Source organism: Centroberyx gerrardi, chromosome 2 (genome assembly GCF_048128805.1).
Source record: "Centroberyx gerrardi isolate f3 chromosome 2, fCenGer3.hap1.cur.20231027, whole genome shotgun sequence".
Classification (NCBI taxonomy): Eukaryota; Metazoa; Chordata; class Actinopteri; order Beryciformes; family Berycidae; genus Centroberyx; species Centroberyx gerrardi.
The window spans coordinates 26,622,977-26,695,065 of NC_135998.1; the positions used below are offsets into that span (position 1 = coordinate 26,622,977).

The 72,089-nt window shown below is 40.7% G+C and overlaps 3 protein-coding genes across 9 annotated transcripts; 2 read left to right on the forward strand and 1 right to left on the reverse strand.

Annotated features, from left to right (window-relative positions):
* The first annotated feature begins 2,491 nt into the window (after positions 1-2,491).
* Positions 2,492-29,695, forward strand: LOC139913415 (ceramide transfer protein). Of its 6 annotated transcripts, none has more exons than XM_071901417.2 (19): positions 2,492-3,153; positions 4,640-4,774; positions 18,383-18,499; positions 18,748-18,825; positions 21,863-21,970; positions 22,174-22,312; positions 23,194-23,277; positions 23,508-23,665; positions 24,060-24,152; positions 24,264-24,350; positions 24,531-24,623; positions 24,834-24,902; positions 25,354-25,449; positions 25,751-25,883; positions 25,998-26,068; positions 26,245-26,373; positions 26,554-26,683; positions 26,885-27,021; positions 27,144-29,695. In XM_071901417.2, exons 1-18 carry the CDS (start codon positions 3,046-3,048, stop codon positions 27,010-27,012), a joined length of 1,956 nt encoding a protein of 651 aa, XP_071757518.1. In that variant the 5' UTR covers positions 2,492-3,045; the 3' UTR covers positions 27,013-27,021; positions 27,144-29,695. The 6 variants fall into 6 exon arrangements, with proteins under 6 accessions (XP_071757518.1, XP_071757521.1, XP_071757522.1 ...); XM_071901420.2 differs by having other exon boundaries at positions 18,748-18,813; XM_071901421.2 differs by lacking the exon at positions 24,834-24,902.
* Positions 29,696-29,987: 292 nt separating this feature from the next.
* Positions 29,988-40,559, reverse strand: LOC139913424 (3-hydroxy-3-methylglutaryl-coenzyme A reductase-like). 2 transcript variants are annotated; one of them, XM_071901437.2, is made up of 20 exons: positions 40,455-40,559; positions 39,670-39,873; positions 39,428-39,539; positions 39,106-39,193; positions 38,619-38,703; positions 38,376-38,481; positions 38,142-38,248; positions 37,900-38,019; positions 37,536-37,669; positions 37,105-37,391; positions 36,824-36,978; positions 36,492-36,686; positions 35,759-35,917; positions 35,523-35,680; positions 35,279-35,384; positions 34,799-34,969; positions 32,863-33,003; positions 32,102-32,260; positions 31,325-31,479; positions 29,988-31,210 (listed from the first exon to the last, which is right to left on the reverse strand). In XM_071901437.2, exons 2-20 carry the CDS (start codon positions 39,829-39,831, stop codon positions 31,156-31,158), a joined length of 2,655 nt encoding a protein of 884 aa, XP_071757538.2. In that variant the 5' UTR covers positions 39,832-39,873; positions 40,455-40,559; the 3' UTR covers positions 29,988-31,155. The 2 variants fall into 2 exon arrangements, with proteins under 2 accessions (XP_071757538.2, XP_078142610.1); XM_078286484.1 differs by lacking the exon at positions 40,455-40,559 and adding an exon at positions 40,284-40,406.
* Positions 40,560-53,682: 13,123 nt separating this feature from the next.
* Positions 53,683-55,592, forward strand: LOC139913422 (beta-1,3-galactosyl-O-glycosyl-glycoprotein beta-1,6-N-acetylglucosaminyltransferase 4). The gene is made up of 3 exons (XM_071901433.2): positions 53,683-53,776; positions 53,942-54,006; positions 54,222-55,592. The coding sequence occupies exon 3, from the start codon at positions 54,223-54,225 to the stop codon at positions 55,519-55,521; it is 1,299 nt and encodes a 432-aa protein (XP_071757534.1). The 5' UTR covers positions 53,683-53,776; positions 53,942-54,006; position 54,222; the 3' UTR covers positions 55,522-55,592.
* The last annotated feature ends 16,497 nt before the right edge of the window (positions 55,593-72,089 follow it).

A 72,089-nucleotide genomic window follows, 5' to 3' on the forward strand; every position in this document is an offset into this window, starting at 1 on the left:
CACACTAACAAAAATGTGAGCCAATTGAATTCTAATTCTAATCTATATGTGTTTCTAATACCACCAGTAGAGGGCACAAGAGGCACGTGAGGCAGGTCAAACCCTGGCAGGCCCATCCACAGATGGGGTGTACAAGCACCTGTTATTGGTGATAATATTTTTGAATAGCTTCATTTTGTCAAGCAAGGACTTAAATTACCTACTGTAAATGACTATAATTACCCTCTGGAGAGTACTGTAAACCGTGCTACCAATCACTATGTAAGAGCAGGGGTCACTTTTTTTCAAGTGGTGCATGTCTCAATTTTGAAACAAAAATCCTTGTTAAAATATACTCCAACCTTATACTGTGCAGCAGCTATAGACACCAGTGTGAAGTAAAATCATCCATCGTGGTGGAGCAGCTGCTTCCTTCCCTTTTGCCCACTCAGAGCCCAACAGTTGACCGAAGATGAATATGCAGTTTGAAAGAGGATGTGATTTAATCAACTTACCGCTTGATCAGCCCAGTTTGACTCATAGCCCTTGACTCCTGGCCTCTAAATGAATCACAGATCCACTAAGTCAGGGACAAATTGCATATCATTGTGATTAAATCAACTCCTTAATCCCATCCAGTCTAATGTCAAACAACAGGTTATTTACAAGGCCTATCCCGGGCCGTACCACCACACCCATGCTGCCAGGATGTCTGTCAGGATTCCCTGGGAATTATTGTGAAATGAGGGGATTGGTTGTGGGATTAAACCAGAGCTAACTTCCCTGGTAAAGACAGAGAGAGAGGGGGGAAACCTATTTTTCTTCCCCTCTCTGACCTGCTAATGGTGTTTGAATCACAAGCATGCTGTACTTTGTCCTCTGCTATCCCCCCCCTCCCCCTTATGTCTTTCTCACAGCCAGTCCACAGATTACTTACTTTGGCAAACCTGGGAGACTGAAAATAAACATATGCTGGAAATGACACATATCAAACTACAAATCAATAAACAGACACATTATTTCCCCTCTGTCCCTAAGGCTATAGTTTGTCCTCTTTACCATGAGGATAAAGTAATCATTGACAAAAATTGTTGGGTACGTTTTCTATCATGTGCAGTTTGGGTACACGTCTATTTACTGTTCAGTTTATTGTCATATTTAGTGCCACTTTTATTTGAAAAAGATAAATTGTTAGCTCTGAAATCTCCACTTCAAACTCATCCAGTGTGCATTTTTATGGGAAGACGAGGAGTTGAATTGTTCAGCTAATAGAGGTCTTGTGGTTTCCATTCCTGGGTCTCATGATTTCTTGCAACTCCAAGTTAGACCCACAAAACCCATGACATGGCTACAAGCTGTGATCACCCTTTCCTCTCATTTCTTTTCCTCTCCTCCTCTCCTCTCCTCATTACTTTCTATCCCTTTAAACCTTTTTTTTTTCTCACAGACAATTCTCACAGACCTCAAACACCATCATTGCATACTAGTATAGCAAGGGCGGTGTGTGTGAATGTGTGTGTGTGAAACTACACGAGGATTATCACATGACTCATAACATAAGTAAAAGCTTGTGCGGGAGAAGGAGGGAGGGGACATACTTGGTGAATGAATGTGGAACATGTTATGTCACTGAGTATTAGTGTTCAACATTTTAAAGCCTTAAACTGGAATCAGAGTATAGCGCCATCTGTGGGAGAACTTTTTCCTCCCCAGTGACTTGGTTTTCTGATGATTTTTTTTTTTTCCATTAGCAATTCCTTCCCTTCAGGAATAATGGGCATAATTGGTTTATGGAGAAAAAAGCCATCATGAAAGCCATGCATATAATTCTTTTTTCAGTGGATGGTGTCTTTGCTCTGCAATGGAGACCTTCCAATAATTCAACCTCACACGAATAGTTCTCCACTATATAGGCCTTATCAATGTCTACACTGGGCGCTGATGCTGGCTTCACCTGCTCTGCCGTGGCTCTCTTAGATCAGTGGTTCTCAAAGTCAGTCTGGGAGACCCCCAGGGGTCGTTGAGGAGGCTCCAGAGGTCCCCAGCAAAATCCACTATAAATTATTCCAGTGAGAAAATATATAAGAATTTCTATTCTAATCATAGGGTTCACTCTCCCCACACACAGTGTAGACGTAGATACTAGTCATACAGTTCAATACTAAATCAATAACAAAAAAAAACTCCTCCCACATGGGGGTCCCTGGGACAAAATCTTTTCAAACTGGGGTCTTTGGACTAATGTGTTTTTGTTTGGGGGTACGCAGTTCACCGACCTATATATATACATATATGTATATATTGTACCATTGCTATTTTGTAGCATCGCACTTGTTCTACTTTTCTACTCCGGGAATCTATTCCGTGCATCTATTTTGAGGACGCTGTAATACAGGAGGTGGAGTCTGTTTCCAATTTAGGAGTGGATTTAGTGACGTCAGACCAGAGCCAGCGCCCCTACGCACCACACAAGTTGAAACACGCGCTCACTCACCGACCAGCTCCAGACGTCAGTTGAACATGGCGTTTGGCTAGAGAGCTGTCACCAGTACAGAAGAAAACAAAACCTACCAAAACGCTTCTCTGAAAGTCAGCGACGGATTACTGTTGACTGTCGAAGCTCGCACGTGTAATTTTATTTTGATTTTATCCACTAACGTTACTGCTTCTGGGACTGTGAATGTACGCTGGCGAGGCTGGAAAGAAAGGGGCGGTTGAGTACGTTAGAGTTGACAGCTAACGTTACACTCTTAACGTTAAACTGGCTAATCTGTACACATAATGTGGGCTAACCGCGTTAGCTAACCAACGTTACTTCGGCTTCGAGAGCTAGCTATCGATACTGTCAAGCGCACAGCTATTTGGATGAACTCATGCTCTCTCAAGGCAATTAGCTAGACGATAATACACAACATGATCCAATGAACTATTGCTCTTTACTTGCTTGACACGCACATCCATGCAGCTCACCTGATACTGGTCGGCTTAATCGTATTCTTCTGAGTGTTGTATGCTAAATTCATATTGTTTTTCTACTCGGCTTGCAAACGTTAGCCAGGGAAGGAAATGTCAGATAACCAAAGCTGGAACTCTTCGGGTTCCGAAGAGGATTTAGAGCCAGTGGAGTCGGGACATCCTGTTGGTATCGCCGAGTTCAGCGGAGTCCTTAGTAAGGTACGTTTTGGTCAAACTGAATTTCCTCTACCAAACTCAGTCACTGTCACTGTCAACCGAGCTTGCTTTAGTACTAGCCTATTATATGAACTCAGTCACTACACTAGGATGCACTCAGTTTTGGGCAGGTGGCTGTCTACATGGTGAAGTGAGACATTTGGTGCAGTTTCATAACATGACTAACCATGGCACGTGTGCTATCGATGTCTCTCTTTACACAAATAATGTATCTTTGTTTAGACCAAAATTAGCCACTGAAGCTGTGAGAAAGCTGATTTTAGCCAAATGAAGAGCTAATTTGGCTGGTTTACTGTAGTCTCTCACCTTCACCTTGACCAGGAAAGGACGTGTAATGCTCAGCTAAAATGTTAACACCAGCCAGGAGCCAAATGTTGATCAATTTTGCCTCAGGCGGGTACGTTATTGTATGCTCCCAGCCACTTTGACCAGCTACTGTGGTCAGTGGATGAAAGGTTAGTTTTCTGCCCTAATGGTCACATTAGCTCCTAAAATCCTCTTAAGTGCTGGTCAAGTGTTTTTTTTTGTTTGATACATGGGTAGGGTGTAAGGTTAAAGTTTAAGATAAAGCTTTCAATTCTAATGTAAATATATATAGCTGAACAGAAATTTTAATTTATACCTGTATATTTTTATATCAAACAGGTCTATGTAGGGCTGCATATATGAGGGAGTTATTATTATTGTCTATACAATGCACAGACATTAGTGTTTCCCTATCAAAAAGAGGTAAGAGTTCTGTGGACTGGTCTTTGGTTGAATTACCTACTTAATGACTGATTTCAAAAGCTGAAAAAGCCCTGCACATTCCTACATACTGTCTACAATGATAAGAATGTGGATACAGCAAATGGTATTACTCAAGGTTATGGGCCAATTGAAAATTACACTGTAAATATTGCTTTCAGAACTATAAAATGCTTCTGCAAGGCGCAGAAAACAGTACCTGTTGATGAAAGGCATACATTATAATTAAGCATTGCAAGCTATTGTGGCTTTGATCTGTCCTCTGATTTCCTTTTGTAAACAAATATTGCAGTCTACAGTTACAAAACGTCTTGATGTCCTATTTTGCCATCTGCTTGTGTCGCTTACTTTACCATGAGTTTACTTACTGGGCCAAATTGACCATAGTTTTAATTAGTTAAGCGGTTGGCAAGCTTATGTTGTAGGCTATTAATCTCACTGAACACTGCTAGGGTTAGCTCTAGACAGATTGCATGCTGACCTGCTAACCAAGCATATTGTGAGATTATGCAGATCCAAAAAACTCACCTGTTCAATCATACTAAGCCCTGTACACGTGCTAAGTTTTGTGAGGATAAATGAGTCTATATTTTACATAACTAAATGCATCACACGTGCTTCCTTGCTTCTCAGGTTTACCCAGAAGAAGCATCTGACATTTAGCACATACTTTTTATGTTTGTAATATGCAAAAATATTGACAAGAGTTCTTTTATTCCAGTGGACAAACTACATCCACGGCTGGCAGGACCGTTGGGTGGTGCTGAAGAACAACACACTGAGCTACTACAAGTCTCAGGATGAGAGAGAGTATGGCTGTCGGGGGTCCCTCTGCCTTAGCAAGGCTGTTATCACTGTGAGTACTGTTTTGATTGTACTCCTCACCACAACCAAGCTGAAGAGTCACATTCACAACCGATACTTGATCACATTGAATTGGCCATTATTCGCTCTATTGCAGTGGGCTTTGCCAGCTTACTTAGTACGAGTGCTCTTCTGTGAAAGACATGAATGGGACAAGCTGATCAAGCGAGGATCACATATGGAGAAATCTAGAGAGCAGATTAAGGACGTTACTGTTTTTCCTAACATGGACACTCTTCTAAATCACCTCGCTCTCTCACTCTCTCATCAGGCTCTTTGCTTTCTTTAAATATAGCCACCTATTTTTGGGAAGTTTGGCATATGATATAGGCTAAAAGATATGATTCAGAACACCATGTGTTCCTCTTTGATTCCAAAAAGAAGGACCCACAACTTTTCTTGATCCATGTGTTAGCCCTGACTCACCGTTGACTGATCTAATCAGATGAAACCTTACTCTAGAGTTTCTCAATCTCATTCTTCAACTGCAGGTGATAGCCTATTTTTACAAAGAAAGAACTCCTGATTGTGTCCCAAGTTTTGCTTGAGGGTGGCTGGCTTGTCAGGTGACTGTTCTAGTTGCAAAACAACATGCTTATGTGCTAACACTTTACGGGAAACTTCCATCATGAGACTCATAATGCTGTGTCACTTAGACCAAGAAATACTGCGTACAGTTGGTAGCTCCAAATTATGACAATTTATCTGCAAAATTGTTGATTTTAGGTATTTACTGACATGAATGAAGCTTATTATTTTGTACAATATCATTCACTTAGAAGAGCTGTTACAAGACCCACTTTTATGCCATTATGGGGGCTAGAGTGGAGTATTAATAATTTATTTCTTCATTGTTCACATCAACATAATTTCATATCAATATAAACAGGCTAGATTAGAAATGTGGCAAAGGTCATGTTGTGATGGTATTAGCATGTTATTGGAGCATATTCTGTGATTCCTTTCCTATCTGACCTTTAATAATTCCCTCTCAACAACATCTCAACATCTCAAAAACTCCAAGAGCTGTCATACTTTGGCAAGCACAGAGAAAACATACGTGTCTAGTGATGTTTCATGCTGGATATTCTCTGTTACACGTTCACACCGTTCCACCATTCGTCATGTCTCAGTGGGAACCCAGGTCAGTCATTGACTGAAGCTCAGTCTCTGTGTCTCTCTCATACAGTAACAAGGGGAATGAATGAGTTACTGTTCCCAGGCGGCATAAAGCAGGCTTCGCTATTTACTCTGTTCAGCTTTATCCATTCCCAGCCTATGTAAATATTAACCTGCATGCTGTGCACTACTTTAGTCATTTCTCATTCCAATGGAAATATGCTTCAGAAGTGTGGTGCGTAGCCTAGATATTGAGGAGTAGCGGCTGGTGATAGCCATCCCCAGTCAATCATTGCCTTCTTTGAACAGAACAATTTTCAATTTTTTTTCTCCACGATTTTCTGTCTTTGAAAAGAAATGCTCGCCGACTATCGGTCTCACACGGACACCCCACGGTAAAAACAAACAGACACAATGCTTATGAAATGTCTGTGTTTTTTTGAGAAACATTCAGAAGGCAAGAAAGAATAACTGGCAGCTTGAAGTCTCATCCATTGTGACCGCATTTAGTAGAGTGGCTGAACCATCACTGAGCTAATAGCATTTGTACGGAAATCTACTTCTCTGCTTTGTAAGACCTTGATATAAGCCTACTTGGTATACAACATATGTTTACATTTTTGAGGGTTCCTATGTGGCATTGCCCCCATGACCAAGGGAATACTTCAGCAACAGTTCACCCGCTGAGGTTATCTGAGGAAACCTAATTCTGTCAGCAAAAAACACAATCGTCAGGCTTTTCTTGTACTTCCCTGAAAGTTATGATTTGGCAGGGATAAACTGATCTTAAAACAACCCTGGTGCAAGCCCCACTTGACATTCAATTATGATGCTAAAAAAGCAGAAGAGGAAACTGAAGGGCCCAAAGGCAGAAAGCCGGAGGGCAGGAGAGTCTGTACAAGTTTAGAACAGAACAATGGAATTTATACTAGTTACTACTGTAGTATGCTATAACTTGTCAAGTTTAATTCTCCTATTGTGTGCTAATATTTAAGGCAAATATCGTTTGCATTGTGTCAGTGCTCTGAGACAGACAGAGAGACATGAATGCATCTAGAAAACAAAAAATGGCAAAAGACCCACAAGAAATCCTCAATCCACAAAGAAATGGAGAAAGTCACACACAAAACTCCTCAGAGAAACTCAAGTTCACTAACAGACGCACTCCAATGTTGGAGGCCCTGCATCAAGTCAACTGAAACTGAGAGAGATGCTTTTGAGTTTGTGTTTGCCAACTGCAGCCTGGACACTTTGCCTCTTTGCCATTCACTCAGATTTGAACTGTCAGCTCAATGCTATAAAATGTTACTGCCAATCTCTGTGTCTGTGTCTATGTCTGTGTGTGTGTGTGTGCGCTTGTGCTTGTGATTGAATGAAGCAGCATGCTTGAGAGACTTTTGTAAGAGTGAGCTTTTTCTCTTTCATAGACTGAAACAGTTGACATGGGCTGCCAGCCAGAATGTGGAAATAATGTTTGGAGAAGACACATGTCCTATTGTCACTAGCACCCATACAAACATTCAGGACGGCTATGTGAATTGTAGGAAGTTATACATATAGGCTTGGATGGTGTTGAAATTCCCTTGTTAATGATATGCCTTTCATAAAAATAAAGTAGATTTGAGGTATTATTGTTTCTATATTGGTTAAAAAGATTCACTGACTATTACAATTACTGCAGTTATTATACTCCTTAAAATGGTAGCATTGACACAGTAGGCCTATATGATATCAAACAAGCACGTAGTAAATGTTGTCCCCCACCAGTGATGTAGTTCCACCCTTGGGTCAGTCAGTGATTGCGGAGTGTACTTGAAATATGAGTGAAATTGTATAAGCATTTTGGTATGGGACAATGAAAGGACAGATTGACCATATATTTCTGTTGCCTACTCTCCTCAGAATTAGGCTTACAAGTTATATCTTGAAATGTAGTAACTGTAATTGTCCTGTTTTTACTCAATACAGTACAAAATATAAGAACTACAATACGCAATAAATACAATCCGTACATTACACAATATACACTACAATGCAATTTATAATACAATATACAATATAACATACAACACCAGGAGCGTGAGTGTTATGAATAATATAAATGCTAAATGATAAGTGATATATGGTATTGCACAGTAGGTAAGTGGTAATATGATATAAGTAGTCAACACTGACGGCACAGTGGTAGTGCAGTGATGAGTGCAATAACAGGACAACAGTCCAACAACTGTGTCTTGTGGTTAGAGGTTTGCCCAAAAATTCTCCATTGACTCTCACTTCAACACATCAACCAGTCTGATGTCTAAAAAAGTAGGCCTTCTTGTGTGTGTCTTGTGGTTAGAGGTTTGCCCAAAAATTCTCCATTGACTCTCACTTCAACACATCAACCCAGTCTGATGTCTCCAAGTGTGCAGCGTGTGTAGACTATTATGTTACCTATGATAACTTTAACTGTATTGCTTTACCACTGAGTCCCCATTCATTGTCCCCCACATTGTATGATAACTTTAACTGTATGACCTGCTTTACCACTGAGTCCCCATTCATTGTCAATGCCCCCCCCTAACGGACGGAGACCGATCCATAGTCGCCCCTTTGGTGGGGGACAAATACAGGGGCTTTGTCTAGGAGTGGAATTGGGTGTCTGCAAGCAATCTTTGTATGGACTTTCTTATTGCAATAGGGAAGGAAAGTCATAATGCTGCCTTCCTGTAGTTGCGTACAAAGTTAAGTCAGAAAATGCTTGACTTGCCAGCCACACATGTTGCTTCCTCGTAATATTTAGACTCTACAACCTTCAAAATTGATACATCATCTTACTTGTTGAATGAGTATCCTGACAATCCTTTTTTGACGATTATGTTACAACCTGAGCTGCCTGCCACCTGTTTGATTTTCATGCACCTCCTGGTTGGATCCATGTGCAAAAGTTTATAGTTGATACATGTAAACTGGAGATGCATTGCATTTACACTTTGTTAATGTGGACGAATGCATCTCTGACCACCTCCAGAGGTTTTTTGGGTGATTGGAACGATTCTTCAACATTAGAGATTTTATGCATTTTTGTTGCCTAGTGAACTAGACCTCCCATGCAGCTGTAGCTGAAGCTGGATATGACAGTCTAGAAACCTTAGACGGCACTGAACAATGTACTCCAATGGGAATCCGCTCAACCTTTTGAGCATAAAGTTTTATTGGTTGCCAGACATGTCACTCACAAGAGGGTAGGCAGCGTCATTAAGTTGCTAAGCGCTCGGAATTTACCTGATGTACAACAACATAGAGAACATCAATATTGATGCCCATCGTTTGGACCAAGCAGTGGATGCAGCAGTAAGCGAGCTTGGCCTTGTTTTGAAAGCCAAGCAGGTCACCTGTGTTACTTTTTAAAAAGATTTTACACATCTTGCAAAGTGCCATTTGTTTTCAAGTTCTGCCCGCACAGTCTACATAAACTTTTACAAATTGAATCAGCTGTAACATTTGCACCTGTTGACATTTTTTCTCTCTCAACAATGCCAAGACGAATTGGAAAGAAAATGCTCCACGCAAGCATTTTTTGCAGTATTCGATTACAATACAATCACTTAGGTTCATGTGTAAAAGGGGTCACAGAGTATGATTACAAATTGATTACAAATACATATATTCTCCATTTAAAAAAAACAATCTTTATTCTATAATTTGTAATTACTTTTTTACTAAAGACAAAAAAAAAAAATTATTTTATGTTTTAAGGCAATAAACTTTGTTGTAAAGTGATTTTCCGTAACCTTATCTATGTTTAAAAAAAAGGCAAAGCTTATGTGGTTATGTTCATGCAATTAATTATCAGAGAGAAATTATTTTGTATTTCACAGAGAGAAAATTTGGGGGGATTGTCACAGGAACAAACACAAGCAACAGCCACTAATATTTTTTTTTTCGCCCCGTGACAGCACTCTCTATGGATCGCATTGTCGTTCGTTCGGTCAGTTGCTCTGTTCACCACTTTTAGTCACGTGGGTGAAAGTGTGCAGCAGGGAGTTCGATTGCAGACTCTCAATCAGGAGACCCGTGTTTGATTCCCGGCAGGGACGCTTCCACAAAACGCAACGTTGCAGGGCTGTTAGACTCTTAGTCTTGTTTTCTCACTGTACCAAAAACAATTCAGTTCACTCCTAGCTTCAACTAAATGTGAACTCCCGCCAGTACAGACTACTTGACTTTCCATCTCTTTCCATCTTGTTTTTCACAAGGTTTGCATATTTTGTCTAGATTTGCTCGTGCACTATCAATTGGTTTGAACCCAAAAAAATCCCAAGCAGCTGCAGCTCATTTTTTCTTTTGAACTATCTTTACATCATATTTACAGGGGCATGTGTACAAAAATGTGTGTCTCTTCATAATATAAGCAGCTTAATTTCTCAAGCTGCACCACATACTTTCCTATATCAAATTGTTCTGCCCTCTCATGTGCCTCCTCCATTATACAAAGACACTACGGACACAACACTGCCTGCATTATTGCCCTTCAGCTAAGTTGTCCATCATTTTTTATCTGTCACACTAAATCCTTTCTCCTCTCACATAATGAAATGCACAGTCTCTCTTTGAATCAGTTGATGTTGATTTGCCTTTGCATTTTTTGAAGTTTCAGAATTTGGCATGGATGGGCCTACAGACCTAGAGGCCCGTGTGATTTTTAGTTAGTCAACTGCACCTGGTAATGTATGGTTTTGCAGAGCCATATGCAGCCTGAGAGCTGCACAGTTTAGGATTAGGGACTTATGTAATAGGTGAGAGGTTTTTGTAAACTTTTTGAGGCATTCAGCACAGATTTCAGTTTCAGAAAATTGGGTAGACCTTCCCTGCTAGACATTATGTCATTTTTCACTGCAAAAGAACCAAAGTGTTCTGAATCATGTCTCAAAGGGTGAATTGTCTCATGATTGGAGTGGACTGTATGTTATTATCGTAGCCCACCAATATCGTGTAGCACGATAATATCCTTATATTGCTCTTGCCTAAGCTTACATGTCCTGGTGGTCCACTCTCTTTGTGGTGTTCCCATGTTTTTTTATGTGGGTCTGAGCACTGAAATCCAATCCAACAGTAGATTTGTGTGTGTGCTACAAACAGAAGGACAATCCAGGCACTCCAAATATAGAAATATAATCACGAGGAAGAAAAAATTCTTAAAAAGCCTTTATTGTAGTGGCTAAATCATTAAAAAAGCCAACATGTTTCGACCTAGCTTTTTAAGAATTTTTTCTTCCTCGTGATTATATTTCTATATTTGGAGTGCCTGGATTGTCCTTCTGTTTGTAGCACCCTTTTTTTCCCCGTTTTCCAAGAGCACCCGATACATTTTTGATCCCAGCTTGACAATGTAGAGCAACCAGTCATTTTCTTTTTTCCAAGATTTGTGTGTGTGTTTGGGACTATACTCACAGGGCACTGCTGTCTGTTATTCATTTTGATGAGTGAGGTTGGCAAAGGCCCATAGGTTAATATGTGTAACAGTATAGTATTTTAGGAATTACTAAGTGCTTCTCTGTAGCATCATTGAATACCCCTCCAGCATGCATTAGCTCCAGATTTACAGCCCTCTCTTGAGGCCTGCTGTAGAGGAGGGTTCAGGGCCACATCTGATAAAGGCAGAGAGGTGTAATATCCATGTTAGTGTTGTCATGACACCATAATTTCGACTTTTGATACCAATATTAATATCACCAATATTAATTTATATAGGCTAAGTGAAATGGTTCCATATTTAGCTCCTGGCACCTGTCTTTTGCAACTGTATTGAAGTAGCATTGAAATTTCAGTTATCGTGACAATGCTTATCCTTGTTGTGCATATTTGCTTGTGAGCTTGTGTGTTGGTGCAAACATACCTCCACACCACCCGTGTGTTTGTGTGTGCTTGTATGTCTGTGTGCAACCACAACTACACAGGTTGCTGACCATGATCGCCGTGTTTAGATCTGTGATTAGCACATTGGCCTACTTGTCATCTCTCTCACCAAATCCACTGCCATTGGTGAGTGGTGCCAATTGGATCAGTAGTAGTTTGGGGCTGGATTGTTCTGAGTTTGTAAGGCAGTGGTACTGGATGTAATGAGTTGGGAGGTGTGCCTTTAAGTGCGAATGTGTTAAACTGGAAGCTTTATTTCGACACAAATGTTTCCTTTTCTTCACCATAATTGTTGCAATGTACCGTTTGTGGTGTTGAAAGAGAGCGAAAAAAGAGAGGCAGGTGGGATAAATAGACAGATTGAGGTCTGTGACGGATGACGTGAGGTTGTGTTGAAATAGCAAAGTGTCTTCAACCAGGAAATGGGTCTCTTCCACATAGCATGTAACATCCTGTACGTAGAGGGTCATTAAGGTTGGCAAAGGTCAAGGGCCACATGTCCCAGTGTGTGTGTGTGTGTGCGTGTGTGTGTGTGTGTTGCAGTGACAGACATTACCATCTCCTCCTTCCTGTCAGCCTTTTTTGATTTATCCTGCTCTTTCCTCTTCTTTCACTGTGATCACTCAATGAGTCAGTGTTTACTAATACTAGGGCCTTAGGGATCCCATTCTGGTGTCCACTATCTGCAGGAAGGTGTTCCTGCCACCAACCCCCAATAGTAAGTTTGAAGGAACAAGACACTGAAATCCTCTGAATGTACTCTGCACAGAGCACATACTATTTTGTTTAGATTTGCAGAAACAAGTGATGAAATGGTCTGTTGCAGCTTTGTAGGCTTTTGCAAATGTTTATGTTGGTTTCTATCCCTCCATATTTGAGTTGATGTAAATGTCAAGCTGTTTTAAGAGGGGCTCCACTCCACTCAGTTCTGGAGTTTGTGACTTCAGACACGTACACCAGCTCAAAAAGGGGTTGGAAGGGTGAGGAGGGGAGGGGTATCTTTTTTTGAAGCAGGATAGGAAGTTTATGTTGGGAGAGAATAGAGTGAAGCTGTTTAGCCTCATCATTTTGAATTTGGCATCCTCATTACGTGCTACAGTGGGGAAAAAGTATAGAAAAAGCTTGAAAACATCAGAGGTGAGTGTGACCAATGTCCTTTGCACAACACATCCCCAAGTACCATCCAGCTGGAAGCTACAAATTCAGTTGACAAAATTTCTAACTTTGAGCAGATAAAATAGAACAAATTTGTCTGGTATGTATGGTCATGATAAATTGTATACTATCCCTAAACTGTTGCAAGGAGCTATTCATGTGTTTTTATGGATAAATAATTTAATAAAATTGTGTGGTACCCCTCCCCATCCAATTCTCTCCCCCTAACATGTACTCTCATCAAGCCATGCAGTGGAAAACTACGCAAATGGAACAAGGCGCACAAATATGCGTCATTAGTTTGCCACTGATGAGATGGATGTGGGATATAACCATATAAAGAGTTATTTACTGCTCTGACCAGTTGAGCTGCTGCTGGACCCCACAAAACAGATAGGAGGTGATGGACAGATATCAGAAATAGGTATTGGCAGGTAATGCTTGTCACAATAAGTAGGGCCTACAACTGCTCATACTTTTTCTAATTGACACCTTTTTATCACATGGTCATTGGAAAGGTCATAACTGCTACAACAGCAGCAATCCACGCAATCCCTTGAATTGACAAGACAACCGTACAAGAGTTTGTCTTGGTGACATTGATGCAGAGATAGTCTTGGTTTCGAAGTGCATACTGACCGTCCTGTCAGCTAAGAACAAGAAGATGAAGCTACAGTCGGCACGGGATCACCAAAACTGGATAATTGAAGAGTGGAAAACTGTTGCCTGGTCCGACGATTCTCAGTTTCTGTTGCAACATGCTGATAGCACGGTCAGAATTTGGCATAAACGGCATGAATCGATCCAGCCTGATGTCAACAGTACTGGCAGTTGGTGGGGTAGTGGTTTGGGGAACGTTTTCTTGACACACATTAGGCCCCTTAGTACCAAGTGAGCATTGCTTTAATGCCATACCGTACCCAAACATTGTTGCTGACCAGGTGCATCCCTTCATGGCCACAGCCTACCCTTGCTCAAATGGATACGTCCAGCAGGATAATGCAGCTTTGTCTCAAGATGGTTCTGGGAACATGACAATGACTTTAGTGTTCTCCAATATCCAGATTGTAACCCAATAGAGCACCTTTGCAAATAGAATGGAATGGGATGTTCGCAGCATGAATGTGCCACCAAAAAATCTGCAGGAACTGCATGATGCTATCGAGTCAGCATGGACCAAGATCACTATGGAATTTTTCCAGCGCCTTGTTGATCCATGCCTCAGAGATTTTAGGCTATTTTGGAGGCAAAAGAGGTCCATCTAGGTATACCTAATTAAGTTGATCCCGAGTGTTTATCAAGGCAGCAAGGTGACGTAGGGAGACCGTCCATGAGCCGGAGGACTGGGGTTCAGGCCCCTGTGTGGGCAAGCTCAAGTGTCAATTTAGCAAGACACTGAATCCCTACCAGCCCCAGTGGTGCTGTTCGGTCGCTGACCCTGGACTCTTATCTCCCTGTGGAGAGGGGTTGAGTGAAAATTTCCCTACAGGGATCGATAAAGCATAACTTTATGACATTACACATTATAATTATTGGTGTTTTCCACTCTAAATACTTTAAAGATATCTATATGCTGGGTATATAAGATATCCAACCTGTGGGGTTACATTTTTATGCTTTATCTATTTCTCTTGTAATTACAACAAATAGTTATTATTATGTACAATCAATAATTTGTCCGCGTTGTGCCTTGTAAAGTCAGTCAGTCAGTCATAGCCTATTTGGTGGGATCATTTCTCAAAGGGACTGGAGTAAGTACAAAAGCCTTGGTACAACATCATTTTAATTGCTTCTGTTTCTCAAAAATAGGCTCCATCTTACAGTAGTTGATTTTCTGTATGTACATTTAGAGTTTGTTACATCAGCTGGCAAGAGTCTATCTTCTGTGAGACTGGTGGCTCAGTGGGCAAAGCTCATATTATGAGCTTGGTGAATAAAGAAAGCTTTGAGGCAGTCTTAGTGACAGGTGTGTAGGACAAGTTTTTGTGATAGTTCACAAAAATAGAGAAAACACCTGCACACTGTCTACATTTGCACATAAAAAATATATATACTTTTTTTGGCATTGAGGCATTGATGCCTGATTATGGTCCTTGACCGCAACGTTGCCTCCTACTGAATTCATTATGTTTTGATGTGCAAGTGCAGACATTGCAGGTGTTTTCTCTATTTTTGTGTCATATCATGATCTAAGTTTTGCTTATATTGGGCTCTTGGATCTGTTTTGCCTATCATCACCTACCTTTCTCACATTTTTTGATTCTCTCCTTGCTGTTCACTGTAAAGCAGCAGAAATTTCATGAAAATGTTTCAAAAAGAAATTCACCAGCCCTCCCCTTCCACTTTGTCCCACATTTACTCATCTCCCCAGCTGTTCATTCATCAACTCACACACACAGACACAGACATACACACATAGACAAACACAAACTCACTGCTCCATACATTCCAGTTCTCTCGTGTGCTTGCCTTTCACATAGGGCCCAGGCAGAGGTCATGGTCAGCATGTCATGCCATCCTGTCAAGTGTGAGGCTTCTGAGCTGTCCTTCTCATGATTGATTCTTGTTTATTTTAGCCCTGTATCCCAATAACCTTCCCAACCCAGTACAGGCTTAGTGAAGAACCCAACTTTCATTCCTAGCCCCTGCTTACCAGTATACCCATGACCCCATTGTCCAGTGATGCTCCACAATAACCCATTTGCTCCCATTCCTAGCAACCAAGTCACACCCAAATAGTTCCCATCCACCCACCAAACACAAGTTGTATGGAGGAACACTCCAATAATATCTCTGTAATTTCACATTGTTTCGGTTTGGTTGTAGGGCCCTATGAAATCACTTTAAATTCTCAAATTTAGTTTGTTTTTTCATTTTCCTTTTTTATGCTATTTTTTAGATATTTATTTTTACCCACTTTTGAAAAATCAACAGGACAAAAGGTGAGACTTTTGTTTTTGACGTGGACTGAATTAGTGTGCTGATTGCAGGTTCAAGTCCAGTCAGTGTTTACAGCTTTCAGCCTAGTCTTGTGTATTATGCCTATTGAGCATCTGGTCTTGGCCTCAGTGCTGTCCAGGTGTCGGGCAACACAGCCAACTCGCACTCCTCCAATGAAACCTGTTTAAAGACACCATAGTGGGCCATTTATTACTCTGCCAACTCACTGAAGTAACACAATCTTCAGTAACGTTGTGGGCTCAGGCTGTCACTCTGGACACTTACACTCATAGGGTGGTACTAGATTGCCAGCTGGCAATGGTTCATGATCATATTTGCCTGTTGTCTTAAAGTCCCACTTCTAAAGTGTGTCTGTCTGAATTCAACAACATTTTCAAATAGTGTTGCATCTTACATAGATAGCATTAAGTTGGCAGACAGGAAAAATCAATACAGTATAATTATAATACTTGCCTCACAATATTGCATTGATTCGCTGACACAAAGTATCAATAACTTTATTTACATTTCAAGGCTATTAATGTCAGACTGTGTGATGATTTATAAAATTATGTTAAAGACAGCGGGGAAAATACCAGAGAGAAAGTGCTTGAAAATCTGCAAGGTCTTGAATTTCATAGTAATTGATTCAGGACTCTTTTTATTCAAAACTAGCAGTTGCTCATAATTACTCAAAACTATGGTTTAGATCACCTTGTAGGATATTATTTCAGCTTGTTTATTGTGGCCAAATGAAAGGAAAACAGTATAGCACATAGGAGTATTGAACTGCAATACTTAGCGCAGGGCTGGGTAACCAAGTGCTATCAAGAGCCGTGTGTGTGTGCAGGATTTCATTCCAACCAAAAACTATAGCAGCTGATTTAAATCATTCATTCCTCCTGTTTGATTGAATGTGCTAATCCGTAAAATGGGTTGCTGTAGTGTTTTGTTTAAAATGACTCTTGGCCCTCCATGGTGCATGGTTGCCCATTTCTGGCTTAGTGTATTGCAAAACATAAAGGATCCCAATTGTGTTGTGGCCAGCAATATGTAGTGGCCTCTTCTCTGATATGGTCTCCCTTTGGCTTACAGTTACATTGGTGTCTCTGGCATTCCACTTATTCAGTCTTTCCCAATTCTCAGTCCTTCTCTAGCTGTGTCCTAAAATACCCTTGAACAAGCTAGACTGATACAGCCTCACACACAGTATATACTGGCCCATTCTTCCACTGTGATTAGACCTCGGGAGTGATTTAGCATCGGGGTCCTGAGCTTTCACTGCAGAGTTGTCCTTCAGAAGGTCTGATGCAGCTGGTAAGTGCTGCTTACCCCCTCCCCTCACACACACACACACTCACTCACACACACACACACACACACACACAGAGAGAGCCTGGATGCTGGCCGTACCAGCACAGCAGTTTTCCAGTGCTGACAGTCCACAGGAGGGCTATTAAGAATATGCTCCATCCTGCAAGTTGCCTTAAAAGGCCAGTTATCTGCCACTTCTCCTCCTTTGGGACAGTCGCTGAAAACGGAGGCTATAGTGTGTCTGGTACACTCTTCTTTGTCTTCTATCCCTGTGAGATTTGTAGATGGGCCTATAAGGAATATATTCAGTTCATATCCACACTATAGTGTCTGTGGTGGATTGCCATGTTTCCACTTGTCAAAGCCAACTTTGGAAAAGATTGTCTCCTACCATGTAACCCACAGAGCAGTCTGATTTTTTCACTGTCATTTTAATAATCATTTACATGGACGACTGCCTCTCTCGTCATCCTGCTTTGGAAAGAGATTTGCTTTTTCGCTTGCAATGAAATGAGCATGACAGCAACCTAAGGCAGTTGTTGGAGAAAGGTTATGGTAGCATTAACACAGATATGTTGATGTAAAGACATTCTGTGAATTATCTGGGGTCAAGAGAGAATGTAATACTTAAAGAATCCCTAGAAAGAAATTCTCTTTTCACTTTCCTCCTCCAAGTAGGTCAGGGGCCAGGCTCAGCTTCAGACCAGCACCCCTGGAGCTGGTAGTGAGTTAGTGTCCTGCTCATGGACACTTCAGCAGAGCAGATGATTGCTGACACAAGGGTTTGAACCCAGTTCCTCCGGTTGAAAGATGGTCTCTAGCCACTAGGCCAACTAGTACCAATTCAGTTTAAAATCAAACAGATGTTGCCACATGAAGACACACACTGTAAACAAATAATAAAGCTTGTGATAGTTTGCTGGTCGAGATACCTGTATGTATACCAGCTTTTGGCTTCAGATCATCCTCAAATCTGTCTCTCTACTTCTCTGTAACTTGTTTTAAGTTTGTGAATCTCCATTGACCCAATCAAAAACCTTTTAAATTCAATGCAGTTTTTTAATTCTTGCTCTTTGAATGTTACATTTGTTGTAATTAATGTTTGTCTTAAGCTGTTCTATTTTCTCTGCATACTGACCTTTTTCCTGTATCCTTTGCATATTTTTTTTAGCCTCATGAGTTTGATGAGTGCCGGATGGACATCAGTGTGAACGACAGCGTGTGGTACCTCAGAGCCCAGGACCCAGAGCACAGACACCAGTGGATTGACTCCATTGAGCTGCACAGGGTGAGTCAGGCACACACAACACATCAGGCAATGCCATGACTTTACCAAAAGCAAACCACATCCTTGTCAAACTTTCAACAAAATGAATGCCATGCATCACATGCTAGCATACCTTAAGAAGCTTATATGCTTCTAACAGTGGATCAAAATAATTTTAGAGTTGTCTTTTTTGAGTTGTCATCTATGCATTTGTGAGTGTGTGAGTGTGTGTGCTTATTGTATGTACTGTATGTGTGTGTTTCTATCAGAGTATCAGAGAAGGAAGGAGAGAGAAGGGAGGAGTCCAGGGAACAGCACTCGTCCCTCCACCGCTGGTGCGTTTGCTGGCAAGTCTCTAGGACTCACACCGAATCCTGAGTGCTCCCCTTGCCCTTAGCGCAGCACATCTACATCTAGCTATAGTAGCAAGTGTGTGCGTGTTTGTGTACAGCTGTGCATTTGTATGTATCCAATTTGTGAAAGAGCATATGTACACATAACGTGTTTGTGCACAAACATGTATATTGTATGCATGGTTTACACCTAGAGGGTGCACCATTTTGTCCATGCCTCATGTAGTGCAGTGTAGTGGTGCCTTTTGTTTTCACTAGGTGTGAAGGACAGAGGAAGCAGGGAGGGGTCCCTAGTGTAGACCACTAAGAAGAGGACAATGGAGGCAGGGAAGAACTGCCAAATGTTTATGATCACATACACACACACACACACCCACCAAGTATCACACACATGCAAATGTAGTACACTAATACAGTCTAGAGGGATCTGCATTACCGGTCCTGCTCAAAAAGTTTTTTCCATAACTGACATGTGACAATCCAGTGTTCAGAGCATTATCCAAGACAGAGAGCATGGAGAGAAAATGAGATGACAGCTGTAAAGTACTGTGGGTAATGAGGAAGGATAAAAATGTGGGAGAAAAAGTAGACTTGTGGGTAACAGCAATGTGTGTTCTAGTCTGTTTTGCAGGTGTAATTGCACAATATTGACATATTAAAGGAAAATGTTTTTGTATACTGATTTGCTTGAAAACCTACACTTATGCGTTGTTCTAAGATAGACATGATCCAGTGTAGCCATAGCTGTGGATGTGTCTGACATGGATGAGGAGAAAGCAGCCACCACACCCTTGGTCTCCCTGCCAAAACACGTGTTGCTCATTTGTGGTCCTCATTTTGGGGAATCCCCCCTCCTGTCATCCACCCCTCCTCCTCCTCTTCCCTCCTCGCTCACTCCTCCCAACACAAGGGAGCCACCATGAGTCAGCCAGGGCAGGAGGGAGTGAGTCACACACACACACACACACACACAATGTCCCCCTCCCATCCAGTCCCACCACAGTGAGTCACCGCTGAAAATTCTTCCCCCCTGCTAGAAGGCCCTGCTTCCCTTTCTAACCTACATTACTCACAGCACTCTGCAACCCAGTGTCAACTCTCTCCAGGGAGACGCAAAACACCACAGCCAACACTTTAGTGTTTGAGAAAATGAAACATCTAAAAATGAAAAAAAAAAAAAATAACAGGCCTATATCAGTAATCAAAAAGCCTATATGTCAAAAGAAGTACTTGCCTGGCGTTGATGACAGTGCATCATAAAGCTCTGTGCTCTTTGCTTATTTCTCTCTTATCTTTTATTGTAGGCTTTGCTTGTTATTGGATGTCAGATTTTTCAGGTGCATTGACAGTGTGACATAGAGAAGTGGTAATGTAAGGTAATCTTTTATGGCGTTTTGGTAATCAGTATTCTTCCCTTTTATTACTAAACAATAGCTTTGTGCATTTTTGGAGAAGCCTGTTTCTGTCCAGGACAGCTTTTTATCAGCACCAGTTTGAGGCTTTATCTCTGCTATTGTCCAGAGTCAGTAGTGTGTATATACCGGAGCTTTAATCACTAGGCACATGCACACACTTGAGCGCATATACACTCACACAATATTTGCCCTGCAGCTTGCAGCTTGAGAACGTGCTGTGTGTGTATTTGTATGCGCACAGACATTATATGTTGAGATTGTTGACAGAACAGCCAGCAGCTGTTAAATGTTGCTTTCACTCCTTTTTTATTTTTTATTGACTGATTTTATCAAGTAGCTGGGACAGAACCTGTGTTTGCTTGGATTTTTTTTCTTTCATCAAACACAGAAAGCAGGCCTTCATTCAAGATTGTTGGATAGTGCTATCTGTATTGATGAAGCATTGTCAGTGGGGTAGCAGATTGGTTGAAGGGCAGCCAACAGTGATTGAAATCCATGTGAGCGCAGGCAAAGAGTTACTTCTGTTCGTTGGCCGACAGTTACCCCTGGCTCTGGCTAATAGCAGCCACGTGAATTCACTGCCCCCAAGTGGTTCAAAATGGAAGCATGTCATAAAAGGGACACTCATCTTTCTCCTATGTGTCTTTTTCAACCTTTCCTCTCTGCTATCTCCCACCATCTATTTTGAGGGCCAGGCTGTTATGTAAGAGATGACAAGGGGACTCCTCAGCTTCACAGGAAGTCAGTTGATGTTCCATTCTGCGTTGCCATGGTCACTGAACCTGTGTCATGTTGTGCTGCTGTGCTGGCTCTTGATGTCACATTGCATCCTGTCAGAAAGTTTCATTACAGCATAAAAGATGATAATATGAGGGCTTTCTTGAAAGTCATTTTTGCATTTTCTATTTGGTACTCGGCCTTATATAAACACAATAATAGGACATAGCACAAAAATAGTTTTCAAAATGCAAATAAACCTTTTATGTAAAAACAAATTGGGTTTGTTTTGTGTAAAACGCCAAGATATCTATGGTTACGTTTTGTAATTCATAGTTTCCAAGTACTTATGTAATATTGCAAGAGATGAGGATGGATTTCTCATTAAAATTTGATGTGATGTTTAAACCAAGACCAGAGTACATGGAAAATGGGTTTGATTACAAGTGACACAGTGCTATCAGTTACATGAAAGTAGCGTGTTGGGAACACGTCTGATACATACTAGCATGATGGGGAGTGATGGTTGGACAGCTCAACAAGGCTGAGAGATAATAAGAAGGAAGATGGACATGTAGACCTGTAGTTACCTAGAGAGCACTCTCAGTGACAGGTCAGTAGTAGTGGAGCTTTTGCTTGGTGTCAATGGATCTCTCCAGTACTTCAGTGGTGAGTTATGGCTGGTTGATTGAATTGTAGTGTAGCTCTTTGTCTCACAGCTGATTGAGCTGATCCTTACAGTTTGTTTTTGTTTTTTTTCAAAGATTTCAATGTTTTGATCTTTTATTGAATTTAATCAGTACTGTGTATTTTGTTATGTTAGGCTACTTAATGACAACATCACTAACTTCTCTCCTCTTCATCGTGTCTGTCCTCCCCACCTGTTTCTTTCTCTTTAGGCCGACTCTGGGTATGGCTCAGAGTCCAGTCTGCGGAGACATGGCTCCATGCTGTCTCTCACCTCAGCCACCAGCGGCTACTCTGCCACCTCCACATCCTCCTTCAAGGTACGTTTTCTGGTTACTGCTGACTCCGGCACGTGAGGGGTGTTCAGATATTTGTAGACGTGCACACAAGCTGCAAAGTTTGTCATCAGTTCTGGGCAGGAGTGGCAAAGAAAGTTTTAGAAAAGGTCTATGGAAATGTAAACATAACATTATCAATATTGACACAATCCAGGCCTAACAACACTGCTTCCTTGTTCCTTCAGAAGGGCCACAGCCTGAGAGAGAAGCTGGCAGAGATGGAGACCTTCAGAGATATATTGTGCAGGCAGGTGGACACACTTCAGAAATACTTTGACGGCTGTGCAGACGCTGAGTCCAAGGATGAGCTGCAGAGAGACAAAAGTAAGAACCACAGACGCCATTCTCTTAATTAATTATTTGTTACTTAGGGATGTGATTATTTTAAGGCGTGGGTTTTGGACAACAACTTGCGATCATCTCCAATGGGAAAAAAGGATGTGTAAAGAAATTGGTGATACTATTAAAATTAAGCATTTATTTTTTCTCTAATATTGATGTTTTGTTCAGTGTGTCATTTTTCTTTTAGATAACATAATGGAAGCTATGTTGTCTCAAAAATCTACTGGGATGAAGAACATTTGTCAAAGGATTACAGAAATAAGGCTAAACATGCAGGTTGCTGCTGTAGTTTCTTCCATGGTAGGAGTTAAAACGTTAAAAAGTTTGAGCTTGTATGGAGTATGAAAATATTTGGTGTTTAGGAGAAACATATACTGAATCTTTCATGGAATGTGCTCGTCTGCCCCGTTACTGAGAAAGCAGTTATTCTGACCGCTCTTTCTCACCCCTCCCACACCACCCTCCCTTCTTCTCTTTCTTGGCTGCCAGAACATTTGCTCATGGCAGCTTGCACTTTGTCACAGCACCGGGTGCCTGTGGTCGACCAGAGCGAATGAAGCCCTGCTTTTGTTCCCCTCACCTCCCTCTCCCTCGCTCTATCACTCCCTCGCTCGCTCTCTCTCTCACCCTCTCTTCATCCTGAAGATGAAACCAGACCATTGTCATGTTGTCCAGTACAGCAGAGTTCTGTCGGTCTGCTAGCGTGCTGCGCTGTAGCTGTGAATGGGCCACTAGGCACTACCCTACTCTGGACCCCTGGATGACTGTCAGTAGGGCCCTGCAAGAAAAGGCTTGTGTTGATCGACTATCTCTTTTTTTTCTCTTTCCGTCACACTCTCTCTATCTCTATCTCTCTTTCTCAGTTGTGGAGGATGATGAGGATGACTTCCCCAACACTCGGACGGACGGAGAGTTTCTGCACAACAACAACGGCAGCAAAGAGAAACGTGAGTAATGCAGAATTCAAGGTGTGGTGTCTTTCATAGTTAATTATCTGTAGTTTGAATTATGGGGGGATTTTTTAAATGTGCCAGTTTAGCTGGGCTGATTGCTGACTAGAAGGTAATGGTGAACCTTAGTTTAGGACTTGACCAGGCATTAATCTGTTTTCCCACAGACATCTTTTTACAACACATAGCTTTTCCTTTCTTCACTATACATTCATCCTTCTTTACAGTGTTCCAGTCCCTGAGTCCCAAGGGAATCAATGGCATAGACTTCAAAGGCGAGGCCATCACATTCAAGGCTACCACAGCTGGGATCCTGGCCACTCTGTCCCACTGTATCGACCTCATGGTGAAGAGAGAGGACAGCTGGCAAAAGAGACTGGATAAGGTATGTAGCACAGGGCTACATCCCCACAGTACCCCATTGGCCATGTTCTGTCTACCTGTTGGAATATTTTTCTACATTGTAATGGGAATATACTAAGGAAAATAATTGTATATTACATTTACTTTCATTTGTCAAAATAAACAAGTTGTGATTGGGGTTTTTTTCTCTCTAAAAAGTGGGCATTTCACTCATTTTAGCATTTTATGTGTTTATATAGACAGTGGGAAAGTAGCAATGGAGACAGAGTTGGGGAGATACAGGAGAGGAAGCTCTGGTGGGATTCAATGCTATGCCAGTGGGGGCACACATGTCATTTCAAAGGCTGGGGATTTACCACTCAACTAGCTCTGCACAGTTGTGGTTATTTAATAATTCTGGATGTTTGTGTGTGTAGGAGATGGAGAAGAGGCGACGGATAGAGGAGAGTTATAAATCAACCCTCAATGAGCTGAAGAAAAAGTCTCACTTTGGTGGTCCAGATTACGAGGTGAAGACACTGTCAAATTCAGGCACTCATCCGTAATACAACATTGCTTTTAAGTTCTGCAAGAAATCTTGAAGTAATGGATCTCATGTTCCCTGCCCACTTTCTTGGTAGGAGGGTCCAAACAGCCTCATCAATGAGGATGAATTTTTTGATGCAGTTGAAGCTGCTCTTGACAGGCAAGACAAAATAGAAGAACAGGTAAGCAAAAGATCAGATATAATATTTATGAAATAATAACACTATTGATAAAGTGATGTTAGACATGAGCATTAAGACACTCAGAAGACATGTTTAGATATGATGAAATTAAATAGTTGTCTCAGGGTTGTAACTGTACGTGTGTGTGTGTGTGTGTGTGTGTTTGTGTGTGTCTTTCAGTGTCAGACTGAGAAGACAAGAATACAGAGATCCAGCCCAGTTCCCTCTGGAGACATCTATTCAACCGCTGGCACACACAGATTCTCTGATAAGGTTGTCCAGCCCCTTCAGTCCCTAAAACCATACACAAGCTACTGTCATCATTCCACCTGCTCCTTCATCTTTCCTCATTCCTTTCTTTTTTTTCTCATCCCACACCTCCTTCATCATTACATCTTGCTTCCTTTTGTTTATTTGGTTTTGTATCTGAACTTTTCTCTTCCTGTCTTCTGTCCATCTCATATATTCTCATCTTCCCTGTAGCCCCATAGTCAGTCCTCCCCTGCTCTGATAGTCAGTGCCCCTCATGATGTCCACAGATTCAGCTCCGAGGTAACTCACTGCCAAGGCTTAGCCCGCCACCGTACCCCTTCCTCTGTCTTCTACCTGTCTAGGCTTTCCCATGTCTGTCGAATTCCCAATAACTGCATCAGCCTACTCAGGAATACCTGGGAAGACCCTTGAACTTACTGCAACAGCACATTGCACCACCTAATATCCAAGCATGAGCTCCCATTTTATATCTGTGTTTAAAATGATAATTGCATGTGATAGTGATAGTGTGCTGCCAGGTTTGCTGTGTCCCATACTATAGGTTTGCTTGGTATGTCAAAGTTTTGCAGAAATGATAAAACATGTAGCATGTGAAGCGCTATTTCTGCTGTAGTCAATGTCTCCGTCCAGTTCTCTGCACACATTGACTCCACCATGCCATGCTGATATTCGAGTTGTCATCGCATCACTGACCTCACCTCCTCTTCCTGTCCCTGGCCTTATGCGATAGGTGGAGGAGATGGTGCAGAGTCACATGACCTACTCCCTGCAGGATGTGGGTGGAGATGCCAACTGGCAGCTGGTGGTGGAAGAGGGAGAAATGAAGGTGGGCGAAAGAGGATTCAGATTATCACCCTATTGTCTATTGTTCAGTTCTTAATCACAAAGCAGAGCACATTTACACATCATAATTTCACTTACGCATAATGTGGAACATTATGTAAGCAAGTCTCACTTGAATTTCAAGTGTTCTTAAAAAATATTAATCTCACACGCATAACTAGACAGCAGTATTCTCCAGTGCCCCAATCAAAACATACTGTACCAATGTAGAAGTACACTTACACGCTAATATTTTGAACAAGTATTAAGAAATGATTTCACTTTAATTTGGTATGTGTGTCCAGGTGTACAGGAGAGAGGTGGAAGAGAACGGGATTGTACTGGACCCGCTGAAGGCCACCCATTCAGTGAAGGGGGTGACGGGTCACGAGGTCTGCCACTACTTCTGGGACACTGACTACCGCAACGACTGGGAGAGTGAGTCTCTTTTCAGTACAAACCAATGCAAGTTTAAGACAGCCGGCCTGTCTGCATAACGTGACACAAGATATCCCTTTATTGTAATACACTTGTGTTCTCTACCTCTTTTAGCCACTATCGAAAACTTCAATGTTGTGGAGGCATTGTCAGACAACGCAGTGATTGTCTATCAAACGCACAAGGTAAGAGCTACAAGATCGTTAGATACATGCACTGAGACACTGTCATCCAGGAAAAGCTGGATGTTACATGGTCATGGGTCTGTTTCTTTTAATCAAATTAATAGACCTTCTGCCTAGTGTTCTGTTCTGAATCGGCATAAATTCTACATGACATAAACCACATCTGCGTGTTGCAGCGGGTATGGCCCGCGTCTCAGAGGGATGTGCTGTACCTGTCTGCTATGAGAAAGATCCTGGCCAACAACGAGAACGACCCAGACACCTGGCTGGTCTGCAACTTCTCTGTCGATCATGACAACGCACAGGTGAGACGATAATGCCACCAAACGACACAAAGTTCATGCTCTGTTACTCAAGGCCATTCTCTTCCATTTTGGGGTCTCAAATACCGATTAGACGGTGAATTCATCAAGGCTACAGCTGTTACAGCAGAATATTTGTGATGCTGCTACTCTCTGTCCTCTCTGTCCTGTCACATCCCACAGCCGACCAACAGGTGTGTCCGTGCCAAAATCAACATTGGCATGATCTGTCAGACCCTGGTCAGCCCACCAGAGGGAGACAAAGAGATCAGCAGAGACAACATCCTGTGTAAAATCACCTATGTTGCCAATGGTACGTGTCCATCTGTGATTTTGTCTTTAATTGATGGTCATACTGCAACTGGAATAAATTGACATTATGTGACCTTGCCATTACAACCTAAACTGTGATCGGTGCCCTCTGACAAATGTTGATGAACTCACAACTACTCCTTACTCAGTTAAGGTAGTATCCTGTGTAACGTGGTTTCCTCTCTCCTCTCTCCATTCACAGTGAATCCAGGCGGCTGGGCTCCTGCCTCAGTGCTCAGGGCCGTGGCTAAGAGGGAGTACCCCAAGTTCCTCAAGCGCTTCACCTCCTACGTCCAGGAAAAAACCGCTGGCAAACCTATTCTCTTCTGAGGCACACAGGTAAAACAAGACAGTTTAGGAATCTGGGTTTATGTATTCATCAACTTGTGTTGAGATACTTTTAGTCTTTATTTAGCAGATATCTTGCAGCTCGATGATACGAAGCCTCTCAATCTTTCCAGGCAGGAGAGCAGAGCCCCCCGTGAAGCTTTGAGGACCCGTTACCTGCTGTCCTGTACATACCGACAACAGACCGATGACAGCTACTCTGCTGCCATGACCATCCAGGTTCCTCATAGTGGATCATTTCTGTGGCTCCTAACTACAGTAGTTACCACACCTCAGCCTTCAAGTTAGTTCCAACAGGAGAGGAAAGTCATCATGGCGCCCTCTGGTGGTTGCATTCAAACATCAGTGAGAGAAGCCTTGACCTCCATGGGGATTTTTCATAGAAAATAATATTCTTGATTAGATTGAAACAGGACAGTCACACCATTTTACCTTTTACCAAATTTTAGCTAATTACCTTTTATTGTGGATTATAATTGATAACATTATGTATTATTGTTAGTATTGTAATTCAGAGACAAAGACTACAGTTCCTGAGAAACTATTTGTCAGTGGGGCAGGAGTTTTCATTTGTTTTCAGGAACAAAATGCACCCAGCAGGGGGCCGGCTGGTGCTTTCCCTCCCCAGGCAAATTCCTGCACAGGCTCCTCATGCCACATTTCATGCTATCTTCCATGCTAATATAAAAGACTGACTTGCAAGAGTAGCCAAATGTCAGTAGGTTCAGTTGTTTCTCTTTTCTGACAAAGATATATTAATATATAAATGTATGTATGTGCTATAAGAAGTTTGTAAAAAAAAAAACAATCTCTGCTAAAAGACTAACTCTATTTTAGTCTTGCTTTTTGCAGTCGTCCTTTTTTAAGAAATGGACTTTGTTCCTATTTTGTGTTGATTTTTTCTTTTTGTAATAATCACTACTCTCATAGCTTTCTTTTATGCTGCTAATCTTTGCTAGTTAAACATCATGATTGAGTCGTTTTTGAGATAAAAAAAATAATTTTGTTTGTAGAAAGAGTCCAGAGGGCAGTCATGACCCCGTGACCCCTATGACATGCGACTTGACCTTTTTTGACTCGGTCTCTCTGGTGAAAACACCACCTGTTGGTACTGATGGAGGGACGAGTCGAGAGGAGTTTCTCAGATATTTAATGTACAAAAGATGTTTCATGTACATCATTCACTCGGCTTATGTTTGTGTCATTGTTGATATGTTGTAGTAGCATAATGAAATGTTTTAAAAGTCTAATGAATTGTATATATAGTGTCACCAACAATTTCGCTGAAGGACCGCAAATCCTTTTTGTGACCGAATCAACCCCATATGCCTTAGCGGAATAGGAAAAGTAAATACTGCTTTAGGATTGGATAAAGGGTGCTGTTAGTACACCCATGAAATCACTAGCAAAGTGCCTAATGGCCATGAACCCCATATTGTCTTACTTCCTTTAGGAGTCAGCTTACCTTTTCTCCTACAGTATCTTTAGTGGATAAATGAACATAATCAGGTGACACTTTTTCTAGGTATTTGGTTTCCCAGCAGGTGTCGGCTGGGTACTCAAACGATAATGACACAGATATTTTTACAAAACAAGGTTCTATTATTATGAAGATGTCAGATTCATTTCACTATGATTTCCTCAGCATTGTGGCAGTGTCAACATTGCCACAATAGTCAGCTCACTGAGGTGGCTTAATGTGTCATTCAACCTTTCTGTCCATGGTTTTGGGATTTGTTGCTGTACTTGCAGATATGATGTACTGTGTACTGACAATTGCGTTCACTCCAACTATTCTGTTACCTTTTAATATAGTCAATCATCGTTGTATCATGTTTTCTTCTGCACAGTGCACACAGATGTTTGATCATATATTTGCAGAGGTGGAAAGTACCTAGTTTAGTATCTACTCTGTTTAAATACTTGAGTAGGTTTTTATAGTAAATTGTTTTGAGTATTCTCCTTTTACAAAGTTAAAATTTTATCTAAAGCTATATTAATAGTGAGTACAATAAGATGAAACCGTTACTTGGACTTGAACCTGTATAGGTTTTTTTGACATGGGCTAATAAACAATCACCAAACCTTGGTCTGACAGTGACCCATAAAATTATTTGCAAGCATCATGCCAAAAACAGGTAATATATATTTTTTTTTTCTACTGCTTTACATTAATTTTCCAGACAAAACTCTTACTCAGACTTCAGTCAGTACTGCTACCTGAGTCAAATATTTTAGTACTATTTCCACATCTATACGTGGACAGCACAAAAATAATCGAACATGTTTTTCTATCATTGGCCATATCAGTGAATCTGCTTCATAGCTATTTTATCAGTGCACTCACATGCAGATTCCCAGAAGACTATAGCTGAATGATGATTGTGTTTGGGTGAGACAGTAAAGTTCAGCCAGATGATACTAAGCCTTCCAGCTAAGTGGAAAGAGGCCAGACTGTAAAGCTGTTTCACCTGAAGCAAACGTCTCTACTACATGTTTAGTTATGAGCAAGTTGCGTTTAAACCGAATGTAGTGTTATTAGAGAGAAATTCTGTAAATAAGATGTTCACACTAATGCTGTTTGGATCGACTTAAAAATGTACTGTGACAATGTGGCGCTTCTTTTGCCCCGTTTAGAAAGAGAAATAAATAAGTTTATCCTCCAGGTTTCTGTTTGGACTCGTGTTTTCTTTGTCACAGTTACAAGCAGGCAAATGAGAATGGGAACATAATGTAATTTATTTTTTTAAATAAAACATAAAATCCTTGGACATGAACAGATTACAGTTGGGTATCCTAATATGCTAAGGCTTGACTTCTCCACAATATATAAGGCCACTTCATTGCTTTATGACAAATGGCATACATGAGAACCTCCTTGTAGTCGATGAAGCCTAAAACCCATCCTGTATGGGTATTACTTTCAGCATGTCAGTAATTCATCAGTTCAACAGATATGAGCATGTAGGAAAGAAGTTTATTAAGCTAATTCATATGGCTTTGATTTTGCATTTTCCTCTCATCACACAAAACACTCAAAGAAGCAACCTTCCCTTCACACATTGCAATTTTCTGTCTCTGTGGGTTGGTGAAATCCCTTTGAAAAACAGACTGAGAACAAAACCACATTGCGATAAACTCAGTGCAGTTCTGACGACAGGTGCCCTTTTCTAAAACCAAGAAGAAACATCCTTCACTGACAGCCACAATCAAACTACAGCATACTGCACATACTTGGCATACAGTAGCACCTCAGTTTGGAAATTCCTGTTGGTAGTGATATCCTACAGTGCATTAGGCTGCAACACTGATATATTACGATCAAATACATTCAGAAAGAAAATTGGCATTTTAAACTCAATTTGAACAAATGTCACTTTATTACAGTAACTCTGTTGCCTCTCAAGCAAGATTTTGGCAAGTGCAAAGACTACTTTCTCAGAAAGAACAAATAGATGTAACAGTCTGACGATTTCTCTACGTGCATTTACATGGAATAAACCATGTATACATTTATAAATTTGCATGTAAGCTGTGTCTTTCCATGGTGCGATATAAAAGGCTCTTTGCCATCGTCCTTAAATGACTCTTAAAAAGGCCGAAGATTACTTATTCAAGACTTTGCACAGCATGGTAGATTTTACCAATCCAAACCCTATCCATTATTCAGAGTTGTCTGAAAGATCAGTGCGAACAACAGTGAAGGCTATCTCAAAATATTATCATTATATACTCTTGTCACATTACCGCAATGTCCAAATGCAGACAAATGGCACAAATAAGTAATCCAAAAAAACATTGGAACTGCAGCATAAAAAGTCAAACCAAAAGGTTTATCTTTTTTACAATCAGTTGGGCGACACAGCCGAAGCAAGCACACATTGGCTGTAGTCTTTAGTGTGTGTCGGGTCCAGTTATCAGCAGCCTGTGACCCCTTGATGTCCGTGACCCAAAGCGCTCCGCTCACAGCCATTTCATGAAGAGTCACTTCTGTCCTCTCTCACTGCTCATGGCAAGGTTTTCTGTTGTTAGCTGGAGTGTTCAGCCTGACACTGGGAGCACTCATTCACTATGGCTGACTCCCAGGATGCACTGCAAGTTCTGAATGGACCATCAACGTTTATGTCAAGCTGCTTTCTCCGACTGTGACGAGGGTGTTTCTCGAAGATTGGCTTTGGATCTAGGAGAGGAAAACCGGGATGAGCGTCAGCACTCACTGGGTAATCAGCAAAACTATGACATTTACAGATTACAAGAAACACAGCTAAAATACCAATCCAAAAATGAAAATGACCTGTTGTGGGTCATGTGGCTCTGGACAAGGTGTCCAGCAGCTAGAGCGGCCATTAGGGAGAGCTCTCCTGCCAGGACGGAGGCACAAACCACGCTGGCCAGCCGGCGGGCGTTCTCTCCTGGCTGGGTGGGGCTGGTTCCCTGGACGCCAAGCATCTACAACACACAGGTGGAGACAGTGAAGAACCAGCTCCGTTAGTTGTTTTAAATTCTTTTATTCTGCATCACTCAGACACACTTTCACTCACCCACTTCCAGAGTGAAGGACCTGAACAGAAAGATGCACAAGCAGCTCCCGCACTCAGTCGCTCTTAAACACTTTCTCACTCACAGCTAAGATGAAAACTAGGTGTTCAAAAATACTGTTGTAAACCAAAATAAAAATAAAAACTAGCCTAGACTTTGTGAAAAAACTAAAAATGAACTAAAACTGTCTTGTCTACTTGTAAAACTAATATACAACACAAAATATAGGTGAAATGTGTTTAGTTTTCATCTTTTTGTTTATGTGCAGGTAAAAAAGAAAATAATGTTTTGCTTTATTGTTTGTATTACACAATACCTGTTGCAAACACATACCTGTTCTGAACCTTTAAAAATACTACCCCTCCCAAAAATGCTAAAACTAGAACTGAAACTAAATTAAAAAAACGAAATTGCATTGAAAACTACACAAAAATAGACTAATAGAAATATCCAAAATTATGATAACCCTGATGTAGATAGAAACACACACACACACACACACACACACACACACACAGTGCAGCAGCAGTACCTGCAGACAGGCCTGCTGCGGCGGCAGGTTGGTGCCTCCTCCCACGGTGCCCAGCTCTATGGAAGGCATGGTGCAGCTGATGTACAGGTCCTCTCCCTCCGGACCGGCGGGCTCCATCTGAGTTATACAGTTGGAGCTGCCGACTGTCTGAGCCGGGTCCTAAACCGGAGCAAAGGAATGTCCTTCAATTGGGGCGGTGACGCAGTACACAGTTTTTTAGGCAATGTAGATGGCCAAAAGCAACAATAATTATCAACAAAGTGAGACACAGGTTCAAAAAGTTATCTGAATGTTTCTTGGCTGCAAGTTATTTTTTCCCACTACAGATTCTAACAGTTTTTATTTGGGTTAACCTGGTTTTTAACACTGGGATAACAAGCGTTTCATACTTGCTAGTTGGAAAGTAGTTTATCCTCAACTTTAACCCAGGGTTTACTAGCACTTCTCCAGAGCGGTATTAGTCAAGTTTTTTTGTGCGTCACATTTGTGTTGCTGATGTTATGTTTTAGGTAAGGTATTGGTTAAATTGTTTTTTTTGTATTTAGAATACGTAACAGCTTTACAAGTATTCGGTTACTACCCAACCCTGCTAATAAGATACGATACCCTTTGAGTTGCCCAGAAAGTTGTACTGTTTCACCACCTTGACTCATCTATAGTTAATTTTACCTTAATTCTTAGTCACTTGTAATCTTTGCCAAATTACATACATACATACAATGCAGTATTTTCAGATCCAAGAGAACTGAGTGATCCATTACCTGTCCACAAGCAATGTAGATAGCTGCTACTATGTTGGCAGCATGAGCATTAAAACCCCCAATACTGCCAGCCATGGCCGAGCCCACAAAGTTCTTGTTGATGTTCAGCTCCACCAGAGCAGCTGTGCTGCTCTTCAACACCTACACAACACAACAAAAGATTAAAAGGGCATTAAGTAGTGTATGATTTGGTTTTTGGATATGATGGCTCTTATGGTAGCCTGCAATGGACAGAAATATAAAAGTCACACTTTCACAATACAAATGAGTAAGCTAACTAATCAGAGATCCAATAGAAATGTCTAGTGAAGCGCTAAGAGGCTTGGTCGAACTGTTACGGAACTGGTCACTCTCTTCTAGGACCGTCTTCCATCTTTGAGCAATTGAAAATCCGAGAATGTTTTTTTTCTTCAAAACAGAGTACAAGCCAGAAAATGAGTTTCTGAAAGCCAGAAATCTCAGTGCCTGGTAAAGTAATCATTGAGTCATTGGTATTGATCAACAACCCTATCAAACCCACCCATGGTCATTTTGTGCTATGGTACAGTAAAATTCTTACTTATTGCACCTTTAACAGATGACTTCAGGGCTTTTCCTGCATTGTAAAATATTGAGTGGGCCACCTAATCACAAGTTTGAGCCGCCTAAGGAAAATTTTGAAAATTGAATTTGAATCTGCTCGAAAATTGCTTTTAAACAAAAGCCTATTTAAGAGGGGCGCAAGAGTGGATTGTAATATGATTAAGCCTTCCATCCACAGAGGGCGCAGGTCATTCCATCAGTAGTGACAGGAGAGGAAGCTGGTTTATGGTTTTGCGATCCGCCATAAGTCTAGCAAAGAAGAAGCAGAGGCCGGTCAAATAGGGCAGAGTGGATGTCTGGCAGGTGAAGCGAGCCAAAGTGAACAGAGTATAGATGAAGTTACATTATGGACAAGAAGAAGCGTACAATTTACAACTTCTATCAACCTTTGAAGAATCAACGGGTGGAGAATGACGGCAAAAAGCCAAGGTAAGGTTGAAAATGTCCAGTTAACGATTGCAACATTACAGGCAGGATCTGACTAGCTGGTAGATCCTCCAGTGTATGTTGTAGCAAGCTTCCACTGCACAGTCAGGTGAAAGTACACTTACCAAACTGAAACAAGGCCTGTAGCACCACACAACGGCTACGCCATCTGCTTAGTTATGATCTCACACGCTTTGAGCACAAGGTTTCCCAAAAATAATTGATTACATTACTTTTACTTTTCATATGATTTCTCTGCAACAGTTTAACTATTGGTTAACCCCCGCGCCGTAGGTGGGCTCACCTGTAGAGTAAACCAACTGACCCGTCAATAAACCCCTCCCCCGAAGACAGATTGACCAATCCTAGCCTAGCAATTGCTGCCCTGTGACAAACTCATGGAATCAAAGAGATCCCAGCCAGCTACAAAGATCCCTGTTGGGAACAAATAAAGTGATGAATTAATACTGACAAACCTATGTGCCTGTTCTGATCCTCTTAGCCATGGAAAAATATGAAAAAAAAAAGATTTACAAGAATGCCTCAACTAGGACAATGTTATGAGTCTATGCCAAAAACTGGTGTCTATAAAGGCATAAAATTGGAATATAAGGGTTATAGGTGTCAACTTGGCCATGATGACAAAGCCAGACCAGCCGGGCTTGGGCACTACCTAAGGCTCTTTTTGAGCCAGAAAAAACCCTGCACTTGATGCTAATACTGTATATTGGGCAAGCTATCTAGTATGTGTTTTATATAAGGGGGTAAACAAAACACACTGAGGAAACCAAATAAAGGATACAACGAATAAGTTCATAACAGATCTGTGATTGGTAGTGACTGGTGACTAGACAATTCTGGTTGTTCTGTTAGACTCAAAAGGAGAAAAGAACAGCAAGCAGAGGAGTATGGTTTTGGTTTTCTGTACCTCTCGGACCACCGTGGCAGGGATGGTGGCCTCACACACAACAGACTTGCCCCGGCCCAGGATCCAGTTCAGGGCAGCAGGCTTCTTGTCCGTACAATAGTTCCCACTGACCGACAGCACGTCCATCTCTGGATACTGCTGCTGGAGTCTGCGCACAGCCTGCTCAGTTCCCTGGAAAAGTCAAACACACACACACACACACACACACACACACACACACAATTGAGCATTTGCAGTATTGGACACATAAGAAACACCAATGGTATCTTTGTATTCTGAGGTGGAAGGAGCTACTGTCACACCATTTTATTGTGCAGACAACAGAGTGCACATTCAACTGAATAATAAAGCCTTTTCAGCTGCCCAGAGACATGGGCGATAGGAATCTGCATATATTCATTCAAACTGCATCAGCTCCTGACTCTTTGCAGTCTGTTTGGATTATTTCAAGCAAGCTTAGTATACAAGATGTGGTCTTACCTTGGAGAGCATGTTCATGCCCATGGCGTCTCCTGTCTGCGACTGGAAGCGAATGTACAGATTCCTCCCAGCTAAGCTTATCAACAGCTTCTCCAGACGAGCAAACCTAGCAGGTGCAAACACTCATTTATGACCTGTACATCCTCATGTACTACAGTAAGTTTCATAAATGTGACCAAAGGAGATGGGCATGCCTTCAACCATTCTACTAGCGCTTCCAGCCGATCAAAGCGTTTATACAGACCTGCTGGTCTGGTCAAAGGCCTCTTTGATGATGCAGAAGCCATCCGAGGTCTCAAGCCAGGCTTTGACCTCTGCAGCCCGGCACGCTGAAGGCAGCCTCACCACAGGACCCCTGGTCATACCGTCAGCTAGGACCCTGCTGCTGCAACCACCGCCCAGCTGGACATGGAGGACAAGACAGTCAGTACAGCACACACATTCACATAGTGTTCTAACAGCTACAAATTCCTCACTTACAGCAACTGCCCTGCATCCTCTGTTAGTGCTGGCTACCAGGCAGCCCTCTGTGGTTGCCATAGGAATGTAAAACTGCTTCCCATCCAACAGAAGAGGACCAGCCACTCCTACCGGCACCGGCATGTACCCGATGACATTCTCACAGCAAGTGCCCATCACCTGCAGGACGGGAAGACAAAGGGACAAGTCAAAGTCATTACACACTGAGCACACTGTAACTGTGTCTTACAGACTGTAAGAGGCAACAGCCAATGGTCCTCAAAGCCAACAGAACTTTTTGTGTGCCAACTAACAGGAGGACAAAGTAGATTAGCCCTTTCATAAAAGAATGCACATAGTTTTACTGATGAACAATGACATTTTAGGCCATTAGTTAAAGACAAAATAGTGCTTGTGAGCACAATAAGGGGAAATAGGTCTAATACTTGGTGGGCAAGATCACTGGGTTCCCCATCAGAATCTAACAAGCTTGTCATTCAAATCAGGTGGATGTAACAACACTGCCAAGCTGTCAAAACGAATTAGTAAGGATTACACTGCAAATTGGATAAAAACAATGCGACAGCTATTACAACTGAAAAAATGTAAAGTAAATATTCAGCTTGTAGATTACACAACAATACACACACTGTCTATTTGGATGAAAATTAGAAAGTACTTTTAGAATGTACCATATCGTTTAAGCAATACAGCGGGACTATAGATTTTACTGATACACCAGTTGGTCCAGTACCTTAGAATAGTCATAGTCCTTATAAGGCAGACAAGCCAATGCAGAAGAAATAGGCAGCTTGGATGACAGCATTTCCCTCCTGATAGCCACGCCCCGCTCTGGAGTTTCCAAGACAGATTCCAGCTTATAGGTCTGGACGTTGCGTGAGGTCACCAGCATCATCACCTCTGCATCGCTAAGGAAACGGGCACCCCTCTGGAGAGCATCGAGGAGAAAATTTGAGATATCTTTTCAAGTGAAAATGCATCACGTTACCTTTCATATGTCAAGATACCCTGTGACTATATTGCACCTACAAATAGTAGCTGTCCTTCTGCTTTCCTTCTACTCACCTGGGGATCTGTGAGGATGGCCATACATTCGTCCAGCTTCCGGGGCTCTGAGGCGGAGCTTAGTTGAGGAACAGAGGGTGTGTCAGCAAGAGCGTCCCCTAAGCATGAAACACAGGGGCCATTCTCCACTGGGCCTGCCAGCGGCTGAATCACCTCTGGTGTCGAGGAATCAGCAGAGAGAGACATAGTTAGGCAAAAAAGTAGTTATAAAGTGATGAAAGGTTTTAACAATAAAGACAGAATTTATAAAAGATAGCAGAAATAATCAAGGCAAGACTCACCGTTCTCTTTGGAGGCCAGGCCAGCCACAGGGGTAGATTTAGAGTCGGAGACAGCGGGAGGGGTGGGGCCGGGTGCTGGGGTACTGCTCATGGTCTTCAGGGGTTTGGGTGCTGGCATGTCCCTCCTGCAGCAGTCCTCTGCCACCCTGTGCCTCAGAGTTGGAGGGGCGCTGATGATGGGGCTCTTTAGAGAAAAGGAGGACTGAGCCTCTGTTTGCTCAAAGAAGACGTACTTCACAGCCAGGAGCAGTGCTAGGCCAAGCGTTATCACCTGTTCCAAGTCCATACTGACAGAGAGCAGAGAGACAGACATGGTCATTCATCAGTTAGTCTTGTCATTCACAACCAGATTGGGGCGTTGCACAGAGAATTATTGATAGGGAAACTTATGTATGGAATGAACCCAACAGTCATTCTTGTTACATGGCTACCTGGTGAGCTGCAGAGGCCACATGGTGCCACTGGAGTCCAGTCTGTTGGCGACGGGCCCCTCCACAGTGCGATTGTGACCTGGGTGCTCAGCTGCTAGTCGAGAGTGGGCATGAACTAGGACCAGGCCCAGAGACTGGGGAGGAGAGAGAACCATAAAATGAAAGATAGTTAGACTTAGTTCTTACTTTATTATCCATGCTTTATGGATGACAATGAATGAAAACAACATCAACTTTACCCTGGAGTGTATCCAGGTGGCACAACGCTTTTAAATGGACTACAGTGCTTTGACCAATCAACATAGACCCTTGTTTTAAAATGTTTTCTTAATATCTAATATCAAAATTGAAGGTTGTTTCTCACCATGATCATCTTAACCCTCTGGGTTACAGGATTAGGCTTGTTGTCCTCTTCTTCAGCTAGCACACGGGCAAAGTGGCTCAGCTGCCAGATAGGACGGCCCTCACGGCTTTCCCTGGACAGCTACACACACACACACACACACACACACACACACAGTTAGAGGCAAAGAACTCAGAAACACACATGGATGAATCATCAGTCTCAAAACTATAATTCTCCCAAAAGCCATAGCACATCTTTACCTCCAGGACCAGAGAGACACACGCAGGAAAGAAGGTCATGAAGACAAAGTAGTTGGCCAGGACAGACATACAGCCGAAACAACACATGATCTCTAATTGGGGCACGCCTGGGAAAACGATAAAGGATAGTATTAATTTTGTATCAATCAATTTGCCATTATCACTCAATAATAAATGTACAGCATACAGCAAATAACAACATGTCTAAGGACAAGGAGAATTAGCATTACTAACCTGACATGGTGCCGACCCCGATGACCAGGCACTCGACCAGAGCATCCAGGGTGAAGGTGGGGCCCAGGATGGCCATGCCCTGGGAGATGTTCTCCCTCACCTCCTCCTATACACAAGACACAGGGCCATTTCACTACTCAGTGGTACCTCAACTACATTCTCTATGTGAACAGATGGGTCTTAAATCAAAGACAGTCCTAACTTACACAGTCACACAAGTCAAGAATAGGTGTGTAACATTACCTGAGAGTTTGAGCTGAGGGCAAATTTGGCCAATGCGCAGGCTTTGGACAGGTCAATGAGCAGGAGGAAGAACGGTAGGGCTTCACTGCAGGGAAAAGAGTCAAATAAAAATTAGGGATGCTCCAACTGCCACCAAAGAAAATGAGATGGAGATAAAAATGTCATACTAATAAGTTTACTAGCACTTCTGTGACTATGTGTTGGGATAGGTAGTCCTTTCTGAATCTATTGTCAACACAGTGGGGTAAGACAATAACTCCAGTATGCTGAACATAGGGAGGGAGATTTTTTTTTAAAACCTTTTCACAAAGGCTCTTCGTCCAAATCACATGGATAAAAGTATTTTTGGTCTCTGGAAAGGCTTCATTAGTAACCACAATCACAAGCCAAAAGACTGCAAAACAGTTTGTAAACTATTGTATGAAATCAGTTATTTCATGATGTTCTACTCGCAATAAGTCTGCGTAAGTCTGTAAGGAATGCTTACTTGAGGCCTGTCAGCTCTTTCCCAAAGAAGTGAATGACCACTGTACTGAAAACAAAGCTGGAAAATACTGTGAATAGACCGGCAATACCTGGAGAGAAGAAAAAAACCAAAATGTTATTGTGACACTGAAAATAACGGGGCAAATTTGTACTGCATGTGACATATTCTCAGCTGAGGTGAGTGAGTATCCTTAGAACTGTATATAAAACTGAGAGAAGATCAATTATCAATAAGGAGCAATGCCACTTGGTACTATGTTGAACATGAGCAGGATGGCTTGCTGTGTGCAAACCACAACCTCTGCAACACCCATCATACTGACCCAGTATGTATTTGGAGCCCAGTTGTCGGAGGTTCTTGAACTGGAAATAGATGTAGATGATGGCCATGCAGCGTGTGACCGTTAGGATGATGATGTCACTGCTCAGGATTTTCTGTAGGAAGAAGCACTTCATGATCATGTGCCCATGTCAAGGCCTAGACACAACTTTGGCACTTGAAGGCGAGATGTACGTAACACCTCCCCTGCCACACCCAGGTCAAGCTCTTCGTAGGCGGACTCACCTCCTGGAGCTTGGGGCACTCGTTCCAGGTGCACATCTGGTTGCTGGCTGCCAAGCTGTTCATGGACATGAGACAGATGGTGAAGGCGATGGTGCCCACTATTACCTCCCACGGGTGGGAAGCCACCAGCAGGCCATGCAGCCTGAACAGACGGGTCAACATGGTCTAAGGACACCTTCCCGCTACCTGAGGTCACCGACTCACCTGTATTGAAAAAGAGGAGACATTTATCCCACCACGCCCATCTCATCAAGACAAGCTTTTACGCAGTTCATAGGGTAGAATTTGAATTAAACAAGGTCCAAACTAACTGTAGTTAATATGGAAAGGGTTTTTGCGCTAATGACGGCAAACCAAGTCTACAAGAAGCCAGTAGGGGCCCGGTGTGACCACTTTCAGCCCAGTTGTTCCGAGTCATACGATAAACACAACCTTATCAGACCTATATTAATTCTTTTTGAAACCCAGCCAATGTTAACTGCTAGCTAGCCTTCTAGTCAAGATTTTTAGTCAAATTTCCGAGTAAATAATTCCTGCCTTGCATTTTAGTGTACATTTGTAAACAGTTTCGCTAACAGACACTAGTTTAATCACAAACTAGGATTGGGACTCACAGGAATAACGATAGAGTTAACGTTAGCATTCGGTTAGCATTCCGTTAGCTGTCAGACCGGGACAACACCGACTGTCGCCAAGGTCATTTCGTGCCTCCGCTTTATAACATGTTTACAGTCGCTATGAGAGAAGAACAGAGAAAGCACGTAAATCCAAAGGCAATTCTTCACCTTCATCAGAGGGTCCTCCCCGAAATAATGATGACCCATCCACACCTTACTCACTGTCCCTGATGTAACTTAACGAAAGCAACATGGCGATGCGGAAATCGTGACGCCAAATGTGACGTTGTTTAAAGAGGCAAGTCGAGGGGTCGAGGGGCGTGGTCATGCTGAGTGAAACCGGACGGTTCTTCTTCTTCTTGTCAGTTTTCGGCAGGCTAGACGCTTGGGTCGGAGAGCTTTATATGGAACAACAATAGCATAATATTCAAGAGTAACACTACATGATTTGACAGAGCGATCATGTTTATTAGCCAGCTGCTTGAAGATATGAAGAATTACTCCAAAAGAATATGCTATTGTGTTTAATGCAATCCCCAATGGAGCCATAATGCTTCTATCATCTGCTCCTGAGGGAATAAAATCTGCAATAGCTTCTTTAGGTCCTGGTGACATTTACATATTAATGCAGAGTATCATTTAATAAGAAGCAAAGGTACTGACAAATGCATACGGAATGTTATTCTCAGAGATTCTGTTACTACTCCTGCAGTATTTCGCTGGAATAAGAGATGATCCAATGGAAATGGTCTTGGCTACTAGTAAAAATATCTAAGTAAAGGAGGTATCATTTGAAACTGCATTGATCCTATCCCGTGAAATCCATTTAAGAAATATAGATTAGATAGTGTCACCCACTGCTGCTTTTGTAAAAATCACGATGAAACTTTAAGGCATCTTTTCTGGGAATGTCCATATAGCAGCATTTTGCACTGATTTGAAGACCTTTCACACAGAAAAATCATTCACTTCAATGTGAAAGAAGAGCACACATAATTTGGGATAACCAAAAATGATTTTACTGACGCTAATGCTCTGTACATTATCAACCTTCTCTCATTCCATAGTAGGTTAAATATGATATTCATACCAGCAAATTCTCTGTCCTGAGGCCTAATTTTATGGTCTTTACATGCATCTTTAAACAACATCCAGAAACACTGACGTAAACACTGTAAAGTCAACAAGACTCGAGTCGCATGTAAACATTATCCCAAAACCACATGTATTTCACGTGGAAAAATCCCATGTGAAACACATCGCATCACATGGGCAATATGTGGAACTGTGTGGTTTTGGAACATTTTCAGGTGCTCCACATAACATGTGATAACGATATCGATCTTTTATTGAGTCTGCTCACTTTCTCTTTTATCTGCTGGTATCAATCCCTCAAGGTAAAACACAAAAATGTACTCAATAAGGTGGCCAATGTCTGTAGCAAAATAACTGGCACTGCACAGGAAACTCTGCAGGATCTTTACAACAAACAGTTATATAAGAAAGCAGAATCCATCCTGTCTGATTGTTCCCATCCTTTACATCAACAGTTTCAGTTTCTGCCATCTGGTATCCTCCTCAGACTTCCACTAGCTAAAACCAACAGATACAAACACTCCTTTATACCCTCTGCCATCTCCCTCCTAAACTCTAGGAGGAAAAGGTAATTATTTGCATAATGTTGTATCTTTTTAATTGACTGCGTATTTTACTGTGTATTTATGTCTTTGGGTCTAGTATTGTATTTATGTGCCCTGTGTTTTATGTGTGCTAAATGCGTCCCACTGCTGCATAACCAGTTGCCCCACCGGGGACAAATAAAGTTGTTGAACTTGAACTTGAACTTGAACATAATTACATGTGATAACACATCTGTACACATGAGGAAAATCATGTTCACATGGGAAATTCTTGTGGTTTTTCTGTAAGGGTTTTGAATTCCTGTACAACCATATTTGTAAAACATTTATCGTAATCTTATTCTGTTTTTGTATTAAGTCCTCCCTTTGTTCATTCTTAGGTTGAGGAAAGTTTTATTAGTCATCGGGGCTATTAGCATGAAACCTGGCAAAAGAGTCTCTCTCTCTCTCTCTCTCTCTCTCTCTCTCTCTCTCTCTCTCTCTCTCTCTCTCTCTCTCTCTCTCCCTCTCTCTCTCCTGGTTGCCTCAGCACTCTGGCACCGGCTGTGTGTGTTAGAGCCCCCAAGAGGCCTGCAAGAGGAGCTACGGAAAAAATTGGTGGACTTTTTCTGGTCAGGTCAACATTGGACAAAAGCTGCACTGCTGTACCTACAAAGTGGGATTATGGCTTTTCGGCTACTAACAGCCCAGAAACTGCTGTATCATGCAGAGCTCAGCTGGAGAGGACTGGCGTTGAATCTCCTGAGGAGGGCCAGAGGACTGAGTTATGGCCGCCAGCTGTTTCTGCTGAATCCAGAGACAGTCGACTTCCCTGAACTCACCCCATTCTTTCTGTCATGCAGTTGTCTGTCATGGTTGAAGTCTTTCCCTATCACGAGAGACTCCGCCTGCCTGCAGCGGTGGGTGTTTCAGGAGCCATTGTTGCACAACCCTGTGTTACCTGTTAGACTGTTACAGTCTGCTAGTCTGCAGGCGGGTCTGGTTGAGGCACAGGTCCTAACTGCCATCAGGGTGGTCAGGAGACTGGGGCCTAACTCTTCTCTGAGACGATGCTGGCGCTCCCTGTATAAGCCTCCCGCTTATCTACAGTGGAGGCTTATTGACTGGGCCATCACAACCAACACACACACACACACACACACACAGCACCTTGATCCAACAGTGGGGGAGGGCTGCTTGTTCTGGGGGGAGGTGGAGACTCCTTAAATGTGCTAGTACATTTATGTAATAGTCACCTATAATAACATAAAATAATTTGAGAACATGTAATCTAGTTGTAGTTTGTGTTTGTGTCTGTGTGTGTGTGTGCGTGTGTGTGTGTGTGTGTGTGTTTATGCATCTCTCTCCCTCTCCCACTGTGTCTCCTTTATGGACAGGGACAGTGGAGACAGGGAATATCATGCTGGGCCTGGTAGCGGTGAGGCTGCAGGTGAAATTTTCATATTTCTGACATATTTCTTGCAAAACACACACACACACACACACTCTCTCTCTCTCTCTCTCTCTCTCTCTCTCTCTCTCTCTCGCTCTCTCTCTCTCTGTGTGTGTGTGTGTCTCTCTCTCTCATTCAGTTCAATTAAATCAAATGGTAATTAACTGTTGTTGCCAAAGCAGAACAATCAAAAATAATATATGTAAAAGAAGGTACAATTAGATTAATAATTAATAAAATAATAATTAATAACATAAAAATAAAATGACAAATAAATAAATAATCACTACTAAAATAAAAATCTACTAACACTGGTCATAAATGTGAAATATAATCTAATTATTTCTAATTAACATTCATTTTTCTCTGATCTTCCCATGGCAGAGTGTTACATATTGTGCAGCTAAATGTGTAAATTCTGGTACCTCACCTAAACATAGATCTTTCAGTTCGTCACATGTTTTCCCCTTTAACCGAACCCTGACCCTGACCCTGACCCTGACCCTGACAGCTTAGCACAGGGGGCAGAGGAGGAGGAAATGGACCTCCGTTTCTATTTCCCCTGCTGAACAGTGTTGACAGAGTCTCTCTTCACTGGGCTTCCATTCTTTCTTATGACGGCCTATTTCAATCTCTAGTTTATGGCCGCTGAGTCTGTACATTGGCAATGTGTGTCTGTTTGTTTTTTATACTAACATGATACTGTGCAAAAGAATATTCTCTCTTCAATTAACAATAGCCTAACATTCTAATTTAGTGATGGATTTTGTTGAATCCTGCATATATGAATTGTGTATAGTTTGTTTTGCTATGGGGGTTGTGTCCCATGATGCATGTCTCTTTTTAATTAGAGGGTCCCATACTTCACTTCCATATATAAGAATGGGTTGAACTACATTATTGAATAGTTTTTGCTAAATTGTAATTGGAGGTTTGAATTTGTTTAGTGAGCCTGTAATGCGAGGCCCTGCATGCCTTATCTGTCAGGGAACTTATTGCTTTGTCAAACCTGCCAGATGCACCGATGATTGTTCCCAAATAATTGTATTCCCCAATAATTGTATTGTGGTTCCTCTCACAGTTAAACTGTATTTGGATTGGATTTCTGTGATCTGGCCTTTTTTTGGAATACCATCTTAGTTTTTTCGAGGTTGATGTCCAACACCCAGTTTTTACAGTAGGTTTCCAGTAGGCCATGCTTTGTTGGGGATAATATAACCAGGTCATCTGCATACATGAGGAACTTAACTTCTTTGACTTGTAGATCTAATCAAGGTTTTGGAGACTGTTCAAGAATTGTGGCCAATATTTTTGAATAGGGAAGGGGATAGGTTGCATCCGTTTTGTTTCCCCTCTTGTTTCTTTTGTTTCCTAGTTTTACACAGCACTCATTGTCAGAATATTTGGATGTGAATAGGTCAGGTATTTTCCCACTAATAGCACACTGAATGAGTTGGAATAATAATCTGTTATGCCAAATTGTATCAAAAGCCTTTTTTAGATCTACAAAACAGGCAAATATTTTCCCTTTGTGTTTTTTGTGAACATGGTTTTGGATAAGTGTGTGTAAAATATAAATAGACTAATGTTTGATGGTTGTGTAAGAAGCCAATCTGGAGTTTAGGAGTTTACTGAGGTTACTGTTAAAACAGATTTTTCTGTAATTACTAGGTTGTATAAGCCTCCATTTTAAAATACGAGAGAAAGAAGACCTTTATTCCAAATGACAAGGAAACGTACTGTTGTCAACACCAGATTAAAGAGCTTTAGGCACGTTGAAGTTTAAAATTACCATATTTCAACATTTCTGAGCTAATGCTGTCCATACCACAGGTGTTTGCCGCTTTTAAGGGTTTTTAGTTTGTGTGTAGTTCTTGAGTAATGTTGGGGTAGTTAAGGACGCATCGTTATCTTTCACTTCCCTTTCCAGTTCTTTCTGTTCTGTTCTCAGTTTTTCTCTCATTAAAGCTCATCAAGATCATCAAAGTGTTTTTTTTCCAGATATTGCCATATTGAATTGGATTGCTCTCTGCATGTGAGTTTCTATTAAATTTTTTCCATAAATTCCAAGTCGTTTTTAGTCATTGATAGCTTTTCCAATTATGTCCAGATCTCCTCCCTTTTTGTATTGTTTTAGGGCCTGGAGGTATAAGCCGTCCCACTTGGTCATTTAGGTTCCTATGTGTTCTGTTTGACAGTTTTCTCAAGTTTTGTATAGATGAAGCAAATTCTTTGTCAAACCATCTCTCTTTTTGTTTTGATTGACTTTTTAGTTCATGATATTTCTAAGTTAGGGTATAGGCAGCAGTACTCTCTTCTGTCCATTTATATTTCCTCTGCAGAGGAAACAGCCTTGGCTCTGGGTTTGGATTCACAGTGGGTGACACTGACTTTTTAAAAAACAAGGCTATTTGGCCATGGTCTGATAAGGGCAGTTGTGGAAATACTCCAAAAGCATTTTTATATTCTGGTTCAGTAATGGAATATTCTACAACACTACCTAGCACAGAGCAGTATGTGAGTCTGCCCAGAGAGTCTCCTCTGATTCTGCCATTAACAATGTACAGATCCAGGCCTTTGCACGTCTGAAGTATGTGCAAAGGCCTGGATACTTGATATACTTGAATCAATTCTAATCCAAATGTGTTGTTTTTCCTGTTTTACCTGGTGAGATATGATCTTTGTATTCCCTTTTGTACCACAGGAGTATACCGCTCTCTGTCTCCATCAATACACTCACTGAACTTTACTGTGCAGAACTGTTGAACCTTCTGTTTGGCCAAGCCAAGTTGGCTATTTGGCAGACCTGCAGAAACCAGGAGAGGAGTTTGTATAGATGCTGTGGTACTGCTGAGAGAGATAGTCTCTGGAATTTTCTTTAAGAAATGATATTGTCACATTTATGAATCCTGGGGGTTGCAATATGTAAGGGTTTTGCATTTAGTTTGTTTGCATTTAGTCTGTTTATTTAAAGTGCAATATCACACCAGGGTGTCTCAGTATACTGTACAACAATGAAACAATAATACAAGAATCAAGGAGATGTAACAATTTATGATATAGAAATTAAACAAAATAAAATCACAAAAATAATACAACAGTAGAAAAATGAGGAGGTTTAGGGTTGATTATAAGAGAGTGACAAAAGGTGGGTTTTGAGCCATTTCCAATGAAGTTGCCAATGAAGGGGCAGTCCTGATGGAAGTGGGAAGGTTATTCCAGAGGAAAGGACCACAGTGGGAGAAAGTTTGCTAGCCAACTGATTTTTTGCCGTTCTGGGGATGGATAAGTAACCAGAGTTTTGAGAACGTAGAGTGCGAGGTGGTACGTATCTAAAATAAAATCTGATCGAGCTTGTATGGGCAGCCAGTGGAGGGAAATCAGAGTGGGTGTGATATGATCAAATCTTCTGGTTCTGGTAACAATTCTGACAGCAGCATTCAGGGCAAGTTGAAGGGGTTTAGTGGCTGAAAGAGGGAGACCGGAGAGGAGGAAATTGCAGTAATCTAGTCTAGACGAAACAAATGCATGAATCAGGGTGTTGGCATCAGCAGTGGAGAGGATTGGTCTAATTCTAGTTATATTACGGAGGTGGTGAAATGCGGTCTTGGTGATGGACATAATATGGGGTTCAACTGACAGTGTGGGATCAAATAAAACTCCAAGATTTCTGACAGTAGGGCTTTGGTTGATAGTCATCAAGCTCTAGGGTAAAATCCGAAACCAGACACCTGTGTTTGACTGGTCCAATTGTTAACAGTTCAGTTTTTTCAGAGTTCGACAGTAAAAAATTAGAGGACATCCACCTTTTAATGTCAGATAGGCAGGGTTTGAGAGTAGATAAGTGGGAACAGTTGGCAGATTGTAAGGGTAAGTAGAGTGTCATCAGCGTACCAATGAAATTGAACACCATATTTACAGATGATATCGCCAAGTGGTAACATATAGATACGGAAAAGTAGAGGACCAAGTACTGAACCTTGAGGCACAGCAGATTTAATTGTTGTGGAGGACATAATGAGTTCTGTCAGACAAATATGAATGAAACCATGACAGCGCTGAACCTTGAATACCAGTGACATTCTGTAGACGGTCTAGAAGCACGCTGTGACCAACAGTGTCGAAGGTGGCACTGAGATCAAGCAGAAGGAGCACAGATGAAAGGTCAGATGAGCACAGATGAAAGGGCACAGATGAAAGGGCAAACAATGCTATAAAAGGTTGAGGAGCATAGAACCTTTGATGAGGGACTTTACTTAAGCAATAACAGTTCAAATAAAGGTGGGGTTTTTTTTCAAAGACATATGTGCTTTGTGATTCAACAGGTACTGTAATCATTATAATTTATTGCATGGAAAACATGAACTTTGAACAAGAAATGGCTCTGGGAATCAATATCTCTCTTGCTTTGTTTCTTTCTCTCTGTGCTGCTGAAAGAGATGTCTAATGTCTTGTGAGTCTCCAGTAGACATGGCATATGTATGGCTCTATTGAATAAAACCTCCTGATCCACACAGCCAGCCAGTGGAGGTGGACAGAGGGCAGACTGAGAGCTAATGCCTGTGATATCCAGGGCAGAAACACATACAACCATTGTAGAAATTGTGCCGTTTCACATTTTTCAGTGGAATGTACTGTAAAGTCTTACACTAAAGTCTATTAAAATACTTCTATGTTTCACCTTTCTGTTGGTTCCATTTGTTTGCTGTTTGTGACTTCCCTACTCTTATAGACACACAGCCTACTACACAAATTTACTTGACCATCAATCGACTCTCTCAGTAGTTTCAGGATCAAATGTAATTTTTGAAAATGTGATTACATCCACTGTGGCCTCTGAACTGCTGACTGGTGAAGCGAGCCAGCTGTCATCCCGTTGGCTTCAAGGGAACTGTAATAGTGTTCAGTTGTAACCCTGATTTTTTGGTTCAAGATTTCACTTTTTTGTCAGATTCCTTTCTCTGCAGCTATTTCATCTCTTCAAATAGTCTTAATTGCTTTATATTGACAGAGACATGGTTGAATTCCAATGTATTTTACCTAAGTGAAGCCACTAATTTCTTTTACATTCAGAAAGCCAGATTAACTGGTAGTGATTGTAGTGTGGCTTTTATACATGAGAATAAGTTGTGTGTACTTTCTATTATGTTTATTGGTATATCAACCTACAAAACATAGTTTCATCTCTGATTTCTGGGATCATTTGTTGTTGTCAAGGCATGACATGGTTATTATCGTTGAAGATTTTAATATCAGGGTTTGTTGTCCCAATAATATTTTGGGTTAAGACTTTTCAAACGTTATTGAATCTTGCGATATTATACATTGTATAATAGGAGCAACTCATAAACTCAGTCATATGATCTTGTACTGTGTGGTCTCACTTTAAACAGTTTAGAAAGATCTCATCTAATACATACAGACCCATATGATGAACTCTACCACTGAAAGTAAATCTGAAAATGTTGTGTCTACTAGACAATCTAGTGTAGAATTTGCTTGGCGACACTTGATAAATTTGCTTCCATATAAAACTAAAAGAAAACAAACCTGCAAACAGTTTCTATGGTTGAATGAGCATTCTTGTGCTATTAAAACTGAGTGCAAAAAAACTGAATAAAGAATGGAAGAGTAGTAAACTTGATGTCTTTTTTATTTACTTATGAAGAAATGCTTTAAAAAAAAAACCTCGTCTGGACCCTTCCACTCAGTAATAATAGACTTATTTCTAAACTGTCTGTTTAAAATATTGGAAAAATATCTTAGAAACAGTAAATAAATCTTTATTTATATAGCACCTTTAAAAACAGGGCTGCTTTCTGTTCTAAATTTGGTAAAGATACTGCTTTAATTATGGTGTGTTCAGATTACGGGCTGCAAGCAACTGTGGAGGGAAGGTAGGGTAGGCTGGTTATATTTAGTTTATTATAATTTGCTTGATTAATTATTTCAATTAACAAGAACAATTATATAAAATACATAAAATAAAAAAATTAATAAAAGCAAGACAAAAACAAAGCCATGATAGCATGACATATTAGTTGGTGCACCCAACGTGATGAGGTCACGTCAACAACCACCCAGGCAACACGTTCCTCAGCTTGGTGCACCAGACTGTTTTGCTTTGTAGCCTGTAATGGGAAAGTGCCTTTACAGTTTCAAATCATCTTTTTGCAGCAGATGCTGCTGAATGTTCTATTCCCATAGTTAACTCTTAGGGTTAATGATTCACACAGCGTTCTTCTTAGACCAGGACTTACATGTTTACATAGGACTAGGGATGTCACACAGCATTGCTTAGCAACTGTGAAGGAGAAGCTATTTGACTGATCTTATTTGACCACCAGGCTGTATTGTTGACACCAGGCTGGATGGATCCATATATTCATGTTGCTTATGCCAAATTCTGACCATGCTGCGACAGAAACTACGATTCCTCAGACAAGGTGACATTTTTCCACTCTCTTTGCTGGCAGGAGTGGAAACCAGCATGGTCTTCTGCTGCTGTAACCCATCCACTTGAAGGTTTGACAAGTTGTTTGTTTTGAGATGCCCTTCTGCACATCACTCCTGAGCTGTTATTTGCATATTTGTGGCTTGCCTGTTAGCTTGAGTGGTGCTGAATGGATGTTTTTTGTTTAAAACACCATTATCGGTAAACACTAGACACTGTAGTGAGCAAAAACCTCAGGAGGTCAGTCGCTTCTGAGATGCTTGAACCAGTGCATCTGGCACCAACAATCATACCATACTCAAAGTCGCTTAAATCACGTCTTGCGCATTCTAACATTTAGTTGAGCAGTAACTGAGCCTCGACCCTGTCTGCGTGCTTTATACTTATGCTTTATTTATCTGTGACTAACTGTCTGGAGGAGCATGTTTTTTATATAAATGAATAGGCATAACACAATAAAATGTCCACTGAGTGTATATGTTTCCACTTGATCATATAATTCATAGACATAATATTTATTTTCTTTCCTATATGCTGATAATACACAGCTGTATCTTGCTATAAATCCCACCAATAAAGTTTGTAATACTTGTCTAGTAGCAGACATTAAATGCCTCAAAATTGTCAACAACTTGATGGTAAAAAGAGTTTGTTGGATTTTGTTCACAAAATGCAACCTTACAAACTCACAGTTTATGTATTCATTATCTCTCAGGTAGCCATTGGTAATTATAATGCAAATGAATTATGTAGTAGGCCTATGTAAAGAAGTAACACGGGAACATACTAGTAGTTATATATTAGTTCTGCTAATTTGAGCCTCACCGTTAAATTCACCGTTAAAGTAGTCTCAATTCTGTTTTCATGTCTTTTAAGCTAACAAGACTAAGGTCTATACTCTCTCATCAGTGTTTTGTAAAACAAACTTTTTTGGCACTGACCAGTACACAGTAGTAAGTTCACAGTAACTAGCTATCTAGTAATGTTGTATCGTTCTTCACTTTACTTGGAGGGGCACACAGAGTGGTATGTAATGGTCAAGTAAGGATTAATTAATATTCCAAACATAAAGACAACTCTTGAGCATGATAAGGAAGACTGAACATCTGCACATGATGAAGGATGTTTGAAGATGAGTCAGTTAACGTTGTCTTTCTTGATTCATTAATAAATGTTTAATCACTTATCAGCATATTACTTAATAGTGAGATGTAGTGACTAGCTAACTAATACATCAATTAGTAGTTAATCAGTGATAAATGAACAACGTAATTAAACATCAAGAAGCGAACTGTAATGTAAAGTGTTAACCGTGTCATTAGTGTCACTTTGTATTGTCACTGATTATAGTCCTGTGCTAGTTGTGATGCTAAACATGTGCCATGCTGATTCTTTAATGTGCTTGCATTGTTGCTTTTAATTTACAGCACTTAGCTACGGTGCTCTACAAAAGTCATTATTAATAATATAGAAATTATTAGATGATCACATCAACAAATAAAATATGTCACTGAGTAATTATAATCTCTCTCTCTCTCTCTCTCTCTCTCTCACACACACACACACACACACACACACACACACACACACACACACAATGAAAGATTAGCCTACAGTTGTATTCTTCTTGGGCACTGATGCCTTTCTCAAACAAGGAAGAGAACACAGGTATTGAGTGGATTTGTAGATCGTTTCCTTACATGTACATATAACCACTAAAACTTGATTTATACCCATCACCAAGTCACCTGGATCTGAAACTCAGCTCTGGCTATTCAAAGCAGGTTTGGTTGAATTTGTTCCTCTTTCAACAGTCTTTTTCCTAAAGCAAGCTTGACAGACAGTTCACAGGTAATAGCATTCTCATTCAAAACGGGGAGAATGTTGCTCCTCCAGACTGGTAAATCTCTGCCCCTTATGTTGTAATGTACAGTTGCTGAGCTGTGTCCAAGGGCGGATATTTCATTTCACTGTTGGGGGGGACAATAAACAGAAAAATTTCTCAAGAGCAATTCCTGAAGGGGACACCAAAGGTGCCGCCAAAAGTACTGTTGTATTAAATGTATATAGAGGTCCATTATGAAATATTTCCATAAGCACTTCATTCCTTTCTTATGAAGATTTTATCAAATTGCCTTTGATATTACTGGGGTCTTTCTACTTGGCGTTTCGGTGCACTGAAAAATGATCGGATGTCTGTTTTTCTTTTCTCTGCCATTTTAACTGACCTGGCTGGCTGACAAATACACACACACACACACACACACACACACACACACACACACACACACCAGAACGCTATGAAGCCTGCCAGAAACGTACTTATATTTAACATAATGTTTGTTGTAATTATGTCTTTTTTATGAATTAAGTCTTCATTTATTTCCAAAATTATGAACAAAATAACATAGTGGCAGCCATTTTACATGCAGTAAGAAAAAAATAATATACTTAGAACCTAATTACATAGGGTAAGTTAATCTTAAATATTATATTATAGAAATATTACTGTTACCATCTACAAAAGATAAAGTATTTTGGTATGAAATCCCGCATTTTAATTTAACCAACTATCCTGTATCATAAATACATGTCTGGCATTTGTAACAAACCAACCCGCTTGAAAATCGGTCGAAAATTCAGTGAGTTATGATGATTTTAATTGTGGATAGACCTCCTGCCTCCATACACATACATGCATTAGGAGACGCGGCTGCTCCGTACCAACACGCTGACGCACAAGATTCAACCGCGAGGTAATGGAGCGAACAAAATGTAGTCTGGTTACAATTGTGAATGTGTTTTATTCTGTTGAGTGGTAGAAGTAAAGAAAAATGTCTGACACATCCTTTGTTTTAAGTTAACCTCAGCTACTTACTGGAGGTCAGCCACCACTGACACACTTCCAGAGATCCTCCACAGACACTCGTACCGAGGGCTAATGTGTGTGTGTGGGGGTTCGGGGAGGCAGGTAGGCAGTGGACCAAACCACTGTGAGGCGTATGAGGGGGGGACTCAATCTTTCGAAACTTAAAAACGCATTGTTTTGCGTCTATAATTAGCACAAGTGCTTTCAATGCATATTATTATATTATTTAAAATTATATAGTTATGTTTACAATGATATATTGAGGGGGACAACTCTCTGTTAGTCCCAGGAAGGGGGGGTCCGGACCCCCCTGTCCCCCCCGTGATTTCCGCCCCTGGCTGTGTCCCACAGCCTACAGCTCTTTCATCTTGAAATTTAGTTTAGTGTGTTTCAGATGACTCCGGCCATGGGGTTTTAATAATGCTGGTTAAACATTTGCAAACCTTCCATGAGAGATATCTCTGTTCACCTACACCCCAAGAAGGAAGAAGGGCTAGGTCTGCACTCCAGTAGCCTACTTTATTTACTGTGAGTAGGCCTACCTACGATCACTATGATAATGTAGCCTATAGTCACTGATGGAAACTCCCTGTCATTGATCAACACCAAGACATCAGAATAAAAAGAAATTGGGTAAGGGTGAAGTCACATTTTCCTGTCCATATTGGTAGGGGATGGAAAATACATGAATGAATAGGGCCTATATGATTTTTTTTTAAAAACCCACATACAACAGCTTACAATTCTTCCAACTCTTATCTCACCGGCAACCACATTTCAAGGCAAGTTTGCCACTAACGCAGCAGGATGAGCCCCTCCTCCCCCCGCTGCTCAGAGCCTCTTTGGAAATCAGCAACTTCTCAGTACGCAGCGCTCCCCGCAACGGCAGACGCATCAGAAGCGTCAGTTAGTACGTTGCAGCGCTGGGTGAACTTGGATGAATGCTTGGGAATTGCCATGGTGCAAATAGACATGCGATGGCAGTAAGCATAAATTGAGAGATGGTTGAAGTTTACTTTGTCAGTAGATGCAGCACGTGCGTAAAGTCAGAACCGGACGGAAGATGAATGTGTAACCACGTTTCTCCTGACATCGGTAAGTTCTTTTTCACTCTACACAAAACCGCTCACCGCTGTGTAAAGGGAAGTAACTGTAGGACTGACAGGACAGGAACAAACACAGTAAATCAATAAAATCTTAATTCAAGTTCTTCTTTTTTCTTCTTCTTCTTTCTTTCTTTTTTTTTCTGACAACTTTCAGGTTGTGACTTCAACAAAAAGGCTCCGCAAGGCACTCTGCAGACCTGTACCTGTTTACTGAGCAAGGTGATTATTCAATCTAGTTATTTATTTTAGGTATAGGTGCTAGTCAAATTACTCACTGCACACTGACGACCTCTGACAACTATTTACATAATGACAGTCGCTCACATAGGCCTAATGTTATATTGTATGTCACATAATGTTAATGATAATGTCCATCAGGTGTGTTTTAATGTCTACTGTGTAACCTACATGAGCTTTTCTCTGCTTTACCACAGAATGAAAAAAAGATTTAAACAACTGTTCAGACCGAGAAGAAAGCAATTTATTTCTTCACTGCTGGCTATATGTATCCTGATATTGGTCAGTTTGAAATACAACTACATCACGGAATCTTTTGGATCCACTGCAGTTTTTGATGACATCCATACGTTTCACAAGTACGACATCGACTGCTCAGCTATATATGATATGGACCCAGTGGAGGTGGGGAAATCACTGGTCATCAGAAGGACGCAGGTTGTGGAGGAAAACGATGAAACTCTGGTGAACCTCACCTCAACCTGTCCACAGTTCCTCAGGTCCAGGGGCTATGAGGCTGTGTGTGTGTCCGAGGAGGAGAGAGACTTCCCTCTCGCCTATTCGCTGGTGGTTCACAAATCTGCCTGGATGGTGGAGAGACTCATCAAAGCGTTGTACTCCCCCAGTAATATCTACTGTATCCACTACGACCAGAAGTCTTCAGCTCAGTTCATCTCAGCCATGGAGGGCTTGGCCCGCTGTTTGCCCAACGTCTTCATCGCTTCCAAACAAGAGTCTGTCATCTATGCCAGCATTAGCCGGCTGAAAGCTGACCTCAACTGTCTGTCTGACCTCTTGGGGTCAGAGGTTAAGTGGAAGTATGTCATCAACCTCTGTGGGCAGGATTTCCCCCTCAGGTCCAATATGGAGCTGCTGTTGGAGCTAAGGAAGCTAAATGGTGCCAATATGTTGGAGACAAGCCGCCCCAGTGATATAAAGAAGGAGAGGTTCACCTTCCACCATGAGCTGAAAGAAGCCAGCTTTGAATACCAAAAACTTCCAGTGAAAACCCAACAGACTAAAGACCCACCGCCGCATGATATTGAGATGTTCATTGGCAATGCCTACTTTGTGTTGTCACGTGAGTTTGTCATGTACATGAACTCCTCAGCCCTGGTCAAAGATTTCTTGGCCTGGTCTGAGGATACCTACTCCCCTGACGAACACTTCTGGGCCACGCTGGTGCGAGTACCAGGTGTACCTGGGGAGGTGCCCAGATCCCAGCCTGATATCACGGACTTGATGAGCAAGACCAGGCTGGTGAAGTGGCACTACCTAGAGGGCCCGCTGTACCCAGCCTGCACAGGTACACACATTCGCAGTGTTTGTATTTTTGGGGCAGCAGAACTGAATTGGTTGCTCAACTATGGTCACTGGTTTGCGAATAAGTTGGACCCCAAAGTGGACCCCATCCTCATTCAGTGCCTTGAGGAGAAACTTCAGGAAAAACAACAGTCCTTGCAATCAATGTCATCACAAAGTTGTCCCATGGGTTAACTTAGGTAGACGTAAGCTAAGGTAAGTTTAACGTTTGGTAGCAGTGATATCTATATTTATGTTGTCTTGTTTTAGCCAGTTTCAAAGGGGTGAACATTTTAGAGCAAGTTTTCAGGCTCTTCAAAGGTGAAATGAATATGAGGCAGGCATTTTGCATCATCAATACCTGACACCCTTATGATGGGCATTTACAATGTAATGCCTGGTATTTTGGGACCAGACCCAAATTCACATTATTTCAAGCATATGGCATGTGCCCCAACCTGCTGATCCACCAGGACCTTAATTCATGCCAAGTCAAGTCAAGTTTATTTATACAGCCCTTTATCACAAGCATGTCTCAAAGGGCTTTACATACCATACTACATCATATACATATACATACATATATAACATATATATCATATACACTCACGCTCACATTGATGCCTATGGGCAATTTAGAGTCTTCAATTCACCTCACCTGCATGTGTTTGCACTGGGAGGAAACCCACGGGGAGAACATGTAAACTCCACACAGAAAAGACCCAGGCTGAGATTCAAACCCAGGGTTTTCTTGTTGTGAGGCAACAGTGCTATGACCACTGAGACACCGCGCCGCCCCATTCCTATGATGTATGTGGAAACTTTTTTGAACCCAGTAATTAGTTTACCATAATCCTTTCCCAAACGAATAGATAAAATGCAATTACCACTCAAATTATGGTGGACTGTGTATTTACATCCAATGACCTACTATAAATAGTAGATTGTATTGCTTGCTCTGCTGTGGGCTGATCGAGTCTTTACCGTGTCAATAAAAATGGTACAGCGTTGTACCCTTTTTTCTGACAGTGTACAGTTCTTCTTGCCTGGGCTGTTATAGGAAGATGGGGTTTGGGCAATTTCAGCTCATCTAACTCCATAGCAAAATGCAGACAAAGATGTCTGAAAAGCCTACACCGTGGAAAGAACGGTTCAAACTGCATTCAGTATTTGGTAGTCAAATAAGAAGAGACAGCATTTTCAATATTCACCTAGTCTTACTTTTAAGCTTTCAGCATTCCATTGCAGGTAGTAACCGTTTGTGCCTTGAACTTGCACGGTATGTTGCACTGTATAAAGTATCAAACACCTGTTGAGTAAGAAGACTAGCACAGGTAAATTTGCAAGAAGGACGTAATCCGATATTTGCCTTTCTGCTTAATTTACAGGTGCACAACACTGTATACATACTGTACAATGTATATACTGTACACTGATAATGGTCACAATCTAAATGCATCTATGCCAAGAGTGATATGAAACTGGAAACAAAATGTTGGATTTAATTAATGTATACAAAAGTGTTGGAGACAAAGAAAGGAAGGAGGAAGAGGTTTATTGTTATCCCTCCATCTAAAGTTCAATGTTGCAGTCGCCACGTCATCCATGTCTGCAATCATTGGAGAGCATCATAAAATATGCTAACTTGTTTGTACAGCTTAAATCACAAATTGCTTACATTGCACAAAAAGCAGGTTGTGGGGACAGGAAACACCCATCTATTCAAGCTGTCATGAGACAGGCGTAGAAAATAGCCTCTGAGCCACACACTCTGAATGTGAGCTCTTTCCCTCTGGTATGAGGATTAGGGACTCCCGGGACGGTCGAGACAAATATGAAAACTGGTTAGCTTCTGTATCCATGAAGTTGTTAGGAAGTGATACTCCTGGCAAGGCCTTGTGCCTCTGTATGTGAAGCTGATATTGACTGTTCTATGTGCAATGTACTGATGTTGGTGCTTTTACTGACAACAGCAGCAGCATGTACAGTTCCCTGTGGGGACAATAAAGTTTATCTTATCTCATCTAATTTCCTCATGCATGGACGGACGCTGTGTGTGTGTGTGTGTGTGTGTGTGTGTTCGGTTGCACAGGATGCACATGGAAAGAAGTGGGTAAAGACTACCAGGAAACATGGTAGATATTTTTTTTGTATTTTTAGTATCTGTATGTGTTATCTACCTTCTTCCTTGTTGGGATGTCATGGTGCCATCAGCGTCATGGAAACTTGTTTGCCCAGTTCTACAGTAGAGAAGTTCTATGTTTGAATTGCGCCACCATGACACCAATAAAAAACACATACGTCACTGTAATAAAAATAGATGCATGATAGGCATTATAAAGTCCATCCAAGGCAACAATGATGCAGAATTGGATGATATTTTAATTACTGAATATTGCTATTACATGACTACTACTGATTCATTGATATTGGCATGATTGACCACCATATAACTCTGTGACATCATCAGCTCCCTCCACTCTTGTTCACCTGAATATTCATGTGAGTGTGAAAAGATTCAACAATAAAATGTAAAATATCTTAAAAGTATGCAGAGTATTGATGAGAAAAGTCAGGACGCACGTCCCAAAGAATTTGCACAGTTTAAATTTGGTTATTTGCATTGTTGAAATTAAGTTTATAACTTTGAGTGTGAGGAGGCAGTTTGAAGAATTTTTTTTGGCAGAACCATGAGCAAGAAAAGAAATATGGTGCTTCACATGCACACAAATCAACGCTGGTTATGAGCTCTGACGTTTGACTTTGGCATTTCAGATCAGTAGGCTTTGGGTGTGTGGCCCGTACATAAAGACTGAAATACACTGGAAATAATCTGGTCAACATTGCTACTTTGGGAGAGAAGACATCAATATTTTAGAGAGTAAGTGAGTGAGTGCTGCGTCCTGAATGGTATATTTACTCTTCTCCCTCAGTAGTGTGAAGCTGCTGTAACCAAAACAAACAGAAGAGTTTTGCTATGGTGAAAGGGGAACCGGGTTTGAGATAAGTGAAGCGTGAATTCCTTTAGTGACACAGTGAGAAGGGGGGGGGCTAGAAAATACAACTATAAGTATACAGTATAACTATAATTGTCATGGTTGTGACTTTCTGCCTTTGTTCATTGTCTAGGTTGTGTATTTCTTTGTATTGTTTCCCTGTCTAGTTCTTTTAGTTCTACGTGTACCATGTTTCCTGTCTGCCCCAGCTGTGTCTCATTTGTAATCACCCCCCATGTGTATATTAGTCTTGTTACATTAAACACGGTTTAATCACCACCTGCCTCGCTGTCCTGCATTTGGGTCCTCACTGCACCTCCACGTAACAGTAGAGTGACCAGTTTAGAGTATAGCAATACATTATATTTCAGTGATTTTATGTAGCTTTCTGATCCATTGATACTTCACTAATCTAATCTAAATCTTGAATCTCCCGGAAAATGGACACGGCTCTATGTAACCTTGAATTGTTAGAACACCTCAAATAATTCATTAAGATTTTCACACAATTTACACGTTTCATCGTTTAGTGGTTGTCAGCAGTGCTTCTCTGAATGAGTCAGAAAAGACTTGAGTGGAACACAAAAGAGTTTCATGTCATTGCTAAGGGGTTACAAAAGAGGGACGCATGCATCTCCACTGTGCTGCAGTGCTGAGCTATAGTACACAACTAAATGTTTTCAACCTGAAACTGCACCCTCTTGAGGCCTGTACTACGAAGCAAGTTCAACATACTCAGGATAACTTTTCGTTATCTGGCTTCCGCAGTCACGCTAATCGGTCACACGACGGTGGTTATCAACTCGGTAAATCAACCCGTTTTTCCAATCTAGCTATGAGCGCGTTCACATGAAAGAGGCGGGGTTTGTAACAAATAGCCAATCACATGCAACATGGACAGATCCGGATCAGACAACTCCGATAAGATAAGATGAAACTATTGATCCCCGTGGGGAAATTAGATTGTTGCACAGCAAAAGTAATATGATTCAGCGGGGAAAAGGACATAGAATATAAGCGCAAAACTATAAAAATAAGTAATAGCCTAAAAATAGGCGAAAATAATAAAATAGGCTAATCAAACAATAAAAGCCATAGACAATAGACCTATTTATAGGATGATATAAGCCCTCATATTTCCTGCTGACATTTTCAACACATGGGTATCGGAAAGAAATGGATAGCTACTAACATTGGGTTCTTCTCTCAAGAAGAACAAATTCTTATAATGAATAACTGTCAGCATTACGAAACATAACCGCGAAAAGTAAAAGTTGTTTCTGCTTCCAAGGCTAGAGAGGATTACTGGAGGAACTGCCCCGTCATTTGGACACAGTGGGCATATTTTTCATTGATAAAATAGTTTGTGGACACATTGAGGCTGTAAAAAGATTTTCTATTCATAAAGTCGGCCTCATGTTCTTCGGGGCTGCACTAATGGAATATGAAATAGCCGACATTGAACCAAACACTGTTGGGAATTCAATTAAATAAAGTCAGCGCAATTAATATATGCAACAGTAGGCTAACTTTAATCCATTAATAATATGGCCAATTAAGTAGCCTACCTGTTATATCTCCGATATAATAAGTTATCATGGAAAACAACGTGATTCTACTGGTCTGTAAACGCGTCGCCCTGCGAACAGCACTTCTTACTGTCTGTTAAGTCAAAAATAGCCTAACAGTTTTCAGTTTTTTATTGGGATTTTCATTTGTATATTTGTCCATATTGGGATCCTGTAGGAATGGTGACTCCCTGTTTCCAGAGAGCTGATTGGTCAGAAAGTGGGCCTTTCATACGTTTTGATCCGACACCCTGAACTGAACCTGCTCCGGAGCAGGTTAGCCGTGCAGCATAAGTTACCATGGTGATCTACCCTGGTTAAAAGTGAACCAAGTACCTATCACATTCAAAGTGTTAAGTTGGGCCTCTATCCTTCCTCCTCACTGCTATAAGCAGTTTAAGCAATTAAGGAACACAGGACACTCCTCTGATAGAGGAGTCGGGGGGGGGGGGGGGGGGGGGGGGGGGGTTATTAGGTTCCAGTAAATTATTAATTTTAGGGGAAGGTCCTGTGTGTGTGTGTGTGTGTGTGTGTGTGTGTGTGTGTGTGTGTGTTTGTGTGTGTGTGTGTTAGTTTAATGACCTGGTGTGAGAAAGCTACACCTGTGTAAGCCAATAGGAGTAACAGGTGTTTGTGCTTCTGTTTTATCTTTATTCTTTCTGTTTGGCAGAGCTTTGTAAAATGTAATTAACAAATACATTTTCTGCCTTATTTTATGCTTCTTCAGCACCAGATAGTTGCCAATTCAGTTGACACTATCTGAATTGTCCTAATTTGGAAAATATGATTTCACTCGGGTCTGTCTTAAAATGATATGAACACATAGCAGATTGTGAAAAGGGCTGGTCTGATATGACTGAAAACCAGTTCTTAATTATTTTGCCAGTGAGATATATCACCAGATAATCTCACCAGTCATGCACTGAAACCCACAGTAAAGCCTCCTGATACCTGAAGGAGGGACACTATTTTCAAAGAGTGCCATCTACTGGTGATTAGGTGCAACTCCAGGTAACCGGTGTGATTGTGATTTCAGTCTAACCTGTTGAGTATGACAGACAGAAGACAGCACCAGCAACAGAAGACAGTGGTTTGCACTGCCAGCTAAAGGTGAGGGACTGATTGAGTTACTGACTGACTATCCAGAGTAAAAATTGGCCCAGGGCTTTATATGACTTTATATGACCTATTACCACATAGGGAAGGGCTTGTCACTCTGGGCTTCAGGTGATACAAAGGGGTTCAAACCTCCTGGAGAAGCAGCATCCTCAGTATGGAAGGTCTTGGGCTAACTGTACAGGGGCAGGAAAAACTCTTGGCCCATCTTCTGTTCAAAACCAAGTAAATAAGATCTCGCCAATTAGCACATATATTTTACCTATAGAGAATAATGGATTTTACTGTACAATGTTAGTTTGTTAAATTCCTGAGTAGGAATCGGTAATGTCAGCATTGGTGCAAAATGCTTTCTCTAACTTCACTTTTCTCCACCGATCAAAAGCTTCTCCAGTATTAACACGATGTGTCCTTTCATCCATGAGTTTTCTCAACATTACGGTCAGGTTTTCGTTTCTTTGCTCTCCCAAACTCAGTTGCTTCTCTGTCTTCTGCTGACATGGTTATTGGGTGAGCAGAGAGGAAAAACAACCTCCCTCTCCACACAATATTGTGTACTACGTCACCTCCGTACTCGTGGCAGGCTCATACATCCTCGTGCCCATGCTTGAAAATAAGTGTTTTTGTTGTTGTACGGGGGATCCGCTTTGCTCACTAGCGCCAATAGTTGTCAAAAACTCTGTTGGTCATCTTTAATAGGGAGATTTCTTTGTGTCTGATCTCATGGTGTGATGTATGTCATCTATTCTGACACAGCGGGAATTGAAACAGAACCCAGGAAGCAGTGCCACAAGACTTAGCGTCTTAACATCTCACCTCTTCATCTGGTTTTTGACAAAGTGGCAGCTGTCAAGGAGGATTCAGGACTGTATGGATGCTCAAGGCCTGGTACTGTCACCCGGCGGCAAAGAAAGAATGAGAAATGAGAAAGAATTGATGTTTGCTAAGGAGAATAAGCAGACTTGGACAGAATACATCTGAAAAAAAGGAAATTGATTTCTTTACAGATAACGCTTACAGACTGATGGTGAAGTGAAGAACAAGAACAAAGAATGGGGAGGAACGGTGCCCTTAACCACCTGAACCTGATCTTAACTGATGTATAGATTATGAAGAGCTTACTGAAAATAAAGCACTCCACTTTGGCTTTGTCATCAACTCACTTGGCCCACATCTAGTTACCTCTGGGAAGGTCCTGGAAATCTCAGTACAACCTGTCCAAATCAAATGCCCTGGCAAACATATCTTCAAAAAAATGGTTGGATGGACGGCACCCACACATTCAACACAAACCGAACAGAGCCTCCAGGTGATGGAACCAATCAGTATAATGGATATGGCTTGGTGTGGTTTACTGTGAGAGCTTAACAAGGTCCCCTTTCACAAGATGTGTGTTCATTTCAGTGCTAAAGAATGAGGGACAGATATTCAGTTTGAATGATGTATCTTAAACTATGAAATTATACAAAATGGCACATGCATAAATTAAAAAAAAATGTTTTTGTGTGTCTATATACAAAATATCTTCACTAGTATGAAACAAATTTCATTAAATAATTTTGTCAAATATAATGAATACATTAAAATCAATACAAATTCATGTTTCATTTCTGTATAATGGTAAATGACTTAATCCCAATGTCAACAATACAAACAAATACTGTAACAAGATAATTTATGATATTGATCAGAAAATAAGTGAGATATTCATAATCAAAACAGGGCTTACTATATCTTCCAATCTAATTTCCTAAAGGTTTAGGGGACCTTCATTGAACTAACCTTTAGTTAGCCAACTCTATATTGCCACAATAATATTCAGCCAAGTATAGTCACAAATGAATCTTCATAGAAATACACTGAAATGCAAAAAAGCAAAATTTTCTTTTTTAATAAATATTAAGCATCTTAGACTACCTAGAAAGAAATGACTGAATGTAATCTTCAATGTCCAAATTTTTTTGTTGCCTTGAAAAGCAGCGACCATGTACAAAACACGCTTGTAGTTCTTCACCTGTTCATCTGACATGCACAAAAATACCCTAAAATTGAAGATAGCAATTGCTAACTTAACTTAGTCATAGTCATTGTGTTATTTCAAATCACATTGTGGCCTGTAGACAGTGGTAGGTTGTCCGAAAAAATTGGTCCTCTTATATTACAATATTGTAAGTCTGAGTTAAGGACCGTTAAGCTTGCAGGTTGAACGTGGATTTCTGTGCGATCTAGAACCACTCTTGTGCTGGGGAATGTGGCTGCATAATATTGGGGCATTAGCTCATTTACTGTACCTCAGCTGGGCCAAGTTGGCACACTACCCTGCATGAAAAGGAGGCAGGAGGCCCACTGAACAATGAACCTTACAGCTCGATTTTGTTTCAGTGATCTCCGCCTTATGACACACAAACATTAAGAGCTGATGAATGAGAAATAGTTGTGCTAGGAAAGCATAGCTCTCACTCCCTATGAAAAAATCACTATAATATTTCTATAATTATGTGATACTCAATAGTGACTTTATCTTAAAGTATGGTAAGTTTTATTTCCTGTGGTTTCACTATAATATCCCTCTGGGGATAGTTTTGCTGTGATTTTATAATATCTTTCTAAAATTTCCTGCACTAGTGTTCTTTTAAAAGCCTTGGCAGTAATTGTTGAGCTGTTGGACCTGACTCCAGTATGAACCGTGCTGTTGGCTGTAAAGCCAAGAAGACCATATTAAGGGTGCCATAGTCCTTGAATCCTGTGTAGAAATGAATCATCTTTTTTCAAAGCGAGGTAAGCAGTCTCTTTCAATGCATTCTTCAGCTGCTCTTCCACAATCAAGGCCTCCACTGCATAGTTACGTCCTAGGTGAGGGATCTCAGCAGTCTGTAACAGAATGAAAAGTACAGTAGAAGCATTCAGTTTTTCAAGTTTGGCTTGAAGCTTATACACTTCTACTCCAAAGGTTCAGCAGCTCTTGTCCTTCCAAATAACATTGAGAGCTGGATTCAAAGCCCAACAGCTATGATCGGCAGGAACTGTTTTACAAGCATGAGAGAAAGGAAACACATTACATCAATACATATTCCCCATCAAAGATGAACAAAACCCAATCTCTCTACAGTATTTCTTACTTAGACGTTTTCTTCTTGTAGATGGGAGTTTGACAAAATTGTTAATTTGTCTTTCATTCTAACAACTTTGAGTGCCATGGATCACTGTGGGATTTTTTTTGAATTTTTAGTCATTTTATGCTTTATTGATAGAGACAGTGTTAGAGAGAGACAGGAAGGTATGGGAGAGAGAGAGAGGGGAGGACATGCAGCAAATGACCGTGGGCCGGATTCGAACCAGATTCGTGTTGAGTGGACTTTGCTTTAGAATATTCACACAGTGTAGAATAAGAGGTTCATTTATGGATGGCATTCAGTGTCCATTTCCTGGAGTTTCAATTTGATACTAATAAATCCTAACTCTAGCCTCTTTATGCAAAAATACAGAAAGCACTCTTTTTTTGTCTAATTTTGCTATGGAAATCAATGGGGAAAATAGGCCAGGAGGAACTTGTTGACAACTGCACTCTGTATTTTCACATATACTGACAAGAGGGTGATGACTTATTTTTTAAGACCTCAAGATTTTGATTTTTCCCACCACCTGCTTGCTTCTCTCCCGACTGCTCAGTCTAAACTTGAGGTAGAGAACAAAACACATTCACAAAAGAGCACATCATATCACCAGCCTAGATCCATGATGAATAGCGACTTCAATGATATCAAGTGCTCACCTTGATACATCTGCTGCATCTATGTCAAGCATGTCACCGGCAGAAGTGTTTTCCTCCATCATGTCCCCAACAGCGCCGCTGAAACAACAGTGATTAATGTGAGTGTGTTTCCATAACTCTAAACCTTTCATGTCTACAGTACCTAGGTAACAGATTCACCTTCTTATTATGATCCTTCTAGTTTTCAGCAGTTAACTGAAGACGGATGGAGTGAAACTCTCCTTCCACTTCACCACTCCAGTGGTAAAATGAAGTTGTCTCCGATGAAGTGTCTGGAACACACCTTGGAATTTTTTTGTGATCTGTGGGAGACATGATACATTAGGTATTAGTATAAAAACATGTAGTTCAGCAAATTTTCACAAAATATTAATATTTTAAGTGGTTAATTTCTATCCTCATTCTGTCCTATTGTCATTTCTGGTAATGTAGCTGTAAACCTCAACACACTCTATATAACCTTGTCTATCCTCATAGGCCTCTTTAAACTCAGAGCAACGCTGTGGAAAGATCGGTTTGTTATCCATAAAGAAGTGCTTAACAAACTATGTGACTAAAGTAAACTCTTAAATGAATTGACGTGTGGAAGAGGGAGAAAGGGGAGAGAGGAGAAAGGCTTGGGCTACTCTCAGGAACCATCTCACACAGTTGAACTATTTTCTTGAAACATTTTTCTTGAACTGTTTGTCTCATTTACCTTTATAGAAATACATTGTCTCTGCGCAGGAACACAATGTAACTCTTTTGAATGCACTTAAATCAGAGACTGTCTGAGGAATTGACTTAACATGGGGACAATGCATCCAACAAACTGTATCAGCCCTGATGGTAAATATTAAATACAGATTTAATACAATTTGATATTTTGCTACAAGTGTTATTTACTCATCTGAATGCAGCACATACACTTAGAGCTGCTGGCTAGTGCAGCCACTAAGCCACAAAGACACAGTGCCATCTACTGGCTCTAGTGTGAATAGTGTTATTTCCCACAAGGCTACATTACCTTCCATAATGCATAGGAATATAAATGTGAATGTATTTGAATTTATACATACAGTTCTAAAATATATATACAAATAAAAGGTTGTAAATATTCATCTCTCCTTGACTAAAATACATTCAGCAATGTGCTCTTAAATGTTTCATTCTCAAGTTAACATGTATATCTGTGAAATTGCTCCACCTTAAACAGCTGGGTAGATATTTCTGATCTAAATATATTTCTATGATGAATATGTGAACATGAATGATAAAAGAGTTTTGTTTGTTTCTATTTAGAGTTTTGTTTCTATTTAGTATGACTATGTATAATATTCACATAGGTATACAATGTATAGCCTACTCCATACCAACTCCACACAAATACAACAGAAAACAACAGAAAGCCCAGAACAGGTCTAACCTGATAAAAAAAACATCTTTTTTACTTGTATATTACTCAGTAATTCATCATTCTAATTCTATAACTAGTTATTACATCTATTTTACTTGGATATTACTTAGTTATTTCCAATCATTACTATGTAACTAATAGCCTGTAATTTAAAGGGTTACCTCTCACTCTTATAAACTATCTGGGCCCAGTTTACCTGCCATGAGATAATTTTAGATTTTCTCTTAAGCTTCCCAGCACTCTTCTTTTACGAGCTGAGGAATATCCAGGGAATGTTCCTGGTATGTAACTACATCATTTCACCTTAAATGTGAATAATGGGCTGTTGTTTTTCCTGGTGTGCAATTTGACAACCTAACCAGTTGTATATCTGTACTCTGTAATTTTGCACAGGTGCATAGTTTGAATTTGCACAAGCTTGATGATGGAGGAGCAATGGCTGGTAGCTGAGTATCAGAGGAACAGGTGGAGAGGTAAGCTGGGCAGGGACGGGCAGAGAGGGACAAAGCATCACAGGAAGCAATAAAGACAGATCAGCAACCTGAAAAAAGATCCTGGGTTATGAATGATAAACTAATTCTGAGTATTGGAGGGCAGATGAGTTGTTTGACCATTGATAGAACTGGTTGTGTGAGACTAGAAAGACCTGACTGCGAGGAAGATCCTGGGCTTTGAATAAGAAACATTTTTGGGACTGTTTGCCGGGCAGGTGGGAAGATTTTGTAAATAAAATAAAATCAATTAATAAATCAATGAATTAATAAATAAATAAACTGACCACTGTTTGTGTGAAAGTGAGTGTTAAAGTGACATTCATCCAAATCGTTACTTGTATCGCCATGCAGTCTAACAAGCTGTACCTTCCTACACTAGTCTCTGTTAGTTGGATTATTTTTCTTATGCATTCAATAATATTGCTGAAAGATAAGCTCCTTGTAAGAAAATCTGAATTAAGGACAGATCAGTGCCTTGGTTTTCTCCTGAATTATTTTTAGTAGGCATTCAAAATAGAGACGAAAGGAAAATCTGACTTTTACCTGAATTATCTCTCAATCGGCAATAGAAATCATGCAAGGTTCTGGAAAATTGTGACGTCTCTCAAATTAATTTGAACTCTAAATTTAAAATGAACATTTTCACAGATCAGCTGTAGCTCTACTTTTGAAGCTGGACCTCACATCTCTACTATCATTTAAATCCAGTAATTATGCCACCAAGTCACAAGACTGGTTCGTTTTAAATACTCCATGCATAAATTCTGATTTTGGCAAGACTGCTTTGAAAGCAGCCTTAAAAGCAATTTCTAAATAAGGCTCTTGAACCTTCCAGTAGGTGCTTGTGACTTGCATAGGATTTCTGAATGGCCCAGCTGTAATGCTTGTTTCTAACTGTGGTTTTATGCTGTTAGGGAATACCGCCATCACATACAAAATCCAAACTACTCAGACGTTTGTCACCAAAGACTCTTGACGCCATGGGAATACTCTTGAGGTTGATATAGGTCAGCTACTTGGGTTTATCATAATGTTTTGGTGTCTGAGAGTTTAGCCTACTTTACGTTACCTGGTCTACAAGCTTTTGGCTGAGTAAAGGGTTTTAACATGCGGTAAGAGTGCAATACAGTTTTGTTTAGAATAGAGGAGGCATTTAGTCTGTAATTGTTACTGTGTATTATCGCTAATAGCCCCAATACAGGACTTTTTGAGTATACTGATTATGGATATACTGTGTAGATTCTTGAAAGATAAGAGTATCTGTTTGATTTTTCCCCACAGTAACTCAAAATACAGGTCCATCTTGTTCCAATGTACAAACAATTTAAAGCCTCAAAATGCATTTAAAACTTTAGCTGTCACATACTGCCAGTCCTCGTACCTGGAGCCCAGTTAATGCATTTGAAAGTGAAAAATTGTCTTCAGTCTAATGAAATAAACAGTCTCCATGACTGAACCTCTGTGTCACTTCTGACAGGACAAGAGCTTCACTCTCAATAAGAAAAAGGATTTATCCACAAAACATACAAATAGGGGCTGTCACATGTTTTGATATGCACAATTATTTTTAATCTCGAGAAAAGACTATAATGAGAAACACTAGATAGATACACTATTGTGATTTTCTGCCCATTTCACTGACACAGCCTCAGCCCCGCTTGCAGTCACATTCTTGGTGTGATTTTCTATGGATTGCATAGACACAAGAAGATCAAAATGTTCCTGTATTTTTTAAAGAAGGCATTACTAGAGAGCTTATTTTCACTTGCAAACACAACAGATGTTAGTGAACGAGAGTGCGATGCTCAACAAAACATGCTACTTTCACTTAATGAATATTATACATCTATAAATATTCATATTGCCAATCAGTTCACACCAATTATGTGGATATTGCATTGCAGACACCACTTTTCCAAACATTTTGTTCACTCAAGTGTATAGGTGAATAACTGAATAGGTTAAATTCTTATCTCTATTTTTGCTCCTTCCTGTCTTTTGCTCACTATGAGTCATGGGCTGCAGAGGATTTCCTCAAAACATCAGACCACTTCAGAAGAGCCTCGTCAAGGTATACACACCTACAACAATACTGTTGCTTTGCAGACTAAATGGATAGTTGTATATTCATTTCCCCCGCAATGCAGTTTTCTCCCCGCTTACTCAGGCATATTATACTGTGGCACATTATTGTGGCTGAGAAAGCAGCTGGAAAAGACGAAGAGAGAGAATGGACCACTTCTGTTTGAGAACGTTGGCTCTAATTTGGTGTTTTGTCTAAAGCCCACTCTCATCATGATGACTTATGTATTGTTGCCATGTCTCATCCAAGCTCTTGCCGAGGATCAGTGGCTACTGTACTCGTACATTTATATGACTGTGGCATACCACGTGTGTGTGTGTTTGTGTGTGTGTGTGTGTGTGTGTGTGTGTGTGTGTGCACGCCTGTCTGTTCCAGCATTTCTTGGTAATCAGAAATGGTTGCAATGCAAATGCTAGGAACAAGGCCACTGGCTTACTTGTTAAACCAAGAAACAAAGAAATCCACAGGACAAAGCAAAATAGAAATACAATACAAGGATGGAGAGTATAGTAACACACGTGCGCACTTGTAATTCACATTGATTGAACACTTATGCAACATTTGAAATATAATATCAAACTGAAAAATATATAAAAAAAACATTGAATTGCTATTTGCAGCTACATGATTTCTTATCAGTTTCAATGTAAAAGTTCCTTAGATGAATGGAAATGTATTTTGAGTATAATGTACCTAACAGATTTATGGCAGAGAGCACAGAGCAGAGTTGGATGTGTATAAATAGGACAACTTAGAGGAGGGCAAGTCTGTCTCTTTCAGTGACATATTTGGATGGTCATGGCCTTCAGCGTTTTTTTCCTATTGGATAATTTGGAATCTTTTTTCCATTCAAATTGATTGACAGATGAAAGGAGTAGAGGAGACAGCAAAAGGCCATTAAATCAGTAGGCCAGTTGCCTTGGAAGTTCTTATTTTGTGCCAGGGTTTCCACATTTCAACATATCTGGCGGATTAATGGTTCCCTCAGTCTTTTTTTCTGATTCCTTTGCTGCTGCATTTTACCAAAAAATATCATACTCCTGATATCCCCGTCTGAAATGCCTTTATTTCAGAGAAAGAGTTCTGCTTCTCTGCCGTACTCTCTCTGACTACAACCCACTGGCCTTTCTTTATAATCTCTCTCATAAATGTGATGTAGCCAAATCACATACAAGCCTGTACTTGCAGAGGTGGAATTAGAATGGCAGGTGTTTGCTACTACATAAACCAGTTTGCAAACTTATGCATTGCCCGCAAGCAGAAAATCACTGAGTAAAACATGTGACGTCTTCACACGGTTTGAAGGTGTGTGCTGTGCTATTTCAGGCTAAGCAAGAAATAAATAGTTCTGGTTAAATAATACAGTTTGGTTAAATCTGCAGAGCTTGATTTTAGATTACTTTTATAGATTTCAGATTTTAAAAGTGCCTTAATCTGATAGATGCAATACATATAGTTAGCTTTTATGGTGAAAGAAATGCTTAAAGTTTGACAGCTTTGTATTGCTTTCTCTACTTGAGCCATGTATTTTGTTCTTGTGTCTCTGAATCATATTTTAGTAGGTAACATTTTTGTTTCCATATAACCAAAATATGGGTGCCTCCAAATAATCAGCTCATACCAACAACTGAAAATGTTAATAGCATGAGTGCCATCAATGGCAAAAGTTAGTTTCTGGAAACCTGTAATGACACAATGAGGAGAAAGAAAGTGATGTAAGGGTTGTAACTACTGTAATTAAAATGCAGGCATCAAAATTACCTTATTGTATTTGTAGAGGCACCATTACTCTTATTATAGTTAAAGTGTGCCTGCACAACGCCTATGAGATATTACCATGAGATTTTACCATTTGGTCAGCAGCCTACCACTAAGATGTGACAGAAGAGGATCTACAGCAATATAATTAAATAATTAAAAATTGTTTTATTAATGCTGCTGATATTTGCTTTGAAATTTATTAATTATATTTAGATAATCATGCAATGAAAGAGGAGTTAAAAAGTTTGATATTGTATTCCGGGTGAAAACCCTTGGGAAGAGGATCACACTCCTTGCTTTGAGCCATATTGTTTACTAAGATGGAGGGACGGGCAAATCTTCTGCCAACATTTAGAAATATAGGCAGGTTGTTCCATTTTACTCAGTTAAACCAAAAATAACCCAAAATAGCATCTGATCAAGCACAACATAAAAAATTCAAGGAGATGCCACATTGTTTTTTAAACATTAGCAGAATTTATGTGACTATGGTTCATGCATCTATAATCACACCTGTTTCATGTTAGTACATCCCAAATGGAAATAACCTAATAATTTTACTGGTAAATCTCAAAAACGCAATTTCACATTAAAACTGATACACTGTATCGGTTATCAACATTATTGCCTGGAAGGAATACGCACGCTATTTCGACAAATTATGGGTTTGTGACGACAAAGGGATATTTGATAGATTCAATCTATTTGATGGATTTGATGATTTCAAACTGCATAGGAGTGTGTGAGCAGCAGAGGGTAATGCAACTTTCAATTACATGTCTAACAGTCCATGCCAAGCAATGAAGAAATGATGGAGAAAAACTCCAGATTAATCCTTGAAGATGAAATTCCAGGGTCAAACAAAAGATGAGTTGTCTTTTTATAGCTAGACCCGAATGGCCTCTGCAGAGAAAAGAAACGACTGTGCAATATACTTTGGTATTCAGAATATCATCTCTGGAATGAATTCAATCAGCTAGTTTTTGTTGGAAGCACATTTAGACTGTGTGATTGCCAGAAAATAGTTGAAAAATCTTCAAAACTCAATTTTCAATTAGAGTTGTTATGATTAATTTTTAGATTGGGGACATGCTTGCATCATATCGTTACTTCAGATTCATAGAAAAACTGGCAGAAATGCATGAATTAAATGAGCAGACAAACTGCTTTTCATGAACTACTACAAACACATCTCTCCTCTGCACACAAACGGCATGTGGAAAAACTTTGTGGCACAGTGCTACCAGATCCCTGTCATGTATTCTACCATCATCAGGAAGAGTAACCATGGCAATGAAAATGGCATGCAGAAGCTGGAGGACTTGGTGGACTCCTTCAAGGACGGCAGCAGGAAGGCTGGAAAGTAGATGAAGTATGAAAGTAGATGATAGATGAAAACGGCTCCAGCACATGTTGTGAGCTTTGTTTGAATTTGACATTAACTGGCACAAAAAGTAGTGCCAAATGTAAAATATGTAAAAGCATGGATTACTTGAACTCAAACTGGTTACTTGGACTCAGACTCGAGTACTGACAGCTTGAGACTCGAATTGGACATTACCTAAATTTTAAGAAAT

Bases quoted from the DNA above. Each gene is read 5' to 3' on its own strand.
- LOC139913415 (XM_071901417.2), top strand. From the start codon at position 3,046: ATGTCAGATAACCAAAGCTGGAACTCTTCGGGTTCCGAAGAGGATTTA. The intron at 25,450-25,750 runs GTGGGCGAAAGA...ATGTGTGTCCAG, and splicing joins TGGAAGAGGGAGAAATGAAG to GTGTACAGGAGAGAGGTGGA. The intron at 26,684-26,884 runs GTACGTGTCCAT...CTCCATTCACAG, and splicing joins AATCACCTATGTTGCCAATG to TGAATCCAGGCGGCTGGGCT.
- LOC139913424 (XM_071901437.2), bottom strand. From the start codon at position 39,831: ATGTTGACCCGTCTGTTCAGGCTGCATGGCCTGCTGGTGGCTTCCCAC. The intron at 38,704-39,105 runs GTAAGCATTCCT...TTTTCCCTGCAG, and splicing joins AAAGAGCTGACAGGCCTCAA to TGAAGCCCTACCGTTCTTCC. The intron at 35,918-36,491 runs GTACTGGACCAA...CCCGTCCTGCAG, and splicing joins AGGACTATGACTATTCTAAG to GTGATGGGCACTTGCTGTGA.
- LOC139913422 (XM_071901433.2), top strand. From the start codon at position 54,223: ATGAAAAAAAGATTTAAACAACTGTTCAGACCGAGAAGAAAGCAATTT.